Source organism: Ctenocephalides felis, unplaced genomic scaffold (assembly GCF_003426905.1).
Source record: "Ctenocephalides felis isolate EL2017-DRISC unplaced genomic scaffold, ASM342690v1 CF-g0.4_SCAFFOLD_01886, whole genome shotgun sequence".
NCBI lineage: Eukaryota > Metazoa > Arthropoda > Insecta > Siphonaptera > Pulicidae > Ctenocephalides > Ctenocephalides felis.
Window position 1 is genome coordinate 91,800,882 of NW_020538040.1, and position 72,089 is coordinate 91,872,970.

Below are 72,089 nucleotides of genomic sequence, written 5' to 3' on the forward strand. Positions count from 1 at the left end.
GAAAATTAAAAAAACATGCGTTAGGTGTAACTTAGCGACAAATGAATGAGTTTTATTCATTCATTTGTCGCTAAGTTATACCCAAAACATTTTTTTTAAACTTTCAAAAATTTTTCTATGCTCTTCCCATACAAACTTTGATCGAATTGCGCTCTATCTAAACGTTAATATTAAGAGCTAAAACTTTCAGAGAATTGTTTTTTATCTATTTGGAGCCGTTTGAGCCCCTGGGAGTAAGGAAATTCGAAAATGACCATTTTAAGAACCACCCTAATATATATATATATATATATATATATATATATATATATATATATATATATATATAAATCGGTCGTTCATAAAGTTAATCAGCATCGAAAGTGTTATCCTATGAGCCAGCCACCTTGGTGTCTCGCATCCCTTCATCTTCTTGCCGGCTTTACAAGCACGGGTTATTATAGATGGTAATCTCGACTTATGAAGGGAGCTATTCACACTGCCACGCCACTTACTAATAATACGACATAAGAGGCAAAACTGTATAAAGCACATAATCAGTATTTAAGCGCAATCGATGTATGATGCACAATACGTGTACATTTACCATAATAAATTTAGAAACTTTAACGTATCTATTAAAAAATATTCTAAATTAAATATTTTTTTATTTTAATGATTGTGATTGGTACAATTTATAGTAAACACCAATATTTGGTGTTTCTACTATTTAGAGAAATCTATTATTTTATATAACACAGTGTTCCTAAAAAACCACATTTGCATAATTTATAAAAAAAAAATCATTTTGCAGCATTAACGTTTTCGAAAGATGTTTTTTAAACAAACACAATACAACATTTATGCAGGGGCGCTAGGAGTTTGTTACAAAAGTTTTTTTTTTCAATTAATATATCTTGAGATTCACTATATCTTTAATAAATCAAGTAAATATAATTCCATAACTATTGTCTATTATTTCACAATAATCATTTCCAAAAAAAGTGCGGTGTTAAACTTACCTCGTGTTTGGGGTAGTTGTAAAATCTACCAAGACAAGTACTAGGGTAAAAATTAACAGTTTTCTAAAGTAGGTAATGTTTCTCATGAATCAACGCAAACTAAAATTAATACCAATAAAAATAGTCTCTTCTGTAACAGAAGACAAGTATTGGGTTGTATGTCATTATGATATATAATGTCCTTATTACGGCTGACAATTGTGAATAAACAAATTAGTTAAATGTCCTTGACTGGACAGTTGTAAATATAGTAGTAATTAAAAGAAATAAATTATTTAACGTGAAACAATTAATAAGAATAAAATTCACAGTGTCTTCTATAACACAATTTATATGTGCCCAAATTTTACAAACTATACATTCTACCCAATTTTCTACTAGCCCCAAGGTTTTGATTTAACTAACCCAAGGTGTAATCTTTATTGCTAAATTAATTTTAATTAATTTAGGAATCATGAAAATTGTAACACATTATCAATGATAATTTTTAAAACTAAATAAGATATATATAATTTAAAATTGGTCGATAATAATAACGAAAACCAAAATTTTATGATAGTTCATTTTTATATTATGGGTCAAAACTGACGCACCTTCATTCTTCTATTTACTGCGTCGGCCTATAGGATAATAGCAACAACAATATTATAAAGGTTGGTCTACTTGTCAAATTTGGTCAAAAAATATTTTATTCTGGTTGAAGATTTCATTGAAAAACGCCTGTTACTACTTACCTCTGTTACAATAAGGGCCCCCATAGCTCTCATACACATTTATACTATATGAATAAATATTTTAAAGTGGATATATTCACATTGTATGATATGCATAAAAACTGTATATATTTTACTTTTATCACAATATATTCATTTAAAGCATTTGGTCAAAGCTATGACACTACGTTGGTTTGTAATGATTAAATCAGCTATCGAACAAAAGGTAAATAGGATGAAGTGAACCTTTACCCTGGCAAAAGTGTAAAAGATCAAAAATAGCAAATATCAATGTAAATTAACTGAATAAAAGCAATTTTGCAAGATATGAATTACATAAATAATTATTCTGCTGATAAATATTTCTCACGAAATGCCAGATCAAGGTTATTTACAGTATTATCTCTGTAAAAAATGCACCTATGAAAGTTATTTTTTGCATTGATTGCATAATGTACTTATTATTTTGTAAATTTTTTTAAAAATTAAAATAAGACGTTGCACCTGTTTGTCCCCTGGTCGTTTCAATTTACCCCGTCTCTGAGGTAAAAAGGACCAAGTTACAATTCTTTGAAACACAGTATAAAAAACACATTTTTACAATGATGAATAAGCTTGGAGTTTTACTGACCATAGTCAGATAGATTATTATTTGATATGTGTTATTTGTTGTGTTGTAATTTGTTTGGTTTTCACGAGTTAATTGCTCAAAGTCAAATTGCACAAATTGGATCTATGTGCCCCGCCCTACCCTTATAAAAATATTTTGTCACAAATTAATGTGTTATATAAATTTGTCCGCCACATGCGTAATCTTGGCCTGGTATTAAACGCCACGCGTCACTTGTTGCGCTGCGAAACTATTATATTCATGGAATGAATCAGGACAAGTTGCGAGACGCATAAACACCGCTTGAAGGCGAAGAGAAACGGTAATGCCGCTGCTTGTAATTACGGGGCGTTTGTTTGCGAGTAAAAACCCCGCTAATTCACCTGTAGCCGGTGACTAACTAACTAACAGGGCTAATTCCTTTTGCGGAGGGCAACGGTCGTCTCCGTAGCACGTTCCGCTCTTGTGAAAATGCCTTGAATTGAGGAGATATATCTGGTAATGATGTAACAGTTGGTTGAATCAGAAGAATTGGTATACGTTTATTTTATATCAGAACAGTAAATTATGATTATGATAATTGACAGATTAAGTCCGGAGCTCATTACGATTTTTGAGAGATCTCATTGTTTGTGAAGAAATATTGCTGGCTTTTAAATAAATGAAGTTTTACTTACAAACTGTGTAAATAGTAGATAGACGTTAAAGTATAAATTGATCAATACGGCCACGTAACAGTTGATAAAATTTAGCAATCATAAATAAATTCTTCACAAATGTAAATTATACTAACACATAAATGGCGGTTTAATAAACCTACTACTTTTTACATGCAACTTTATGCAATATTCACAATAGAGGACCAAATTTCAGTGGTTGCTTCTAAATATAAAAATAGGATTGACGTACATCTCAATGAATTGGCCAGCAGAGTTTACCTGGTTGGACAGCCCACAAGATTGAAAAGAAAGTTGCCACAAGACCTCATCAAGTCCAGTTAGACCTAATTACTATTCTTTTTTTTATGTTTTATTTGATGGTTTGTATTTTCTTATGATTTTGTTTTTTTTTTGTCTTTTTCTTCTTTTTTTATTTAATTATTATTTTTTTTATCAACATGTGTTACATATACCTAGTAGACATGTCGCTGGGTGTTGCTACTATCTTCTTGTTTATATTATATGATGATTATTGTTAGATTAATGTTAATGAACATGTAAAACAGATTGCAAAATAAATTGAATAAAAAAACTGTTTGCAATCTAAAACTAAAGAGACATAATTAAAGATTACAGATAAATTGATTATTTATTTCAGTACGCTGATATAATAGATAGTCATAAATACCGAACTTCGTTTACAAATATAAATTACTCGATCTAATCTGTAATCAACTCATTATCGATCAGTAACAATCACTACGATTCATCTACGAGAAGACGTCCGCAGTGCAGCCAAGATTCCCGTTCTTGTCCTTAATGGGTTTCGGAATGGTAATCTTCTACCAGTGTATCACGTGTCAATGGTGATTATATCAGTGACTGCTCGAGAAGAAGGCGGAATGGGGCATTTTCGGGGCGGTCTCGGCATTATCTACATTTTATCTTTTAATTTCGGCTATCTTGCATTTCGCCCTTTGGCCTTTCTCGCATCACTGGCTGACTTCCGAATGCTCCTCGGGTCAGACTCACACCACCTAGACCTCACGGCCTCACTCCGGCTAACGGTGAAATGGTTTTAGGGTCGCGGTACCGCTCGACACCCGACACCCACGCACGGCCCATGTAATTACCAGGGGGAAATTAAGCACTGGCGCACTCGAAGGACTGCGTGCCCTCGGGCTGGGACCAGCAGAGCCGTCGCTGATGATCGGGTATCGATATGTAATAAGCTGCGGCCAAACATAATAGCCTGTAATAACAACGACGAAAGTTAACAATAGCATAGTAATAACAATAATATAGTGATTATTCAGACAACTTGATAATATTCAAATTGTTAATATAACATATATTTAAAAATATTGTAATATTTTCTTGACTATAGCCACTTTTATTGGGGCTCTTATCAAAGTACTTTGTTCTTGTAATCATTGTTTAAAGTACTTTGGCATACGAATTTTGATAAAAAATTTAGAGTTTGTTAGAAATCCTTTTTTTATTTCTTTACAAAACGTGATTAATCATATTTATATATAGCTGTAACTTCAGATTATGAATAAAATTTAAAATTAATTTCGTCATTTGCAAAAAATTCTGTAATTTTGTTTAAGAAAAAACTTTACTGACGAGCAGATTTAGACAAAAAATCAGGACTGAACTGATAAGCATGTACAAAAATTAATAACAGTAGTACAAAAATTTTAGCTCGTATTTCTTAACAAATCGAAAAATATTGATTGAGGCCGTAATAAGATATTCAAAAAAATTGTTTGACGATTTTAATAAAACTTTGTATGACGATAAATTTTGTAGTCCAAGATAACATTCTAAAAATCTTTTTGAATATATGCCTCTATTATCTGAATTATAAAAGATTACGAACAAATAAAAAACTATTGGTGCATGGCCGTGTCTTGAGGCTAATTGCTGGAACTTTACGTGCCAAAAATTATTTTTTTAAAAACCTACCAACTTTTTTTGGAATTTAAAATTTTTGAACCTTTTCCAAAGCGATCGTGCTGCGTGGCTGTTTTAAGGAAGAAACATAGAAATCATTGGTACGGAACTCATAGAAAAGTAAATAAAAATTATACTTATTGTTAAAATCTTGATGAAGCATCTGATAATTTGATATGCATCGGAATCTGTGTTCTCTCAAGAACTGAATTACAATTTTTGGCACTTTTTGTGCTGTATCTTGTATAAACGGGTAAACCTGCCTTGGTCGAAAGCTAATCAGCACGTCTCCTCATCAATAGGAATCGGATATTTTTTGGAATTATTCTAATTGGTTGAACCGTGTTCCCGAAATCGTTCACGAAAATTTGTATCCGAACACACACACACATATAAACTCATTTTATTCTAAGGTATGTTCGAAAATGATCAGAAACTTTTGAAACGTAAACATATATAAATATTTTCATTTTTGATTTTTTGCAATTACTATAACTTGTCCTGCGGAAATTTAATTAGTTTCAAGTAATTTTAAAACGATTTAAGAGCATATGTTGCTTTTTGTAGATTAGTTTTGGCAATCACTACTGATTATTTTGTTTAAATAATGAAGAGTCATTGGAACATCATATAATTTATTTTTATAGCATGGTTTTGCCTTGAATTGGTTTATGTTCCTAAAATGTGTTATTCATAGTGGTAGCTAGTTGTGCACTGCAGTCTCAGTCTCTAGTCCCAGTGGTTTTGCCAGCTGCTGGAACACCGCGGGCTGACCGGAGAGCCGTAGAGCTTTCTCCTCCGGTTGCTTGTAAAACATTCGACGCGTGCCGTATATTTATACTAGAAAGTTACGTTAAGCACAACGTTTGCGTTCATGCTCCGGTTGCTCTCACATCGCACCGCCCGCCGCCGACACTGACGCCGTGCATACGTGAACTAACTTAGACGATTACTGTTACACGCGTTTGTGATTTTAGAGAAATGTTTTGCTCCAAAAGTAGTTTGTGGTAAATATAAACAAATGCACATTCTAATTTATTATTGGGAAACAGTAACTTTTATGAAATGGTGAATGGTAATTTTCACATTTCTTACCACTATAAATCTAATATTATGCATTTTTTTTATTTATTTCTTATAACCAATCTGAACTTTGGGTTCAATGAGGTTATTTGCTGACGGGTACAGGGCTTTTAGAAAGTTCCCCAGTGGGGAATTTTCTGACATAAATATATTGATTGTTAATTTATTACATCTTGCGGCCACTTTCATTTTAATTTTTTTATAGGTACTTGTTTTAGCAGGTCTTTTATTAGAGTGTTTGGATGGTATGCGCTCTTTTGATGATATTTCGTACTTCTCTCCTTGATAACTTCCTGTATATATTTGATGTTTAGGTCTCGATGAATTGTTTCGTTGGAGACCTACCAGGACGCGTTCACTATAGCTCGTAGTATTTTATTAAGCATATTAGTGATATTTTGTGAAAAATTAATATAGTAAATGTGAAGAGGTAACATTGTTCTATTTTAAAACTGCGTCGACCGCACGATATATACATGTCGATTGAGCATTAAAGCTTCAAGTCCTATTGTGTATAGTTATTTTGACAATATTGGTAAATGAATAGTGGTGCAAGTCATCATGCATTAGGACAAATTGGTGGAACTTCCCGCACCGCAATGAAATGCTCGAGAGATTTTAATTGTTTTTTGCCAGATTTTTTTAACTTTATTCTGATTTTTTATGACCAATAATACTTACAATATAAGCTAGAAGATAGTAGCAACGCCTGACGGTGTGTCTACTAGATATATGCTTTTAGCCTAATTTAGATAATAAAAAATTCAAAATAAAAAAAATGAAACTTTTAAATATTTTTTTTGCCTTCCACAATAACTAATCATTTTGTCACACTGTCAACACAAGCAGAATGGGTTTTAAATTAGATGGTCCGTCCTTTTAATAACTGCTATTGTTTGCACTTCTTGCTCCATATCTCCGAAACGGCTGATAGAGCCCTTGCAGGAAACTAATCAGCACATCTCTACGTCAATATAAATCGAATGTTTTTTGAATATTTGTTTACCCTTTTTGCTCCATATCTCTGAAACGGCTGAACCAGTTTTTACAAAATCTAATCAGCACATTTTTCGGTCAAGCCGAATATTTTTTGAATCATTCTAATCGGATGCTCCGTTCTTTCAAAAACCGAGTTGCTATCTCTGCACTTTTTACTCTGTATTTCCGAAACGGTTGCACTTGTCTTTGACAAAAACTAATCTCCCTATTAATAGAAATCGAATGCTTTTGGAATCATTCGAAAGGGTTGATCTATGCGCCCGAAATTGTGGACAAAAAATTGTATTTATACATTCATACACATACACATACATTTTTTAAAGTATGTTCAGAAACCTTTGAAAAGTAAAGATATTAATTTTCATTTACAATTTTTGAACGATTATTATAACGGAAGTTAATATTTTTCACGGTCTTATATATTATTTTGTTAATAACCTTACAAGGATAATCTCAGGTTTACTCTTCTCGGATTTTGATGAACCTTTGTATGATGATAAGGCTGATAATTGAATCAAGCACCTTAAAATATTATGGGCCTATGGGAAGTAATTTAAATTTGAAAATTGAACTGAATTTTATCCAAACCACAGCAATTGTATTAAATTTTCTTGCAAAATTGATCATTGGCAACTTCAAAGTGTATGCGTGATTGACTAAGTACATTGAATAGAATGTATCATTATCGTGTGAAATATTGTGTGTAGAAATCTATTATTTTCTACAAATTATGTCATACTAGAAATGCTTATATTATAATTTAGTAACGTTCTATATGAAATACAAAACCAGGATCATGGTATTCTATATAAAATTCGGTTCTTCGAAGAGAATCTGTTAGTTTTCCAAATGTATTGTTCGGACTGCCGAGCAAGACGCAGCCAGCCGGCCTAGCGTGTCGTCACGCTTCCGAAGTTCTCAATGCAGTCGACGTCACTGCATCGGTTTCCGGCTCGGGCTGTCTGATTCATTCTGCTACAATGCTAGGATACCCCGCCAACCAGCACAATGCGATATTTATCATTACATATATGTGTATATACTATAGAATACACAATTAAAGAAATTAGAAACGTTTCCAGACACATCTATACTAAATACGAGTTGTTGATGTAAACTATAATATATATAGTGACTCTTCGTACAATTATATCAGTGGTGTATTAGATCAGTGGTGGATTTTTAGGTCTAAGCTCTAAGAGGTAATATATTTTCTACTTCCAGATGTAGAAGGATGTTTTTTGCAAGAAAATACGATTTGTAAATTTTATCGACATTTTAGGTTATTGTAAATCGTGTAAAAAAGTATGAGTTGAAAGCTTATTATATCCAAAGCCGGATCGGTTAGAATTTGAATCCGCTTCAGGGAGTTATATCCGTTCACGACTCCGGCAACTTTGAAACCGAAATACTCGGCACAAATGGGTTCTATAGTGCGTTGTTTATGTATTTAAGGATTTGTCAAATCCTGTTAATTATTTGAAATGAAAATTTATGAATATGACTATAAATATCAATAAAATAATTTTTCTAAAAAAATCACAAATAAATGACGGATTGTAAAATTTTTTGGTCGACCAGATGATAGACTCAATGACTTGTAATTTTAGCAGTGATGACCAAAGTAAAAACGAAAAAATTTAAGAATCAAATTCAATTTAATTATTTTCTTCTGATGAGAAAATAATTGCTTTTTTGGATTGATTTTATATAAAAATAATGTAGTAAACTTTGTAATAAAAGCAAAACATTTATCATATAATATTTTCACCAAATAATAACACTTCTGCTGTCTAAATTTTTCTTCTGCTATTTCCATTCGAGAATTAATATTATATCGAGTAGTTTGATTAGCATATTATTACTTTTACACAATAGTATAATTGTGTAAAAGTAATAATATAATGCAAAATATTTATTGCTACTTACATACTATTGATATCATTGATAAATTTTGCTATTAGTATTGCTATATCAGGCTATGTAAAAACCAGATTAAATGTATTTTGTTCCGTGTATTTTTCGGTATGTATATTCCTGATTGCCGTCATTTATAGCCAAAGATTGTCGTAGTTAGAAATATGACCCCTATGATTGTCGTAGTTAGAAATATTACTATTCAATAAATTATACATTTGAGCTATTTACACTTGAACACAATTTTATTGTTCTGTATCTTTGAAGTAATATTTTTATATTTTCTGGAAAATACACATTGACATTATTTTGACTACCTGAAAGGTCATAAAACTGCCCGTGAGAGGAGGAAGCGACCGCTTCCTTTCCAAAGTAGAAACACAGATTTAATACTAGTTTAGGAAAGTCGTATTTGACAAAATCTCAGACACAATTCCGCTCGGATTCTCTCCGAGGGAGGAGTTGTATCGGAGTGATAACTCCGAAGTGAGTTGCCCATGTCTAGTGTGTACATATTGATATGTGAGCCAAAATTTTTGTTTTAGTAGTCGTTCTCTCATAAACAGTGATTGGTTTTTAAATTTCAAATGCTATTAACCATCTAAAAAAATTTTCGTAAAAAATGTTGAAACATTCTGAAAATTTAAAAACCGTTCCAATTGGGAATCTTGCTGCGCAGCTTTTGCTGATATAGAGTCCATGGTTTTGAGAAACTTTTTGAAATATTAAATATTTAACTTCTGATTATGCAGTTTTCACGCACTTCTTTAATTGAAAACTACCCATTTTAAGAAATTTCGTATGATTGGAAACCTGATCGAATCAACTCGATTCAAACAAAAGATACAATATGTAGAATATCAATTAAGGATAAAGAAACCCCAACGATGCATTTATTTATTTAGTAAATGCGATTTAGTGATGTTAAGTTTGGCCGATGTACTCTACCAGCTAAAGATTTTAAACATTAATTACTACAAAAAAAACTATAGTTATTAGGGCCTAGCGGTGGCGTAAACGGTACGGATGTGGGCTTGCATGGATCAACCGACAAACTATTTCCTGGTTTGATGGTTCGAACCTCGGCAATGCCTGACATCAGATAATATTTTCCTAGTCATCATAAAGTTTTAGTATTTTAATTTAGATACATTCACTAAATACAATATTATCAATTTAACCACTGCTTTTGATATTTTTTTAGTGATCTTGTAGCATTAAAAAATGTTTTAATACTTCATACATTACATGTAATTTAAGCAGATTAGAATTGAGTATCATAATTTTTAAAAACGCAAATTTTCTGAAGCGAACATTATGGTATTTTGCGCAATTGGCCAATTTAATATCAGTACCATTTGGGATATCTATGGAGCACGTATGCGCGCCCCCACACGTTTCAATATGCATTTGACCTGAAATTTACATTCGGGGTGCGCGTGAGGCGTCTATAACTCAAATACAATTTACAAGAAGGAAACTTTCTTCCTCCACTTCTCGTTCGTTTTCCGTTTTCCCTTGTTCAATTCGATATGTAAATCAACTCGCTCGATAGATATGTTGACCAGAAAGTTACATCTTGAAATATTATTCAGCGTTCATACTGGCCTAAAGGACATACGAATAAAATTTGTGTAAAGCTCGTGATCGGAATAATATGCAAAGATTGATCATATACATAGTGGCGGAAGTTTTTTTATGGCCTCCTTATACGCATGCAGCGGAATCAGTGATATGAAAGGAATCAATATATTTGTCTACAATGTACGTCAATATATAATAGTTCAGTTTTGCACACTATTTTACAAATGTATTCAGGTATTCAGGTGCAACCGTTTTATAAGAACGAAAATACAATTTTGTTTTTGTATTGACTCCCGAATTCTATTTATTGTATTGTATGATAATGTTGGTTCATACAAGACATATTTTCAATATATCATCTTTACGTTTGAGATCATCTAATATGCGATATATCGTGGGTATACTCACTATGTTTCAATTTTGTAATTTTATATTATCTTGTCAATCAATTTTGTGTGGGAGTGATTGGGTACGGTAGTGACAGTTTTCATAAGTGCTAAACTATACTGATTTTACTAACATGATCTGTAGACCCTATTAACTCCAAATGTTCAACTTACAGCAAAATAACTAAAAAAGTAATCTATCTGTGTACAATTAACAGTTATGATTAAAAAAAATTGAACATGAAAACTTACTTTTGACTCTTTAAAAGTGTGGTCTGGAGATCATGTTGATGTAAAGCACTGACTTAAAGCGCAATAATGAAAAATTGTTCGAACAATCAATTTTCATCTGTGTCCATTTGGATCATATCTCATAATTAATATAATTTAGCTGTTATAACGACTGCCACTACTGTACCCTGGCACAAACGTACCCAGTCTCCCCTACATGTCCTGCATGCATTTAGAGAAGTTGATTTTAATTTATTCGGACAAATGAACTAACAAGCAGTCAGTTAACCTATTAAATAAAAACATTGTTAATAAAATATAAAAAAAATGAAATAAAATAATATTACTTAGTTGTTTTAAAGCTCAATTCCCTTTAATGCAAAAATCAGGCAGAATTTGAAAAAAGGTTTTTGTTTTGATACGAAACCACAACATTGCAGGATCTTGAAATTGTGCTTTTCCCATTAAACTTTTAACCAAACACATTTATGATTTTCGTACCCCGATTATACTAAAATGCACCTAAATGAATACGTTAATCCTTTTGTTTTCGTTTCGTCGGTATTTACATTCAGATTTTGTTATTGTCCGTACAAACCAAAACAGGATATTGCCGGCGGCCTCGGCTCACACGATGTGTTAGTTGCTTCCGAGCAGCTAGTTAGCGAATATAACACGACGGATGATGAACCTTACTCGGTTACGTTTATTATTATAATATTACACTAGACCAGTGATTTCCAAACATTCCGAATGGCTGCTAGCCAGCGGCAGTAGGTACACTGTTAACAAAATATACGAACTGGAATAAACGATTATTAAATCTTGAAGACAAATTAAAACGCGGCTTGTAGCAACTTGTTTTAATAACGGACAATGAAGGAATTACCAATTCATGCTTTGTCATTTTCGTACAAATTATGATTATGCTCAATGAATTTGTATTTTCTCATTTGAACTGCTATCAGAGCTATGGGTTCTTTGAGCTGCTGTGATGTACATTTCTTAATCTACTCTTTCTCTGTAAGGCAACCTAGTGGTTGACGAGTCTCTTTCTGATAAGCTTATATATTGTCTAAATTCTCGAGCAATGACAAATGGCAATTTTTGTTAAAAATTATATTTTCACTTGAAATCTAATATTTTAAGTAAAAATCTTATATCACTGTTGGTTGATATCAAACTGACCAAGTTGAGTACCGGAACCATCAGTGGTTGCTAAATAACATTCTTACCTCGCAACTGTGGCCAACTCTCAGTTCGACATTCTTTTAATAATTTTCTTTTTATTTCCTCGAGATAAAATCTTAACGAAACTTCAATCTACAAATTACAAATCACAATCTATAATGAACACTAGTTGTATCATGTAGGATTATAGATCAATGAATTTTCAGGATATATACATATACGAATGTATTGTTTGATGTGAAAATTTTGTTTAATCGGTGAATATTCAACGATGATGATCTTGAAAAATTATTCAAAAATACTTTTCTATTGCTTTCAATTTTAGAGTAGTAGAGTCAATTTGTATAGATATTGTACACTAGACTTCTGAAAAATGAATTTTATATTCAAACCATGGGCCGATTCCGCCGTAAAATAGACCAATGATCCAATTTTCATACAAAATGCTACTAATTGTAAAAATGCCATGTATTTGCTGTGCGATCAGGCGTTTTACATATAAAATGCAACTTCACTCATATGCTATCAAGCCATGTCTCAAAGAGACTGAAGAAGAAGCTGCCCGAAGATAATATGGAGGAACCTTAGAACTACCACAACCTTATATTATATGAACAGAATAGTAGAATCACTTATTGAAGTGATTCTCTAAATATGATTGTAATATTGATCCGATAAATTTATATGTATATTTGAATGCGTGTGTGTAAGTGTGTGAGTGAATGACATAAGCCAAATAGCTCATAGAATGGTCATGTATTCTGATTGCTATTGAAAATAAAAATAAAAAAAAAAAAAAAAAAAGAGCCAGCTATGATAACAGCGTTTTTTTGACATTTGTGTGTTTTCTAGGTTAGGTTGTCTATCTAAAACGCTTCCCTGTATAGTAACCACATAGGATCATGACAGTTTTTAGTAGCATTTCATATGAAAACTGCTACATAACATAGCCTAGAATAATGTGTGTATAAATATTTTGGGCATGCGTAATAAACCTCTTTTAGGTTGTTGAGGTTTTGCTCAAGTTTGAGCAACAAGTCAAGCTCAAGAACCTGTTAGTTAACAAAGTAACTACGTAATTTTGAACTTTTTCATTTTATAGCAAGTATAACATGAATGAAGTTAAATTATTTCAACTTAAAAATTTTAATAAAATAAACTTTCTTTTACATCTACATAATAATAATAAGTAAACTTCGTAATTGAAATTAACAGTGTATTATTATCAATCTCCAGTGGATCCTTAAGTAGCAAACCCCTTCGTCTATGCAAACGGTTACCTCTCTCTTAATTAACGACTTGAAAGATATACACGAGGCAAATTATCTCGTCTTTAGTCCACTAAGCATACACATGTATTATATACCCCTTGAAGCCCATATAAATACACCGGGTATTGTTGATGTACCGAATAAACTAAGGGCCGTTCGTCTTAGGATTTAATTCATTATTTGGTTTCAGTTATAAATTTCAAGAACTATGTCTAAAGTATATACACATACATAGAAATATACACACATGTATATATATACCAATAATAAAATGATTTAGATGAAAAATATGTTTATAAACGGGGTGTATCTGACCTTGACGTCAACTGTCCTGAAAAAAATTAGAAAAAAATATCTGATGATGTTTGAAAATTATGAGCTTTTTAATGCTACTTAGAGCTTTCGTGAAATATGACGAATTTCTGGTTATTGTGCTTAATTTTTACTAATCTTGTTTATTTAAATTTTGGAACCATCATCGGGAATAACATTTCTAGGACCACAATGAAAAACTATAACACAGTTGCTCCAAGTTTACAAAAAATAGAACATTTTGTTGAACTATTAATTCAAATTTTTTAAAATCGGTTCACTTTTGAGAGGCCCTTCTGTAATGAAAAATGTACAAAAGTGTTTACAGGATTGTAAAATAGTAAAATACTTGATGAATTCATGCTTGAATAATTTCGAGTAAACAAATAAAAACTTAAAAATGCCATGAGTTTTGCTAGCACAATTTACTCACAATTAGTGAGTATATATATATATATATATATATATATTTATATATATATTAGGGTGGTCCTTAATATGGCCATTTTTGAATTTTCTTGATCCCAAGGGGCCAAATGGTTCCAAATTGATAAAAAACAAGTTTTGTATGGAAATAGCATGGAAAAATTTTCACGAATTTTAACTTTTAATTCATTTGTCGCTAAGTCATACCTAATTTTTTTTTTTTAATTTTCAAAATTTTTTTCATGATATTTCTGTACAAAGTTTGATTAAATTGCACTCTATCTAAAAGTTAATATTAAGAGCTAAAACTTTCAGAGAATTGTTCTTTATCAATTTGGAACCATTCGAGTCCTTGGGAGCAAGGAAATTCGAAAATGACCATGAGGCATAGAATTATTTATTATTACTTGTTTCAATACTAGATGTGTGTCATCAATCAGCAAAAAATAATCTTAAAAATAACTTATAAAAAGCTGTATTTTTTGACAATGATTAAAAAAAACTTTAATTTTGATTTTTATATTGTACCTTTATTTTGTATTTTTATTCGACGCATTGGCTGACTAAATTTATGTATGTCATATATAATTATGTGCATATAAGATAAGCTATTCTATTGAAAATACAAACAAATGTATATTTTAAAATACTCTTTTTGCGGAGCCATCTATTTTTTTATATGCATGTATATAAAATATACACAACAAATACATTTAAATTATATACTACATAATATTAAATTTCAAAAGTTGTATATTTTCTGAATATTTTCAATTCTAAATTTTATATAATCGATTTGAATCATATATTGATACAAATATGCCGATGGTGTATTTAGTGATATGGAAGTTCCACTATTTTTAATTCATGCCTTACCTTTTCCCGAAGTTACAGCATGGTAGTTTACCCTTGCGATTTACTGTCGCAAAAAAGTGTGATCACGAGTTCACCTGAGAAAATGCGCAATTGATTCGGTAAACTTTTCCTGAAATAAATTCCAGTTACAAATTGAGCGGAATTTAAAGGACAATAAAACGACTTTCATAGCGAGCAATAAGGATAAAGTACCGAAGAGTTTTGTGACAATAAAACAGGATTGGGAATTGAGTCTTGATAACGGTTACATTGTTCAATTTCCCCAATAATTGAAATCGATATTTTATCGATGCGTATAAATGTATAAGACATTATCTTTGTATCCATAAAAGCAATTAAATAGCAACTTCAATGTATTACTTCCAACAGAAATACATAAAGCATTATCAGGTGGAGTTCTAGCTCAGGCTTTGTTCACCTCGATCCCTTTCGGCGTGCACTTGAATCTTATATCTCAAATAGAATCAAAATACATACATCAAATACTTCATCCTATGTTAATATTATACACACACATTTTGTATATATATATATATATATATATATATATATATATATATATATTGATTGTTTCTTTTCCGAACAGTAAATCCTGTTTTACTGTTCGGAAAAGAAACAATCAATATATTGAAAAAATCCAGGACTTATCTATTGAATATATATATATATATATATATATATATATATATATAGTTTGGATGATCTTGTAGACTGGTTTTGTACTTAGTTACATGTCTGCCTGGCGGACCAGCTAATCTGGGCATCAAAAGAAACACTTCCATAAAAAAATCCTAAATGTTCATAAAAATGTTTAACAAATTTGGCACATTGGTATCACTTCGAAATTAATGAAGTTAATATTGAGTATGTAATATTTTTTTGAAATCAATTATAACACATATAAAATATGAATAGATACTGAAAACTTTATATCGAAACTTTAAAATGATGCATTAGAGATCCATTTTTCACTCAAATTTAAATAGTCAGATTAAATATTTTGATATAACTACCTCATTGTAGCATATGAGTAGCTTTAAATTCAATTGTAACTTATACGGGTATTTGTTCTATGTGCAGTACTTGGTTAAATCAAATTGAAATTCGACATGTTTTAGTTAAACGTTTTGATAGAAAATATGTAGGTTTAATATATATTTTAATAAATTATGTACATTCATCTGTAATTAGTACAAGACTAAATGAAATATTATAATCGAAATATGTAAGTTCTTCGAAATTTAGGAGTTACTTGATTTTGAATTTTAGTTACAAATTATGATATGTATAATATAAATGTTACATTTTTCATATTAAAATTTTTAGGGTTAGAGCTATTGAATCTCAATCAAAGGTCCCAGGTTGATATTCGCCCTGGGCAGTCTCATGATATCGATTTATATTTGGAGGTATAGATGATCTGTTCCTAGTGAAAATAGCCTTTTAGTAGTATTGCTGCAACAATAAAAAATTCATCACTATTATAAAAGTTGTAATAATAACAATTTATCACAACTGTTTGGCTCGCTATCTATAAAAATTGGCATAATTAGTTAAGTTCCTTAAGTTCTGATAACTGTTCAAAATATACAATACAATAAAAAATAATATTAACATTTTTGCCGTAATTAGGTGGATTAGGGCAAAGCACAAAGGTTCAATTTGAATTTAAGCAATTAAATTGTCTAAACTAAATTAACTACATCACATTGCACAGCACATATCAAAGAAACAATTATCAAATTATGTTCAGTAAAATTACCAGTTAATTCATAATTATAGAAATTAGTTTTTTGCTATTTTTCTAAAGTTTGTCATTTATCTCTTTTTACCTCTTAGGCTGGGATAAAAAACACAGCCATCGGGCAAACAGATTTAATGTCATATTTTTAATTTTTAATGAATTTTATGAAATAGCTAAATTAATAAAAAAATGTGAAATAAAAATTTTTTAGGCATATTTTTTACGAAGATTATACAGTATTTAAACTTGATCTGGTTACTTGCTAGAATATTTTATAAGAAAAATATATTAAAATTATATATCAAACTAGTTTATATTTGCATGCTTCTTTCCCTGACTCGACATACTTCACCTTCGGGCGGCATATAAAAAGATCAAGGCGCGCATGTTTCAATAATTCAAAGGTTGTAAAATACTACACAAAGAAATCGAGTATTACGCGCAGTGAAAAGCAAACGGTCCGTATTGCGGAAATCGCATCAGAAGTCAGCGGGTGAAATGTATAGAAAAGCCCCATGAATCGTTCGAGAGGAAAATCGAATATGATGTTGGTCTCGATGCATTTGCCTTAGGAACAAGAAAGGGGTCCGTTGCGTCAATGATACCCCGTAGTAGTAACGTATATGTATGTTACTCTTGATCTGGCATATCGAAGGCCTTTCGGTGAATATAAAACTAGAGTTAGGTGAATATGCAGGAATAAGATACGTCTTTACTAGGCATTGGCTTGTAATTGGTTTAAATACAAAATTGTATGTAATATTCTAAGAACTAGGGGGAAGTCCCCAAGTGGCGACACCTAAGGTTATTTATAAATAAATCAATAAATATTTTACGAAACGTTTATTAAATTTTGATTTATGTTAGATAACATAGTTAGAAATCAAACTAAATTAACAAAACCGCAATATTTGCTAAAAAATAATTAATACTATCAATCAAACTTTGCTATCAAAAAATATGATTTTACGATATTTTAAAATAACCTGCATTGATCACATATGTAGCCATCTCTATGTGTCTTTGACGAATATTCTACGATATTGCAAAAAAGTCGCTATTTATCCACCTTTTTGGCTGGGCCACACCGATGCTCTCAGCTGGTGCATTCATAAGCTTTTCATTCTTTGACTAGGAAATACGAAAAGTGTGCGTATGTAGTGAGCGTTCTATGAGCTGTTGTGATTAAGATCTTACAAACTACGTTTGTTTTATTACAGATGGCAACCCAAACAGTTGTCACATCTCTGTATGATGATTTTTTATTACAATTTCTGTAATAGGGCAAGTATGGTGCAACAATGCCGGGTGAGGGCTATTTTCACTTGGAAACATATTGCTATCTATATTTCTAAGTGAAAATCGTTGTCAATGTTGCCTGACAACAGGTTGCTCGAAGCGGGTATCGAACCCGGGACCTCTGAAACAAGTCCCATCGCTCTTAACCGCTTACCTACGGGCGAGCCCATATAATACCGAGTAAGAGCAATTATCATACATAACATCATATTGCTATATTTTCAAGTTCAAAATTACAAATCATAACAAATCAGTCTGTTTTGCTGACATAATCAAATCGCCATAAACTAATACGAATGTCGGTGAAATTGTTTCTACTTATAGTATTGCCAAAAAAATTATGCACACGAATGCTATTTTATTACAAGTTAAGCTCACATATAAAATTGAAATAATTGCAATTATTTTTTTAGATACACTTCAATCGTATCGTTCATTCACTTTCTACTCCGCATGATGTTATTTGGTTATAATACGATCATTAATTATTATTGAAAATGCGTTAGGTACTAACTTTATGTGTATAATATTATTTATATTCTCAAAGAGCTTGTACTTTGTTTGTTTTTAACAACATTTTTGGTGAAACAAGCTACCTTCCAAATAAAATCAATTTTTTATATGTTTTCATAAAAAAAATTTCTAAATGCTTTGTCCTATTGAAAATGTAGACGTTTTAGTGAATTATTCGTCAAATTTGCAAAAACAATGCAATTTTAGATGCCTTTTCAATTCAAAGTACAAAAAGGGTCATTTGACCTGTCTTAAGTATGATTAGTCTTAATTTATAGTAGAATTCTGAAATTTGTCTGACATCTACATTATATTAGTAAATTTATTTATATTTATGCCTTATTTCATTCTATATTGAATTAAAAACAAAAAAGAATAAATTCCTAATTATTTTGATAACAGTAAAGTAATCACAAACTTGTAGTGGGAAAACTTTACCAATGCCTTTATACGTACATTAGCGGTATAGAAAAATAATAAATCCCGGATGTCTGTGGCATGATAAATACATCAGTTCGGCTCACGTCCACTATGGGTTTCGTGAAAAGGCACTTACATCACGTACTCATTCAGACCTTTTGACTGCGGTGCCGGCAGCGAAGCATCAGTTGGTGTCGATTCTTGCCTTTTTGGACAAGAGATCACGTTGTGCCCAAACCACGTCCACTGCCCTATTAGTCAGTCGCCCCTGTACGACAACACAAAGTCCGTGCTCTTGCAAAACCGTCATACGGAATCGGCTAGCACTCGAACGTCCACAGATTGTACTTGACGAACGAGAGTCATTAATAGATCATTTAGCTAAGAAATGAGAAATCTATAGTGACATCAAATATTGATATTTATGATTACAGTCTCTAAATTCTAAAGATGAGATTTTGTTGATTCTGCACTTGATTATATTTTTCAAGTAAAACTTTTTTAGGCGTGTCTAGGGTGAATTTCAGCAAAAATGCAACGGAAATACGTTACGCCAGAAAAGCTGATTGGTGATTGGCCATCAATGTGATCATTCGAAACAAGTTGATGTGATTGGTCCAGATCGTATTGTTACATGTATGTATCGTCTTGTATGGCAACCATGTGAATTACGAAACGTCAAATGTCAAGTTTACTATCATTTGAGGTTATGTCATTGAAATCTAGATTTAATGAAAACCAAAAGCGTAATACAGCGTCACTCGTAAATAATTATAATAAAATAAATAAAATAAAAATATTTATTAAAAAAAGCCGAAAAAAATGATTTTTTTGTAAAAAAAGAAATGTATCTGCTCGAACACTTACAATACTTAAATCTTAACATAATATCTTTGACGAGATAGTATATGATTGCAATAAAATTCATAATCAATGGCTTTCATATGTTGCATTACCGCTAGTTACAGTATCGATGGATTGTTTATTATTTTCAAAAACAAGAACAAAAAATTGAATGGACTTAAAGTTCAGAAAATTTTCAATCCGCAAGACTTTCAACAACAAAGAAGTTTTGATGATATTTTACTGTTTTTATTCAACTCTCAAAGCATACAATCTCATGTATCATATCATATTTGGAGTACGATAGTAATTGTTTCAAAATATTAGTAGCGGCATTAATAAATGTATGTATTACTAATGTTATCATATTACCAATAAACAATATTTTGAATTTTTCATGATGAATTTATTCTTAACTTAGTTGTCATCTCGTCTAGTCTATGCCATCTCGTACAATGGCAAAAAAGTTTTACTCAATTGTGTGAGTACCTTACGCGCACTATTTTTTATGTTATTAGTAATTCTACAAAATATATGATTTTTACATTTTCTCAAACACAATATGCTCTTACCATAAATATCAACTTGATATTTTGACATCACGGTATGTCATATTTTGTACTTTTTGAATGATCTTAAATCTTTCAAATTATTCATATACATTATTTTTATAAATGTTGCTAATATAAATAAATTCAGATTATAAATTTGTTTTATTCAATTTATTACAATTAGGTGACCTTTCATAAAGTCTGTCCATAAAGCCTATAAATAAAGCCTACGCTCTTTTACGAAATCGGTTAGATTTCAAAATTCTAATTGTATTAAATTTGAATCATATCTGTGAATTCGATAAATCATCAATAAATAATTATGGTTAAATGATGTCACTATCGCAAAATATTTAGCTGGGCATATTTTGAATGTCAAATTCTTAAATAGTGGTGCATTTCATTATGATACAACGCTTTTATTCACAAGATAAGTTGGACTAATAAAATACCTTCATTTTTTTGTTATTCAATTTATTTTAATTGTAAATTTTTAATATTAAATTTTTTTAAGTGTAAACTTCAAAATCTTGTTTTTTACATAAAAATTTTAATCATTAAAAAGTTTTGAAAATTAAGGGAAAAAATTGATCTTGTTCGTATCAACGAATCCATATCCTCGGAGAATTTGTTTTCACAAAAACTATTGTTAATTCTTCCCACCGTCAATATCAATCGAATAATATTTGAAACGTTCAAACCTGATAATTGAAAATATTAAACGTATTTCTAATTTTACACTTTGAAAATGTTTGTTACACATTAAGAAATCTTATTTAGATATTTTCACTTTACATTTTTTATTATAAATTTGATGTCAATATGAGGTGAATGCTTGAGGGAATCGATCCAATAGGAATGCTTAAGGGAATAAAAATTGAACTATAAAAATTATGAAAACAGTTTTCATTTATGCTGCTCGTTGTACGATATATGTACTTTGTTATACCTTCTTTACTGTCACATATAGCAAAGAGCATTCATTCATTGCCCCACATGTTTGTGACATACGTATTCGTAGATCCGCAGCGAATGCACTATTAATTTTATTTAGTCCTGAGTAAAACGCATTTATGTAGCCGTTGTTGTGAATCATACGAAAGAGCAGTCGTCCGGCACACAAGCGCTCAGGACAGAAGTCATGCTGAAAGCAACGTTCTATGCTAAAGCTCGGTTTCTGGGTTGAGAGCGACTCCGAGAGACCCGGGGTCCGGAAGAGCTACACAGCCTGGCGTCATATTGTCCATTGTAAAAAGACATCTCCACAGCCGCCAGCATGATATGAGGCGGCTGACACCCTTTTCGCATGGCCCACACCACACTGTCCTGACAACGGCTAGCAGTCATAGCAATGTCGACATTCAACCCTTATTTTCGTGTACCTTCCACAACGTTTTGCTTCTATCACTTATCGCAAATTGTTTCTCAAATTGTGAATGGGAGACAAAAGTTTTCATTTTTTACAAATTATCGCACGTACAGTTTTGCAGCACGTACACACGATGATACTTATGTATAATATTTATAGGGTAGAACTAGACAAAAGGGCCCAATTTGACTTTTAGTCAAATTTGATAATAAATAAAAGTAAAAGTTAATTATATTGTGAAAACCAAACCAATTATATCTCAATAAATAACACAAATCAAACAAACGACTGTCTGACTATGTTCAGTAAAACTCCCAACTAATTCACAATCGTAGTAATGTGTCATATTTTTGTTACTCCATAGATGGGGTAAAATGAGATATCCAAGGGACAAACAGGTCTAATGTTTTATTTTTAATTTCAGAGGGATTTAACGAAATAGTAGCTACATTATTCAACCAATGCAAAATATAAAAAAATCTATTTGTACATTTTTTACAGAAATAACACTGTATATAACCTTGATCTGATATTTCGTCAAAAATATTCATGAGCAGTGTTGGTAAACTGTTTATTTAATTTAAAATAGTTTTTTAAATTAAATATCTTTCTTATTCACTACTTTGCATTGTTTATACCTTTGCCAGGGTGAAGTTTAAGTTGGTCTTTTTCACACTTCTCAAGTGTAAGATTTTATAGAGGTTATATAGAAAAAACTGTTCAATCTATCTTGAAATTAATAATACATCTGATACAACATTTTTTTTAAGTTCTTGTAAACTAAACAACAGTGTTTACAACCAAAAAAAATATAATGAAAAAAAAATACATACTTTTGTTATGGATTTTCATACATTGCCACTTATTTCTCGATAGCAGTGTTGTAAGAATCAAGGTTATGGCTAGTTATACATATCTTTCCCTCTGCTTTCAAATATTGTTATAAAAAATTCTTAACTTGTTATTGTGATCGCAACTATGATATTGTTATCGCATCGAATATTTTGAGGCCTTAACGCTCTGTTTTACCCTATAAACTAATATTTTTTAAATTCTTTGTCAGCGTTTATCTATGTTTTCGCTATTTCAGACACAAAATTAATTATTAATGTTTCAGTTGTTCATGTAGTATGTACGACATTCATATGTATTATTGTTTGTCTATTGAAACATATTCTGACGACCCGATAACACATTGCTCTTGTTCAACTAATTATAAATAGCTGAATTTTATAAAGTGAATTTTTATTTTTTTCTTATAAAAAAGCCCAATCATAAAGTTAAACTTTAAGGTTTCTTCTATCTTTTACTATCTCTGATATATTCTAATACATCCGGCGGTGGACACTGTCTTTACATGTCATCATTGTGACGTTGTATTCACCCCTCATGACGGTCATATGAGGGAAAGTCTGAGTTTTCCATAAGTCCAGCATACAAGCCGTTATTCAACAAAACACAACAAACGAATATATCCACCGACTGAATCAATGGAATGTACCATATAAGCTAACTTTCGGAAATAGCTCTCCGAAAACCAATAAACATTTCAGCAGATTGTCTAAAATTAATAAAGGCTATTCCGTTATTTTATATTGTGCTGTTCATCCGAAATGTACAACACGACATTTAGAGTTCATTTTATGGTGCCACTACAGATACTTATCAGATAGTATAATTTTTATTACTTCGCATAAATTGTTTGCATTTAATGGTCACGGTAATATAATCCAATTCTCGTATTTACAGATGGTTATAAGATTGATTTAATCTATTATTCGTTCTAAATTGAATTATATCAAAAGTTTGAAATGTTTCAAATTTTTTTCGTTCAGACATAAACTATTGTTATTTTTGAATTCAATTTGCTGGTGATTTTTTATACATATATCAGTTTCAAAAACTACTACACAAACGCCAGAGACTATGTTACGTTAATAAGTCACTGTTAATAAGTTTTTGAGAGAAGAAATTTTGAAGTTTTGCATAATTATATAAATATCAATTTTGTTAATAAATATTTGAGAAAAATTTACTGTTTGCAATTTATTTCACAAATTATTAAAAGTGATATTTATATAACTATGCAAAACATTAAGTTCTTTTCTTAAAATTGATTATGTCCACCATGAATAATTTCATGAATGTATTTTATGAGTAAAAATAAAAATTTAATTCGTAATTTTTTTCTTGTTGATTATTAGCATTACTCAAAATTGCGAACACTGATGATTCTATCCTGTGATAGATTAATGCATGTCACATGGAATATGCACATTCTAAATATTTTATATTTGTCGTATGTTTTGTTTATAATAATTTATGCGGTATTCAGAAAAAAATTGCATTTCAAACACGTATTTGTTCTTACTGTATAATAATATTTTGAAACTGTTCTTTTGTTAGTGAAACATACATAGACAGATCGATAGAATAATATATTTTTTGTTGTATTTTATATTTCAATGTCAAAATGAATGATCGGATCATTTTGTGTTTTTAATGTCTTTTTTAATAAAAGTTTTACTTGTTTTCTTTTTAAATGTAAAAATTACTGTAATATAAATAAAAATATTCTTTATTATATCTAATATAAAGATCATTAATATTTATCACCTAGATGAAATGATATTTAATTTTGCCACCTAGTTCCTTTACCCCATAAGCGGAATAAAATGGGACGGACAAGTGCACCATGTCCAATGTCTTATTTTTATTTTGAACGGATTTTACGAAATAATAGCTAGATTATACAATCAATTAAAAATATATATTTCATGAATGCATTTTTTGCAGAGGTAACGCTGTATATAACCATGATCTGGTAGTTTGTCAGAAATATTCATTATCAGAGTTGGAATAGTTTTTTATTTAACTTGTTTCTTGTAAAATTGCTTTTTGAACTTAGTTTACTTTTTTGTTCCTTTTTTATTTTTTACATCTTTGCCAAGGTAAAAATTGTTTTAGCTCTCACCCCACCCAGGTGTAAGTTTTTATAGAGGTTTCATATAAAACTGTTAAATCTAACTTAAAATTAACACTACATCTTATATAAAAATTAAATAATGTATACGTAAAAATCATATTAAGATCTCGTAAACTAAACAACGGTGTTCACAACCAAAAAAACTAACAACGAAAGAAAAGAGTGCGCGTAAGGATCACACGCGATTGAAGTAAAACTTATTTGCTACTGTAAAAAGTAGCAAATTTAAGTTAAGCAAAAATAAATACATCTTATATCAATTTTGAATAATGTTTATTAGTAATATGGTAACACTTGTGATGCACACATTTATTAGTGTCAACCATTATACACATTTATATAATGATAAATTATAAATTATATATTTATAATAGCATTAAAATATGTATAATATTTAAAAACAATAACGTAATTAAAGTCATACTCCAACTGCGACATGATCGGTTTTGTCGTTGTAATTAGCATTTAGGACTTGAACCTTCATTAGATAAATGAAGTAATTTCTGATTAATAAATTTTATATTATTTGTTCACACAGTGAATTATGTTAAACAACGCCTTAACAAATATGGTTTTTGCAACTTCACTCATTATGTAATTGTGTTTGAAGGACTTCATGTAATTAAAATTAACATACATTTATTGACTGCTTGTATTTTTCACCTTTTTGCTGGCGATATAATGTCATTCTTTGAACAACTGTAATATCTGTCTTGCCTAAAAATATTTTCCATTTTAATAACTTCAAAAATTTATGGAAACTACGAATAATATAGAAATAACTTCTAATCAATAAACTTACGTGTAGTACACGGCACAAATGTTCAGTTTGTTTTATTTTTTCAAGTTTTCAAGGAACAAGGTAAAATATTCTTCTGATTCAGACATTTTTTATTAAATCAAGATTTGTACTACGATGTAACCTTAAAATGTTTATTCATCTATGCCGATTTCCTTGTCGATATCGGCACGCATACAACGTTGATGCCGGTACGCATACAACGACAGATCTCTATTCACATACGCGACGACTACTCACAATCGACCCGTATAGAAATCATATCATCGAGAGCGAATGACGAATCAATGGCACTCGACTCTTATCTTATCGATTCTTATCTGCTGTAACGCACTTCCGTTGCATTTGTACGGATTTACACCCTAGTCGCGCCTAAAGAAGTTTTACTTGAAAAATACTTTTGTTGGATTTTCAAACAATGCTGTTTATCTCCTGATAGCGACGTCGAGGTGATGGATGGTTACACATCTTTTTCCCTCGACTTTCAAATAACGTTGTTAAAAAAATATAGGCCCCGCTGCACTCTATATGTATATATATATATATATATATATATATATATATATATATATATATATATATATATAATACGATATCTCATTGTTCTGGAATTTATATTCAGTAAGTCAGTCATATGTAGAACAGTGTACTAGCAGGATGTAAAGATACCGTGACCGGCATAAGCTAAATCGTATGAAGGGCTCTTCCCTACCGGTCTATGAGTGCAGTTTCCCATCGAGCGGACGCCGGTCGTCCTAGGAAGGATTCCGCTTGCGATTTGCATACGATTCCGTACACACGCCAGTTGCCGAGAAAACGAGACAGGATTTCCACGTTCGTAATGACCGAATGATGTGTTCTGATTTTATTTGCGGGTCCGGCTGCGTTTGACCTTTGTCATGCATATATATTCGTTACAGTTATGCTAATCGGTTCAAAGTTGGTTCAGTTTTGCTAGCTCTCATGCAAATTATTCGACTGGAGAGAAAATCTTTATTCAGTTAAATTACTTGCTCGTTAATGGTTTATATAATTTTTATTTCTAAATGCTATATTTGTTTGAAATTTGGTAATTTTAAACTGTTGATATCTTTCATTTAAATTTGCACTAAATATAATTCAAAATAGGCATTATTTAATATAGCAATTTGGAACTGCACCAATGACTATTGGTATGGTTGATAATGGTATTTTTATAAATTCTGCATATTACATATATTTTTTTAGTAAAGCATAAAAGCTAAAACAAATATAGTGCCTGCTAAATAATGATTTTAGGTAAGGTAACCATACACTCTAGAATTTTACTTTGGGTTCGCTTTCTTTTTTGGAGCAGCAATATTTATCCCGGATTTAGGTTTTTATCCCAATTTGTTTCGTGTTATTAAAGATATTTTTACAAAGGAAATCAAACCATCTACATCAAACAAACAAGTATCTAACTATGTCCAGTAAAATTCCAAACAAATTTGTAATTGTAACACTGTTTTTTTGCTCTTTCTCAAAAATCTGTCACCTGGTCCTTTTTGCTCCATACCTTTTTATTTGCAAATTAATAGGGTATTTATAAAATTATAATTACATTATTTAACAAATACCATAAATGCGACTTAATCAAATTTTAGGATAAACATAAAGTTTAAAATCATAATCTACATATATATTATTAAACATATCGGCAAAAAATATCAACTCTTACTACTATAAATCATGCTTTGTTAGGTATTACTATTTAATTTATCATGATCAGACTCATTTTGTAATGAAATACAAAGAAATTTTCTGTTTATAAAGATTGCATTGCATAAAACCTTCATATCGAACTTCATCAGAAAAAAATCTGACTTCTGAAAATAACTATAAATTTGATTCATATTTTGTGAAATTGTTTTTTTAACTTATTTTTATTTACTATCTTTTGATTGCTTACACCTGGCCAGTATAGAGAGTTTGGTGGTACTTCTTACCCTAACCACATGTAAGCTGTTCTAGAGGTTATACAAATAAAACTGTTAAATCTAATTTAAAAATAATAATACATCTACTATATATTTAAATAAAGTATACTTAAAATAATATTTAGTTATCATACACTAAACAACCGTGCTCAAATAGAAAATGACTAACAACAAAAAACACGTTCGATACAAAATTGACAATGTGGCCGTTTACTTCGTGATAGCTTCGTTGCCCGATTTAAGGCGAAGGCTGGTTACACATCTTTTGCCTTCTACTTTCAAATATTGTTGTTACTTGATTTTGTAATACTGGTGGTGGAACTTTTTACCCGCAGACCTTTGAGCCTTGCTCTATCCTATCTTACAACTAAAATTATATTTTCAAAATTTAAACTAATGAAATTTTGCGTATCAAATACACTATGTAAGACTCGTTAAAAGCGATATTATATATAATGCTAACTATTAAGTAAATTGTATAGTATTTTATACAATGATTAAAACCGAAAAAAAGATCTATGGCTGGTTACACATCTTTTGCCCTCTACTTTCAAATATTGTTGTTAAAAAATTCCTGGCTTTACTTGTTTTTGTGATACTGGTGGTGGAACTTTTTATCCGCAGACCTTTGAGCCCTGCTCTATCCTATCTTACAACTTGAATTATATTTTCAAAATTTAAACTAATGAAATTTTGCGTAACAAATGCACTATGTAAAATAGACTCATTAAAAGCGATATTATTTACTAATGCTAACTATGAAGAAAACTGTATAGAATTTTATACAATGATTAAAACCGAAAATTAGCTCTATGGTCCAAAAAATATAAAGAATTGTGCGCTAACAATGAGTATCTAATTTAAAAAATGTGATTCATTTAAAATAAATTAATTTGGTTATATCTTTATATGCATATTTGCCATGAATGTTATTGCATGACATCCAATTAACATTGGTCTTTCGTCCATATACAATCTTGTTTACTTACTTTGTATGTTTCTCTGCACAAACTTGCTTTCATGGCAATAATAAAGAAGAAATTTTATGTCAGTCGGTGACAAAAAAGTTTTCAGCTTTCTTTGAACGTAATCGCTCTTGGAAAATGACCCTTGTGCGACTTTAATGCGAGTTTTCTTCCATCCTACTGATCAATATGATGCTAGAATGTTCTATTTTATTACAAAAATAACTAGTAAATGTATGTAGAGATTTAGTGTAAAATACATATTTATTAGAATTTTTATGTTTGTATTTTCAACAATGATGTTTGTAATTGATTGCTATATTTTTTTAATAGATTTTCGTAACACAAGAGACCCAAATAATTTTTTTGGTACTCAATTAGGTTGAGTATTAGTTCTGAATTGACTAATATAATAAATTCATTCAACTAATTTTTTTTACGATACAATATTCCTGATGTAAGTGTAAAATGCATACTATATATAAAAATATATACTCGTATAACGGGTACGGTTGTTCCACTTTAATTCATCAGAAATATTTAACCAAACACAACATAATCATCTAAACAATGCTTATGTATATAATATAATAATACATATTTTTTAGCAAAGCTAACAAGTAATCTTTGCAAAATCTATTCTTTTTCTTGTATTGAATTCTCCTATTCCTTTCTCTTTCGTATTTTGTCTTATGTATGTCGATATATAGTATAAAGTGAGTACCTAGGTCAAATAATTTTTCACTACTCTCAATTTACTTATTAATTAACTAAATTTCTCAATTTAGTTCGCCTGAGAGTGTTTTATAAAAAGTACAAATCTAACATGAAATAAATATTTGTTCGAGTATATTAATACGAAAAATCACAGATAAATAATCTTAGGCTTTTTAAATGGCTTAATATTCACTAAATATCTGAATATGCGAAGTAGTAACGTAAATAAATCAATCGTAGATGCAAAAACATTGGTATTAGTGTAGTGTAGAAGAAAAAGCAAAGTTTTGAACTTTAATTTTAGTTGATTTTAGATTTTTGAGGCTTTGTATATGATTTTTTCTGTTTCATTATCTTTCTTTCTTTATTGTTTTTTGTATAATTTTATTCTAAGAAAATTGAATGATTCTTTATTAGAAATTAGGACAAAAAATTTACTTGTGCTTAAAGTAAAGCGATGATGAAACATACTTATATTTAGACATGTTTAATTATAATTATATTTGTATATATAAATCGTGCCGATTTTCAGTTATCAAATAAATAATAATTTTGATTGCTTTGGAATATCATGAATAATAAATATTGTCTAATCAGCATCTATTCAATGATAGAATCAACTCATTAATTCTATCAACTCGTCAATCAATCAAATCAAATCAAATCAATTGACTATAATATATATTAGCAGCATTCGGAGTAAATGAATTAAAAATATAAATTGTTGAAGCAACGAAACGATAATAAAAAAAATAATAGAAACTATATACAAACAATGAGAAAACTTTATATTTTTTCAAAAAAAAAACAACTACTTTTTAAGCATATTTTAATTAGATCTGATGGCATTTTTTTAAACGTTTTTTTTTATGCTTTATCAAGCAAGTGACCCAATATTGATATTACAAGTATTAAAACTAGTAATTGAGATCACTTCATTCATTCTATTTCAGGTATCTTTTATCAATCCGTTTGTCCGTTCTGAGCAATTTTTCACAATTTTTCGTGTCCAGCGCTGCTTCAGATATACGATCAATCATAAGATCTTTTCATAAATCATGATGCCTTCGAAATATAAGGGTTACCGTGCTGTATGCTTTGATAATACTCAAATATATAACGCAGACAGATGACCATCTGCGGTTCGGTTAAGGCAGCAATATGTCCTGAACATGTCCTTGTGATGGAGTAGATAAGGCTAAAGGTCGTACTTTATTATATGCGCACGATATTAGTTCACATGTGTACATTAGATCGACGTCAATAGGAATTATTATCTGCATTAAAATCTAAAAATATTATAATAGTAAAAAAAAACATGAAAGGGTGATTGAACTTTTATAGATTGATCTTGCTTTTTGCTAGCCGTTTCATTGTTTTTTGTATAAAATTGTAAAACGCTTCGTCCACGTTTTAGCTCAAAATCCTATGTCGATTATAAAAAATCAAAAACTGTTCGAAAGATATTGGTTGGTATTGATACTAATTAGTTTTAGGTAAAAATCGGCCGAGCCGTTTGCTTATAATTAAGTATTACAATTTTTTGCCGATTTTTATGAAACTTTTTTCTGACGATAGATATCATGATTCTAAAGAACATAAAAAAATATTATAGCCCTACGATAATTCGTCAAAGTTTGAAAAAATGTTATGGTCAAAATTTGCATCAAAGTCGCTTTTGTGATGTGATAAGTCAATCAAGTCAATTAGAAATGGCTTTGGAATTAGCAAAACAATAAATGAACAATCTACAAAACTACTCTAGTTTTGTAAAAAATGTTATGCCATTCATTTAAATCATTAAATTATAGCTAGAACTATGTACTTAATATATGTAATTTTGTCAGTATTTTCTTATAGCAGATGCTTAATCTTTCACAAAATAATTTATTAAGTTTCTTAGATGCTTTTCGTGAAATTTAACATTACCATAAAGTTCATAAACTAAACTATTATACAATAGTTGGTTGAATTAGATAAATTAATTAAAATTTAGAATAATAGGCCACAAGTTTAGAATATACAAAACGTGTCTGTGAACTATATTCAATCACAGATATTATAAATATGTTTGAGAATTATCAATTGGAAATTTCAATGTTTTGACTTAATTGAAAGCGTAGATGAACATTTTATCGAAATATCGGATGGACCTGTCTTTGCCAAAAACTAATTATCACTTCTTCCCATCATTGCGAATTTAATGTTGTTCAAATCATCGCAAAAATCGAGTTTCCATTTTCTGCGCTATTTGCTTCGTATTTCGGAAACGGACCGACCTTTCCGAAAAACTTATCAGGACTAATCCCCAATAGTTAGAATCGATTGCTTTTTCAATCATTCAAATCGGTTGAGCGTTACGAATATTCAGAAACCTCTGAAACGTGAAGAATGCAAACATTTTGATTTTCGATTTTTGGCCCATTACTATAACTTTCCCTACAAGAAATTAGTAAGATATATACAATTTAAAATTAGTCGATTATAATAACGCAAATCGAAATTTCATGAACATATTTCCATATTTGTCTATTTGATATATGTTATATGTTGTGATGTTTCTGATTTGGTTTCTGTTGCATAATTGAAATTTAAGTGTAGAAATTGAGAATCATCTTTTTATATCCAGTTCTTCATAACACTTTTAACCCTTTCGACTCGGATGCCGTCGCTCCGGCGGCATGGTCATTTTACCGTTGCGCTCGGATGCCGCCACTGCGGCGGCATGATACGTTTTACCGTTCCACTCGGATGCCGCCACTCCGGCGGCAAATCGTGTCGTCGCGAACTAAACTTACAACATGTGATTTTTTTCATATTTCTGAAATTAATTCACTATTAAGTTTATTTCAAAATCCGATACAAAAAAAAAATTCCGAGTTGAGCGATATGTATAGCACTATAATATACCGAGCGCAGCGCACCGTCGAGCAGTCAGGCTCCCGAGTGGAAAGTGTTAATACAGTTAGTTCTGCATTAATTATTAATAATATCACTAACATTAGTGTGCAAACATTTCGGTATAACATGTAGTGTAAAAAACATTGATTATATCTAACTAAATGGCAAATATTAGTATAAGTTATTAAAAAACAATTGAACTTCTGAGTTGTGGACATGGATACAAAACAACGTTTGTCGGGTCAGCTAGTATATATATATATATATATATATATATATATATATATATATATATATATATATATATATCTGTATAATGTATATCTGAAATGCATAAGTAACATCTACGTTTTAATGACGTTGCCTCGAAAATTTGCATAGTACAGGATCGAGGCATTTTGGCGTTACCTTTATCCTTGCTGCTGCTGACTACTAACAAAGAAGTCGAAGAAGACGTATAATACGGACTAATTACGTAATGACTCCGTCATCAATATGCAGATTACATTTTGGCTCCTCGATATCCGACGTAGCGCACGATGTAATACCAGAGATAGGGATAAACGTGGCAGTGAGGTGCCACTACGAGATGCATGTTTCTTTCTTGTGCAATTTATAATTTATCTATATATTTTATATTGGTCTTTGCTATTTTTTAAAATAATTTCATCTTTATTTTATTTTCTATTCCTATATTTTCGCTTCTAATTCTATTCAATGATTGTTTAATATACTAATTTTTATATATTTTTATGAACATTTTATAATACTTTACTCTTGTACTATAGGTACAATTTTTAAGTACCTGTATCACATTTTTTGTACACAGTACCCATATTACTTATTTAATCTATGTATTTCAGATGTATTGCTAATCAAGACTGTCTGAATTTTTTTCAATATTATTCAGCCAGCTGCTTCAATTTGAAAATTTATTTTTATTCATTAATCATGTTACATTATTTTAGTAATGTAATTGTAATAATACGAATATCTAATTTTGTTTATAGTGCATTTAACATAATCTTATATAATAAAGTGTATAGGGTAGGGCGGGGCACAAAGGTCCAATTTGACTTTGAGCAATTATACTATGAAAACCAAACCAATTATATTACCAATTATATTAGCAATTATATCACAAGAATTAACATATATTGAATTAAAATATAACTATCTTACAACATTGTAGAAATGCTTTTTTTTGCTATTTTCTACGAAAATCAAATCAAATCAATCAAAAATTTGTCGCCCGTCTCTTTTTACCCTTTAGACGTGATACAAGGGATTTACGAAATAATAGCTACATTATTCAACCAATCCAAAATATAAATTTCAATGGTACTTTTTTGGAGAGATAACACTAAATATAAGCTTGATCCGGTATTTCGTCAGAAATAATTAAAGGTTCAGTTGGTTCTTTTTATAGAGGTTGTATATATATATATATAATATATATATATATATATATATATATATAAACTGTTGAATCTAACTTAAAATTAATATTACATCTTATAAAACAATTAAGTGGCAGATACTGCCGTAAAATAAACCAATGTTATAGCAAATCAATATTACGCAGCGCTGCGCTTGTACATTCATACAAAATGGTACTAAAAACGGTCAAAAGGCTGTATTTCTATGAAATGCAACATCACTCGTGTGTTATTAAACCACACAGGTAAGATTCTGTTATGATAACATCGTTTAGTTTGTGCATTTTCTAGGTTAGGTTTTTTATCTAAAATACCTAATTGCACAGCAACATAGCATTTGATCATTTTTAGTATCATTATATGTGAAAAATGCCTTGCCAAAACATTGGTCTATTTACGGCAGAATCGGCTCATAAATAACGTGTAACCAAATTATATGAAAGTCCCGTAAACTAAAGAACAGTGTTCACGATCAAAGCAACGAAAGAAAATACTTTTGTTATCGATTTTCAAACATTACCGTTTATCTCCTGATAGCAACGTTGTAAGAATCAAGTTGATGCCTGGTTTTACATTTTTATCCCTCTACTTTCAAATGTTGTTTTTAATAAATTCTCAACTTTACTTGTTTTGGAAATATCAGTGGTGAACCTTATGTCTTTGAAATTATCGTACTGTATATAGGTCATCAACTATATAAATATTCATATATTTTCTGCAGGTAATAATAATATTGTCTTTATGTAATGCAATCAATTAAATTTTTCACTACTGTTCAAATGGATTCATGTAAAATTTATTTGTAATTATAGCGTAATTGATTTTAAACTAGTGGTGCTTGGCATTGTGCCTTAAGGCAAATTGCTTCAACTTCCCGTACCAAAAATTAAAATTTTCAAAAAAGATTCAATTTTCTTTAGAACTTGAAAATAATTTACTTTTTTGAAAAATTTGATTTTTTTATACTTTGAAATATTTTGGAAATTGGAAGTTTTTTTCAAAGCAATTGCTATACGTTAGCTGCGTAGAAACGAAATATCGAAGCGCGTGGGCGACGCGTCGCAGTATAACGGATAAACATTGGTATGCAACCCATAGATAGGTGAATAAAATTTATTATTACTAAAATATCTATAAATATGTGATAATTTGATGTGCATTTGTCTAATGATCATTTTTGTCCAACAAATGGTATTTTTTCACTTTTTTATTGGATCTCCTAAATTGCTAGACCTGCCATTCCAAAAATTTCGTCAGTTCTTTATTTAGTCAATACAAATATAATGTTTTTTGAATCATATAAATCGGACGATCTGTTCTCTCAAAAAATCAATTACCATTTTTAAGCCCCTTCTTCGAAACGGCTCGATCTGCTTTTACCAAAAACTAATCAGCACGTCACCTTATCAATACAGATCGATTTTTTTTTTATTTATTCAAATTGGTTGACTCGCGTTCCGATATCGTCGACAAAAATTTGTATCCGCACACACGTACACACACATACATACATACGCACCCACACACATACATCAATTATTTCAAAATGTTTCAGTTCAACATGTTCAAAAGCCTCTGAAACGTAAAGATATATAAACATTTTCGTTTTAGATTTTTTTGCGATTACTATAACTTACCCTACGAAAGTTAATAATCGCTCTAATAAAAGCATTGTTCATAAAATACGATTTTCTAATTATAGAACATTCGCAATATAATCATCTGTCTCAATCTAAATTTGGTTCGTCGGTAAGTCAGTTGATCTGAAATAAGCGGGCATAATTTACATGCTCCTCCTGAATGAGCTTCCCATAATTCAATTTCCAACTGGGTCCGCCGCGTCTACACGGACACTTCTGAGATACTTAATGTAAAGGATTAGATGCTCTCAAACATAAGACCAGCGTTTGTACATTCAGTAAGAAGTACCTAACTACCTTGCCTTGCGTTATATCTCAATTTCCTTTATCACTAGTTTTGACAAGGACTTAATATTCAACAATTGAGATTTATTACGGGGAGAATTGCAATTAGACAGGAAACCGATATTGTTAAATGATTTTGTGAAGTCATGATCGGCGAATTAAACTCACTTGTTGAAGATTCACTATAAATAATTATTTTGAACGCTTGATAAAAACGTCATTTATGATAAAAAGTGTAGTATTATAAAGTGTCAGTCTACCTTAATTTATTAATGGTATATATATATATATATATATATATATATATATATATATATATTTCTGCCTTAATTATTTATAAAATTCTTCAGTTTCAAATCCATTCAAGTTATGATACTCAACTGAAAAAAAAATTGGAAAACAGTACTCTTGTTTTGTTCTTGATTTTTCATCATATCTTTATACAAAGTCTTTTATTTAATAAAAAATTATAAGTTTTCACTTATTAGGGCGGTGCACAAAGTTTCAATTTGACTTTGTGCAAATTTATATTACAACAAATAACACATCAGTTAAACTCTCAGTTTTTTTCTGGTAGAAATATGTTTTTTTACTGAAATTCGCGACCTGGTCCTTTTTACCACATAGGCTGGGTGAAAAGGGACAACCTTCGGGCAAATAGATACAATGTGTTATTTTTAATTTTAAAGGAATTTTACGAAATAACAGCTACATTATTCAAGACATGCTAAATATAAATTTTGTGGGTGCATTCTTGTAGAGATAATATTGTATACTACCTTGATCGAGTATTTTATCAGAAATAATCATCAGCATGATTAGAAAAAGTATTTATTCAACTTATGTCTTGTAAAATTGTTTTTGTTGTCATAACTTACTGTTTCATTAACTACTTTTTATTGTTTTACACATTTACCAGGGTAAAGGTTCAGTTGGTCGTTTTTATCCCTCCCACGTGTAAGCTTTTATAAATGTTATATAAGAAACACTTCTGAATCTAAGTTAAAATTAACAATACATCTTGAAGATCAATTAAATAATATATACTTAAAAATTGTATTAAGGTCTCGTAAATTAAACAACAGTACTCATAGCCAAAACAACTAAGATCAAAACAAAATACTTTTATTATGGATTACCGTTTATCTTTTGATGGCGACATCGTAAGAATCAAGATGATGGTTGGTTATACAAATTTTTCCATATACTTTCAAATATTATGTTAAAAAATTCTGAACTTTACTTGTTTTTGAGATGTCGGTAGTGGACCTGTTTACCCGAGGACCTTTAAGCACCGGTCTACCCTATTTAAATATTTAAATATTTTATTTATATTTTCTATTTAAATCAATACTACCATCATTTAAATTTATAGAATTCGATGAAAAGCGATACTTAATAAAAAATGCATAGAAATGACCCACAAAATTTGTCTTATATAATTGCGCTTATTTGAATAAGTGAAAAATGCCATTAGTTAATTTTACGGAAAGCGAAAAACGGTCAGAACTTTTTATCTACTTTATTATTCAGGATTTGTCACTCTGTCGGAATTTTCTGGCTTTGTGTATGAGGCATGAAGTCTGACTTCATGACAAATTAAAATATTGAAAGAGCTGCATATTAATATTATATAGCATATAATAATAAAAATTGCAGGCAATTCATTTACATTTCGAAAGATTAAAATTATATAATTGGATATAAAAATAAATTTTTTCATATGGAGCTGACCATAATCGCGGTTAGGATGTCAGCAACCTATGGGTTTGACACCCTCCTATTTGCCAGTGTGATATCAAACGCTGGCGATATCTGTTTTTTGCTTGAGATATAGCAATTAAATATAATAGAAATGCAAAATAGGCTTTCGGGTCATTACGCAGTATTTATTCGCCTCACTATTAAAATTATATTATATTATAATTTTATCAGAAAGAGAATCGCCAACCTCTGGATTGCCTTCTAGAGATATTGTAAGGCGGGCCTCAAAAGTCTGATTTTATATTGAGCAATTACATTGTGAAAACCAAACCAATTATATCACAATAAATAACACATATCAAATAAACTATCTGACTATATTCAGTAAAAGTCTCAGTTAATCAATGTAGAAATGTGCTTTTTGCTCTTTTTTAAATTTCTCACCTGGTCCTTTTACCCCATGTGCGAGGCAAAATAGGACGGCCAGGGGGCAAATAGGTCCAATGTTTTATTTTTATTTTTAAAGCGATTTTATAAAATATTTGCTACATTGTTCAACCGATGCAAAATATAAATTTTATGGGTACATTTTTTAGAAATAACAATGCATATAACTTTGATCTGGTATTTTGTCAGAAATATTTATCAGCAGAGTTGAATTAACTATTTAACTTATCCCATATAAAATTGATTTTTTTAACTTAATTCACTTTTTTATTTACTATTATTTATTGTTAACACCTTTGCCACTGTAAACGTTCAGTTGAGGATTTGTGGACATTGTCGTTTTTCTCCCGATAGCAACGTTGTGAAGAATGAAGGTGGTGCTGGTTATACATCTTTTTTCCTCTACTTTCAAATATTGTTTTTAAAAAAAATCTTAACTTTACTTGATATGTCGGTGGTGGACCTTTTTACCAGTGAAACTGTAAGCCCTGCTCTTACTAGGTTAAAGTATGTATAACAAAAACAGCTCATAGCATACATAGTTCTGATTGCTGTTCAAATATATAAAAAATCATGATGATATTTTTTATATTTCAAAGCAACTACTTACTCTCACTTTTCAGATTTTGTTTGTATCGGAATCCATATAGGGGTGTGTTTCACATTCTACTCAAACCACTCAGCTTGTCTGGCTTTTACTGTCTTTTTCTCACAACGTCCTTGTCGTATATCTATCAGATGACCACAATTCATAAGTCGCCGGACCCCTTTCAATTTTGTTTTCAATAAATCTCAGTTTTATTTTTGCGCAACCCCATGGAGATCGTTGGGGTATAAAGCACTCGAATTTTTATGCTATTGATTTTTACGAATATATATCATAGTGCATTTGTGATTGAAATGTAGTAGTATTTGTCAAGAATCGAGAATGAAATCGTAAATTTTGTCTAGAATTGAGAAAATATTGAAATAAGTGTGCTTTCAACGATGAAAGTAGTAGTGTGTCATATTGCGCTTTAATTTGTTGAATAAAATTAATTTTAATGTTGGAAATTTAAATCCATTATCATTTGTATCTGCTTTTACTTATATATATATAAATATAATATAATATAAAAATATAAATATAAATATAAAAATAAAAAGTAAAATTTTCTAAAATTTTGAAAATTCAAAAAGTCCAAAGTTTGAAAAAAATACAGTACATATAGTTTTTGAAAATAAACATTGCAGTCTTATTCATAAAATGATCTTTTTTTACATTTTTATACATTGATTTTGATTTAATATTTTGATATTTAGTTGAAAATGTGTTCTGAGCAAAATTAAGAACGCAAATTAATGAACTGCAGGCTATATTGTATATTATAATTGTATGGTATTTTTTATTTTTTAGTTAAACTAGATTACCGAAATTGGATTGTAGGCTAAATTACCTTGTAGATTAGAGCAGGGCATAAAGCTTCACGGGTAAGTAGGTCCAATATTAATATCTCATAAACAAATAAATTTAATTATTATTAACAATGTTGTTTAAAAAATAATAAAAGTAAATCAAGTGAAAATAAATTATTCTACAAGTGAGAAATTAAATAAACTGTCATTCCAACTCTGCTGAAGAACATTTCTGACGAAATACCAGGTCAAGGTCATATACAGTGCTATCTATATAAAAATGTACCCATGAAATTTATATTTTTTGTTCGTGGAATAATGTAGCTATTTCGTAAAATCCATTTAACATTAAAAATAAACATTGGACCTGTTTGCCCCTGGTCGTACCATATCATCCCGCCTAAGGGGTAGTGACAAATTTTTGAAAAACAACAAAAAAAAAAACAAACATAACACTTGAGAGTTTTACTGAATATAGTCAGATAATTGTTTGCTTGATATATGTTATTTGTTGTGATGTAAATGGTTTGGTTTTCACAATGTAATTGCTCAAAGTCAAACTGGACTTTAGTGTCTCCTACCCTATTCAATAATATAATTATATGGTTTTCTAACCAGCTTAGCTATTTTAATACAACCTAAACCGATTAATAGTTGTAAAGGATCTATTTCGGAATTCATTTTTTTTTTAAATATCACATGGAAAAGAACAATTTTGATAACTTTTACGTTCAAAAAAATATCTTAATAGAATTTGCGTCCATGCATTATTTTTGTTTGATAGAACTTTTATCATAATTGTTTATATAATCTAGTTAAAGATATTAATTAGATATTATGTATTTGAAATATATAAAGACGAAAATACGAAAATAACAAAAAGTATCTAAAATACTATTGGAACAATAAAATGCCAACAAATAATTAGAGAAATAATAGTAATAATTATAATCACAAAAGGAATAATACTATTCAACTATTCGGACAATTAACCTTGTGAACAAATTAATTATATATTGATTTTATATGTAAATCGTTTAAACTGCTGAAGTTTATGCTAACATATCTGTGAATTTCAATAAAATTGTTTTATTAAATATAAATTACAGCCATAATAAAACTATTACTTCATTATCGGCCGCTTATTTTTTTTAATTTCCTACGAGCATCTCAAAGACTAGTATTTATCTCTAATATGCGCATAAAACAATCTTTCTTCGCTTTTTTAATTTAGCAATGTTCTAGGAATTCAAAACTTTGCTAATGATTAATTAAAATTATTTTCACATAATGAACGCCCTGCTGGCGTCTTTGACCTCGGGATATTTGCTGTTATTTTATTTAGTTCTCTTTGCCAGTGTTCGTCTAACGATTTCCGATAGTTTTGAAAGTTTGGTATGGTTTTTGTGAGGGCGGTCGCGCAGGGACGAGAGAACGAGAAACTCGACAAACTACAGATTGTGACAAAAGCACAGAAAACGCATTCACATGAATCTGATCCTATAATAAATATGTGATAGTATGATAATTACTTTGGGGATAGGAGAATCGTTCTATCAATGTAATTGTGTATATAAATTATGTACTTCAATTATCAATATAAGTAGAAGTATGTTTCAAAATTATATATGAATTAGAACAGATAGATGAAAATAAGTATATATTTATGTAGTGCAAGATGGGACATAAAGGTCCATTTTTACTTTCAGTAATTATACTGTCTAAGAGAAATGAATTATATTACAACAAATAACACATATCAAATAAGCAACTATCTGACTAGGTACAGTAAAACTCCCAGCTAATTTATTATTTCAGAAATGTGTTATTTTGCTATTTTACAAAAATTTGACACTTGGTTCTTTTTACCCCATATGCGGGCTACAAATAAACAGCCAGGCGGCAACAGCTCCAATGTGATATTTTTAAGTTTGAAAGGATTTTTTGAAATAATAGCTACTCAATATTCAACTAACGCAAAATATAATTTTTGTTGGTATATTTTTTAACGAATATGAATGTATATTACTTATATACCTTAATCTGATATTTTGGTAGTATTAATCATCAGCAGAGCTAGAATAACTATTTATTTAATTTATCTGTTCTGCTTTGCATTGTTTTTTTAACTCAATTGACTTTTTTATTTACTTTTTTTATAATTTACATCTTTTCTGGTGTATAGGTTTAGTAGTTATAGGTGTATTAGTTTCTTTTTACCTTTATTCTAGAGGTTATATTAAAAAATAAACTGTTGAATTAGATTTAAAAGGAACAATACGTTTGATAAAACGTCATAAATAAAGTTTACTTCAAAATAATATTCATGTATCATAAATTAAATACAACAGCTGAAAACCAAAATAAACTACTAACAAAAGGAAATACTTATTTTAATATGAATATGGCCATTTATCTCCCGATAGTAAAAGAATGAAGATGATGGCTGGTTACAAACTTCGCTTTCTAAATAATATATTATTGTTAAAAAATTCTAAATTTTACATGCTTATGAGTTAGTGGTTGTGAACCTTTTTATTCGCGGACCTTTAAGCTTTGCTTTACCCTAATGCAAAAATGTACAAGAGGCTTTTTGAGCTGTTTTTAATACGTAGTTTAGTATTTGACTATTTCTGCTGCAATCTATCTAATCTATAATCTATCATTTAACGATGTGTTCGGACACTGTTACTTCTTTTTGAGCTATTTTTAATAAGTAGTTTAGTATTTAACTAATTTTACTACCAATGAGTCAATGTTGTGGATATCTCACATAATCTGTCATTTAACAATGGTTCTTCATACTAACGAATGGTATTCAAAATAGTATTTTTAACATACGGGATTGAAAACTGAGTTTAGTTGCTTGGCTTAATTATAAGAACTGTCTATATAGGGTTATAACGGCTACTATACAGCGCTTTTGCTAATTTAAGAGACAAAATTTAATGAAATAGTAAAAATAGTAATATCTCTGACAACATTTAACAGTTATGATTTAGATAATTCAAACATGAAAATTTACTTTTGACTTCTTAAAAGCAATGCGGTCCACAAATCATGTTAATGTAGGGAACTGACTGAAAGCAATAATGATAGCTTGATCGAACAATTATACGTCATCTTTCTCACTTCGTATCCTATATCAAAATCAGGATAGTTTAGCTGTTATGACGACTGTCACAACCGCACCCAGTCTCCAATAAATATAGTTTGTTTATGCTGTATAGTGTTGGGCGCCGATTAGCTTTTCTTTTCATCCACCAATTTCGTTAGATGTTATGGTAAATACCGAATAAAGTTTAAATTAAACAGAATACTCTTCATGAAGTCGTTTATTTTCTCGCACATTTATAACTTTGAGATGTTGTCATCTACACGAAAATTACACAACTGACTGCTTAAAGTTAGATTTGGGCTTTTTATAACCTTTTCATTTAGTTTAAGGAACTTCCCTTGATTTTGAATTTGATCAATAGTTTTTTTATAAGTGTGAGTGCAAGTCAAGTTCTTACCTGTTGGGATTCCTTGGAAATTACAGCGTTGTATGCAATTCATCGATAAAAGCTTATAACAATGTAGCGACTATTCTTATGGTGAATGCATTACAATTGAGAACATGATTCATTGCGTAGTATGTTCCTAATATAATAGTTCTTAATATTAACTAATTAAGCGTTGGGTCACAACAATAGTTTGAAAATATTCTGAAATGATCATAAGCTGACAGAACATGGTGTTTAATATGACTGCGGTCTTTAATATGACGTAAATAGTTTCCTTATTCATCTCAGTCCGAGTAGTGTGGACATGACCGCGCAAATTCGCCAGATGATGTTCGATTGTCATTTTCTCCTTAGCTGTCGACAAGGAGGCATTGCACAACGGAGTAGAAAAAAGTAGCAAGCTGTCGCCCGTACGTGTCGGTGTCATTATCGTTCTGGATATCTCTTTTTAATCGCCGCAGCGGTATGAGACACAGGGACACAGGGACACACGAGGACTGTTTCTCCGGCGATGCGTGCCGTGTCACGGCGGTGATGTATGGACGCACGCACGTTCTTATTGATTCAGATGGCGTTCCAAATTTATTACCACTCGCCGCATTTGGGCCCACTGTACAGACAGCACATGGGTTTAATGAAAATGTTTCACAAAATCACTTAGGGGCATAATCAATGGTTTTAATAGACATTAAGGCGGTAAGAAAGCTCATCGAAAAAAGAAATTAGCTGTAAGTGGAATTCTGTCTTAAGGCTATTGAGGCATCGTGCCTTAAGGCAAATGGCTGGAACTTCCCGTACCAAAAATTATTATTTTTTGAAAAGCGATTAACATTTTTGAAAAAAATTTACTTCGAAAAAATTAGATTTTTGAGAAACAAAAAAAAATTATTTGAAAAAAAAAGTTTTCTTTATTTTGGCATAGTTTGGAAGTTCTGAACTTTTTTTTCAAAGCAATCGTACTGCTTTAACTGCATAGAGACGAAATGTCAAAGCGCGTAAGCGCCGCGTCGTCTAACGGATAAACATTGGTACGGAACTGATAGGGATGTAAACAAAATGCATAGGGTAGGGCGGGGCTAGTTGAGCAAATTTTTACTTAAACGGATGTAGCTCCTCAATGAAAAGTCTCAATAAATTGCTATACGGCTTAATGGATTTGTTGTTTATCGCATAACAAAAGTGTTAATACTAGTTTTTGGAAATAAGTAAAATTTAAAAGCTACAGCTGTTTGAATGCAAAAAGTCAAGTATGCTCAATGTACCCCATATGTGGGGCAAGTTGAGCACTAAGAAAGTATAATGAAATTATAGGTTCAATGTCGATTTGTGACGAAATAAAATAAGTTTTTTAACCAATTCTATATTTATAGTCTTTATTGACAGAGAAAACAACACTTATAGTAATTTGCTTTGAATAATTAACGATTAATTAACTTAGGAATTATTTTACCATTATATTCAGTATTTTTGTTTAAAATCATTATTTTTTATATCATTACTCATAACCTTAGCTTAAATCTTAAAAATAATAATTAATTTCTGGAAGTTAATGGTAATTGTCTTAGTGACAGAATAAGTTTAGCAAGTATGCTCAACTAGCCCCAACTCGGAATTTCAAAATAAAAGTGAGTTTATAAAAAAACCGTGAGAATTATACCCAGAATCTCTGTGCATATTAAAAGTACTATAATTATATGGAAGAATAAAATTTACCTGGTTAAAAATAAATAACATTTGACTAAACTAGACGAAAACTCGTGATGAATGACTTTTTTACTTTTTGGTCTCAAAATAAACAAAACGCCCGTGAGCCTCACTCATTTGTCCAGCGGCTATTATTTAGATCTCCGAAACCGCTAGACCTGCCTTCATAAAAATTTGATAAATTCTTCATCTTCTCAATACAAGTAAAATGTTTTTTTAAAATCGGACGCTTCGTTCTCTTAAAAACCGTATTTAAATTAAGCCCAAACAAGACAAATATATAAACCCCTATGGTAATAAAATGTCCTTTAAATGAACAGCCTAATTTATAGTACAGTTGTCATGAATACAGCAAGTGGCCATATAAAAAAGCAGTCACGCGTCCTTTCGAATGACTTTTTTATGGCTGTAATTATAATTTCTCACAAAAATCACATTCTTTGAGCAAAAAACGAGCGTTTGCTGTAAGGGTCTACACTTAACACATAATAAGGTACGTAATCATAGTATCGCCGCGCGACCTGACATTACATATCGCTGTAAAGAGTAATCAAATGGATCGCTTGCATTTTTAGGTTGGGGGCTGATGAAAATATAATCATAGGTGATTTAGTTATATACATATATATATATATATATATATATATATATATATAAATATATATAATTATTTAAGCGCGTTGCTACTGGTTACAGGAAATTGCTGTACAAATGAGTGCGGGGTTTAAAGGTCTGCGGGTGAAAGGACCACCACCGGTATCTCAAAAATAAATAATGTTAAGAATTTTTTAACAACAATATTTGATAGTAGGGGGAAAATGATGTATAACCAGCTATCACCTTGATTTTTACGACGTTGCTATCGGCAATCATTTGCCAAATTTCTGCATGCATCAAAAAGGCATTGTCAATTTCTTGATTTTAACGACCAACAACCATCTTAGTACTAGCATTTTAGGATGTTGTTTTATATCTTGACTTAAGTGTCATTAAATTTGAAATTAACATATATTTACAAAGAAATAATCTAACAAACTAACGAAAAACTAATCAGCACATTTTCCAAATGATGTCGAACGGTTTTGAAATTTTCGAAATCGGATCAGTTTTTTTTTTTGCGAAATCGTGGACAAAAGTTATTTTAAAGTAAAACTTTACCCATGCCGACAAATTTTTTAAATTAAACCACTTGTCATCGGTTCATAATATTTCAGAATATTTTTCAAGACCATACTCACGATCGTTGTAAAAAGTATCGTCTAAATCGTCAAAAAAAATTAGCAATTACTTATGAAGAAACAGCCGCAAAAAACAAACTTGTTCCTAATATAAATATTTTAAATACGCTTAGTTCGTATTTAGTGAAAGAGACTAGGTACGATTGTGCCAGGGTACGGTAGTGACAGTCGTCATCACAACTAAACTGCTGATTTTGAGATAGGTTGAGCTTTTATGTTTGAATTCTTTTAATCATAACTCTTACTTGTATACAAATAGATCACTTTGTTTGTTATTTTGCTGTAAGTTGAACATTAGTAGTTAATTTAATTAGTAGTTAATTACCAGCAATTAGTTTTTGATTAGATAATTTAGCTCAGTCATAGTGATGATTTGTTTTCAAAAGTGTGCGTTGGGTACGCTTGTGACAAATTTTGAGGTACGGTTGCAACATGTATTTCTTGTTTTTTTCGAGTGAAGATTAAACAGATAAAAAATATAACTGAACTAAGACAAAATGCGAAAGAGAAAGAGAAAGAAATATTTAATATAAGGAAAAAAAGATTTCGTAAAGAATTCTCGGTAACTTTGTTTAAACAATTATGCTTTGTTATATATCGTTATATTTTATTCATTAGTTTTGTTTAAATGTTGATGTTATATTGTGTTACATATCATTACGACAATAAAAGATGTTATAAATCATTTTGGTGTTAATACCTATTGTTTTCAACCTATTTTTATGCTGACTTCATTGCTGCTACAACCGTCCCTCAGATGTGGACGCTTGTTTCACTGGCTCTTTTTGTGATTTGATTTTATTACTGATAAATCTTATTTAAGGACATTTTTACGTAGACAAATATTCAAATTATCCTTTAATTTAACCACTGTACCCAATTTCCGCTATTATAAAATATGCTAAACCCCTCTTAAATGTACAAGTGTAGAACAGATAATTTTCATATTTTTTTTGTGAATCTATATAAATAAAAATACGTTCACATCTCTAGCTTCTTAGTGCAAAACTACTAAATACGTTTCAAAACCTTCTACCACCGCTTGGTCTATCTGGTGTCGGTAGCAAAACCGGAACCAAGCAAGTAATGTCAACATTTTTACATTCTTTGGACTTCCGGATTTTGATTCGTACTTAGCGTGACGTCAGCCGGCGCGGCCGTGACTTCTGTAATTACCGATCGCGACCGACGACAAAGCCAATGATTTTTTATCGAGTGAAATCTGTCTTGTATTGGTTTCCGGTCGCACAATCCGGAACATTGTACTGGAAGCAGTACAACACTAATCGAGAAATAATAAGTTCGACATAGAGCCAAATGATATCGATCGTGATATTAACAGTTTCATATGGTGTAGATGTGTATTTAAAACACATTTTCACACGTGCGATGTATTTTATTATGACCTTGCATTTTTAGTATTAATGGGTCATGTGTAATGTACTGTGGTGAGCTGTTTTTTTAAATATACCTAATCGATAGTTTAAGTTATCGTAATAATAATAGCTTTTTTATTGTACGAAGATTATTAAATAATTAAATAATTTTATTTGTTGGGTGGTAATTAAGTTTTAATTTACATTTGGTATATTACTGTTTGTGTAATATGCTTTGATAGTCTTTGCGGCAATGCTATGTTACAATGCTTTTTTATATAAAATGGTAATAAAAACTGTCAAAATGTATATATTTGCTGTACTCTCCGGCGTTTTACATATAAAATCTAATTTCACTTATATCTGATTATGACACAGATGAACTTATGATGATATTTTTTTTACGTTTGTACGTTTGGTCGTTTTTACGGCAGAATTGGCCGGTTTATGTGATCAAAGCTTTTAAATTAAAACGCTTACTAGGCGTAAGTGGCAAGTTACAATTTTTTTCGATATGTGCAAATAATCGACATAATCAATACGGATACTTAATCAATATTGGGATTTACCGAATTCGTATTGATTTTAAATCTCAACTCTTAAAATTATGACAATAAGAATATAAAATATTAACACGGCCTATTATTCCAAACCACATTCATTTCTAATGAATATTTATAATTAAACCACTTTTTAATAGCCTCATCATATTTTAGGATGTTTTTTAAAGTTAAGACTACATGTTCTATCATCGCAATAAGTTTCTTCAAAATCGTTTTTTTTTTAATTAATTGCGAAGAAACTGCTTGGCCTCTCATTGCCCGAAATGATAGCTCTCGACCAGTTTTTAAAATTGGTTCTAGATTTCTCGTGAGAACATGGATAACAAATTTTGCAGTTTTTTGTTAATAAATACTGATCAATGCGTCCTCATCGAGGATGGCTTTCAAATTTTTGAAATTGGTGTAGCCGTTATTGACAACGTCGATGAAAGATCAAATTTTATTTCGCATACACGCACATTCATGTCACACAATTCAGGATCACTTGAAATGTCGTGAAATCATAAAATTAGCAAGTCGGATATCCTTCGAAATCTTAACCTTCTTCGGAAAGTTAAGAAGTAACGTAGTTCAATAATTTTGTAATATTATTGCTTTAATATTACAGTGACTGCGAAATATATAAAAAATAAACGATTTTTGCAATGCACTTATAGAAGGTATTATATACATAGTCAAAATATTTTATAAACATGTTTTGCTGCTACAAGCACGTAATTTGCAAAATCAAGAGTCGCTAAATTTTACTAATTATTTTTGTTAATTTAAACTATTTGTATATTAGTATTGAAAATAGGTTTTGAAAAATAGTTTTTCAATATAATTTCAATTATTTCGAAAACTTTGATTACTGAATAATTTACGCATTCTGCGTTTTATTTATAACTGTCTACCGTCTATGACTTTCAACGTTTAGGTATAATAACTATTAATGTACAAAATAATACAAAATAACGTTTTATATAGCACCGCAGAGTTTTCTGAAAAAATCTCTCTCGTCACTGCCCAAAAGTCACGAGTGTGACAAGTTGTTGGAATGAGAGAACCGAAAAATCTCTTGGGATATTCCGCACGCAATACTGCAGGATCTAGTAAAAGTATTTAGAATCTTTTATTTTCATAACCGATTGTTTATAATTTGAACTAGTGGTGCATGGCATTGTGCCTTAAGTGTTTAATTGGTAATAACAATTGTTTTAAATATTTTCAAATTTGTAGATTATTATAGTTACAGTAAATTTTGTAAACTTTTTATTCCTAATATAAGTGTTTATATTTAAGCGACGATCAGTACATATGTTCGTGAAACAAGAAATGATAAACAAATAAACAAACCAATTTATAATTCATCCTACTCAAAGTGCCTCCGAAGATGTTATCTCGTTTTTGTTAACATTAAATAAACATTTTGAAACAGAATTGCAAAGTACGATATTTTTCAAAAAAAACATATATACTTTGAAATTTTGAAATTTTATGAAAAACTGAATTATTTAGAAAATCATCAAAACTAAGAAGATATTTTTTTTAATTTATTTTTCCGAATATTGAAACAGGTAAACCTGTATTACTCAATAAATAATCATTTCTTCACACCGTCAACACGGGCAATATTTTTTCTTAACCATTCTAATCGCTTTGATGTCTCAAAAACTGTTATTTTTTGCACTTATTGCTTCGTATCCGATTAGAATGATTCAAAAAGCATATTGCTTATGTCAACAATGCTTGTTTATTATGCTTTCGTTGTTGTAAATAAATATAGACAAAGGGGGTCGCTCAAATATAGGCACTTATATTGAGCAACGTGCTGACCAGATTATAATTTTTTTTTAAATAATCAAAACAATTCTTGTTACTCATTGATGAATTGTTATTGATGATTGATTCTTTTATTTTGCGAATGCTTAATTACTGTACATGGCATTTTGCCTCAAGGCTCATTGCCATGCACCACTAGTTTATGTATATATTTAATTTGGGTAGCATAATGTTTATATATATATATATATATATATAATTATATCGCAATTCAAAAAAAAAATTTTTTTTTGTGGTTTGGTAAAAAATGCCCAGCATCAGTAAATACCGAAACAATAAAGATATAAATTGGAGAAGATTGTCCGGCAGACAGACACCTGGGGAGCAAACTATCTCTGAAATAAAGATGGGATAAGTAGAAGGTCTTAGGGTGGGTAGTGATGGGTCGTAGGTGTTCGGTCAATTCGGCGACAAGGTGGACACAGTCGTTCGCAGTTAATGATTCGATCGTGAGATGAAGCAACGGCTCACTGACAGACATGTCACGGGCAACGACAGATATACCCCATGTCACTCAACGACGTTTTGCGGCGACGTGGGGAAAATTAAGGCGTGTGTCTGTTAAAACCATATAATGGGAATCTGATATATTATATATTAATCATAGATTCTTGCGAATAGAAACAATATTATTTTAAAAAACTCTGTTTTTTATTCACTTTATTCTGCAATCTGTTTATGTTACTACATCAAGCAGAGACTGCTGACAAATATATACAAATTAGTAGATACAGCCAGTGTATCTATTAGAGTTATTTAACACTATTCCTACCGGGACCGGTCAAATGACCGTTTTTGATTTTTCAATTTGTATTTTCCATATCAAACGTAATTGAATCGTCATCAAACTTTATGACTTTTCCTAATATGTGAGTATGATAGGTTTTTCAATGTTAATTTGTGTTTTCAATTTTTATTTTTGGAAAAAAAATTGTATACTGTCTTACCTACCGCGACCGGTCATTTGACCGGTAGTACGAAAGACGATGTTCGGGCGGGATTTTTTGTAGTAATTGTTAAGAATACTATCGAACTTACAAGAAAATGTAAATTCAGAAGAATTTAGACTGGTAAAAACTGCCTTCCTCAAATTTATATGCATTATTTTCGATTCTATATGCACGCTGCGCAAAAGAGGCAAGGAGTATAAATATTGCATTTCTACGGTATAAAAAGTGGGTTTTCTCATTTTTGCTCAAAGTCTATGTGTAGACAGATTTTTACGAAGAAATCCAAACAACAAGTTGGTAAGTTTTGTTTTGAATCCAAAGGTTGGTTCAACTACATTGACAGCAATCAAAATTGTTGTAAAAGACCACGTATTACTATCGACAAACATATATTTTCAATAAAAGTAAAGTGTAAATTTATTCAACACATGTTCAATAGTATTCAGGAAAACATAAAATTATTAGTAAGCGTTCAATATACGATGTAAATATAATTATGCCCAGCAAATCGCACAAATGGGTTGTAAAATTTTGGTAACTATTCTATCTAGTATACGTAGCAAACTAAGAATTTCTTTGAAGATTTATAACTGATAAAACCGTATCATCAAAATCGCTAGTATGACGTAAAAAACATATAACGTTTTTACCATTCTACATATAGCTAAACTTTTAGTAAAAAAAAAACTGATGGTAGGTACAATTGAAGCAATATAACTGCTGTAAATACTGTCAGAACTAAAAATCAAGGATTTCAACACTCAAATAATATTTATAATTTTGGAAGATAAAAAAGATTCTAATTTTCACTTACATACACAAATGTTGAAAAAAATACACTAATACGGGCGTTAATTCAATTGGTATTAGCGTCGGGACTGGTGTAGATGTCATTCATAAAATAGTCAGAAATCATTCGGTAAAATATGAATTTTAGAGAGAATTCATCAGGGATTTACATTATTTTGAATTCATTCGGGATAAATCCATCGTCGTCACATAAAGAAATTGCGGGAAGACAATGTACAAGGCAGGAACTTTCTATTCCAATTAACTTGCCGTATAGTTGCAACAAGAATTCAGAAAAAAATCAAATAAGTACAAGTACAAAACAGGTTCCCTAAAAGAAAATATTCCAGATAATGCTTTAGAAAGATGATAGGGCAAACAAAATCAGCCAAAAACGTAAAAAATGCGCGTGCAGAAAATACACTCTAAGAAAAAAAATCGTGAAAAATTTGATAAAACAGTATAAAATGTAGATTTCGCATTCTAAAATAAAAGAAATATATTGTATTTGTATTTATAAACTTTTAAATTAGCATTAACTTTTCATTCAATACTGAAAAATACCGATTTTGCATGACTGGTCATTTGACCGGTCGCGGTAGGAATAGCAAACATGAAATGTCGGTAGGAATAGTGTTAAAATGTGATAACAAAAATAATACATTAAAAAAACAATAAAATATAGCCAAATAAAAGTAATAAAGTTAATTATACTAAAATAGATCTTCAGATAATTTTTGTTTTAATCTGGTCGGCTGGCTCTCCAGGTACACTTGACTGGCTAATTCATTAGAATCGAAGTGTAGGTATTCTGTTTTTATATTTGAAGGCAATAATAGCTATTTGTTCTTGAATTGTAGAATGTTTCTTTGTGAATGATCCATATTGGCGTGTTTAGTATTTGCCTCAGGATTTTAGTTTGAGCGCATTGACAGACGAGTAGCTTTTTTTGCAGTACCACAAAGTTGAATTCCATAGGTCCATACGGGTTTGATTACCGACTTATATATTAGTATTTTATTGTAAATTTATAATAAGGAATTTCTGTTTAGGAGCCAATAATAATTTTTGGCAATTTGATCTATTTGTTGTCTTTTGTTTATCTTTATTTTCCAGTTCAATTTCTTATCCAAGTGAATGCCGTTATATAAGTACAACTGCTAGGCAAGTTGGAATGCAAAGCATGAAAGTCACATGAACTGAAAAATAGGTGATTATATTTATATGAGGACATGGTACGAATATATCCTGCCTATTCTTGCATATTTTAACTTACGTATTATTGATATTAATTTTTTGTTTTAATTAACAACTTTGCAATAATTTTACTTTACATCGCATCACATTTTCATTGCGAAATAAAAAAAACAATAGATATCTTGATAAAATAATTTTATAGTCAGTGCTCAATCATATAAATTAAAAATTAATTAACTGCTGATTATTGATATCATGTGTTATTTTTACTTTTGACATTGATTTTGTAACCCAATTTATTGCTTATAAAGGAATAGTATTAAGAATTATTTTGGAATATTTTATTGTTATTCTTGTTAAAAATTTGTTTTAAATATTCTATGTTTATTATATTATTTACTTTTAAGTAGACATTCTGCGCATTTGCATATAACAAATTTTTGCAATAGTCTAACGGCAAATCTTTTCAATCTGAAAGGATTTGAGCTGTACATTTTTGAACGCTATATAATTTGAATAACTGCTAGAAATATTAAATGAGATTTATAAAATGTATTTTATTCCTTTATTATTTAATAGATTCTTTATACTTTGAATTGGTTTTATACAATCATTTACGGGAATATCCAAAGATTATATTTTATAAAATTTCCGTTCCAGATCATTTATCGCAAAATTCCGGCAGTCTAGTTTTATGATATCATTATGATTCAATAACTGAATTACAAATTCTATACTTTTACTACATGGTAAATTTTAATGCTTATTAGTAACTGCATGAAAGTTGTAACTAGCGTTATCATGATGTACCAATTAGAAACTATTATACGGCTATTAAACTATTATTTATCGTTTCATATACCGCGTATAATGTTACGGACTTTCTCTGGAACAGAACACGAGGGGTTAATGATATTTATTATTTCCGTAGCTTTTGCTCAACTGACAGCGGAAATGATTTATTCAAAATAAATAATTACTTAAATTAAAATAAAAAAATATTAGTTAACCTTTGTAAAACTAAAAATAAAATGTTAGATGTTTTTGGCGCTTGATTCCCCCTTTTTCGCCTATCGGATAAAAAGGACCAGGTGACATTTTTGTTTTAGGTGAGACTTTTGCTAAACATAGTCAGATGGTTGTTTGTTTGTTATGTGTTGTTTGTGGTAATATAATAGGTTTCGATTTCACATTGTCACTACTCAAAGTTAAATTGAACTTTTGTTTGAGATTAAAGGTTTGCTTAAAGGTCCATGTGTAAAAAGATCCACCAACGATACCTCAAACAGTTAAAGTTATGAATTTTTTAACAACAATATTTGAAAGTAAAGGGAAAAAATGTATAACCAGCCATCAAAGTGATCTTTACGATGTTGCTATCAGGATATTAACGGCAATGTTTGGAAATCCATAACAAAAACTTTTTCTTTTGTTGTTAGAAATTATATTGAGGTCTCGTAAACTAAACAACAGTGCACAATGAAAAAATCTAAGTATACGTTATTTATTTATTTATTTACTTATTTCATAAGATGAACTGTTAATTTGAAGTTGGATTTACCCGTTTTTTATATAAAACTCTATAAAAGCTTACATATGGTTGGGGTGAAAAGAACCAACTAAACCTTTTCTGGCAAAGGTGTTAACACTAAAAATAGTAAATAAGAAGTAAATTAAGTCAAAAAAGGGAATTTTACAAGAGAAAAATTAAGTAAATAGTTTTTTCAACTCTCTAAAATCTCTAAAATTGATAATTTAAGTTTGCCCTCTGGCCGTTTCATTTTACCCTGCCTATGAGGTAAAAAAAACGGGTTTATTTTTATTTTAAATATTTAAAGAAAACATAGTTTTACTACGATGAATTAGCTGGGATTTTTACTTAACATAGTTAGAAAGTTGTTTGATGTGTTTTATTTGTTGTTATGTAGCTGCTTTGGTTTTCACAGTATAATTACTTGAAGTCTAATAGGATCTGTATGCTTTGCACTTCCCTATATCTTGTAAAATTAGAATTGATCATTTTTATCAAGTATCTGCTAATTTTCTTAGGATGCCATAAAATGAAAAAGTCAAAAAGTAATCACAGCCGCATAATGTTTTATTCTGTAAGTAATGCTAATGTATATAAAAGGACATGAAGATAAACAAAAGGCGAGCGAGTAACGGAATGAAAGCAAAGCCGAATCAAGCAAAGAGAAAGAAAAATAACTGAGCATTCGAGCGTGACCCGTTCTTAGTATTTATACAGAGACATCATACGAAGGGAACGGCCCGGTCATGATAGGGGCACGGTACACACAGGATTCATTTGGGGATGATAGAATATGTCGAAAGAGCTGCTATGAGTTGAGTATGCGGGGCCTAAAGCAAATGATTAGCTCACGAAAAAGACCATGTTTGTTTGGGCTAGATCACTGACGCCAAACAAAGGGCCTGAAACCTTATTGCATGGTCCGGGAGCAGCTTCAAGATGCTAATTGAAAGTGAATTAATTTTATGCAGGACTTTAATCACTGAAGTGTGTTGAGTTAGATATATTTCTTATGCCACGTCTTGTTTAGGTCCTGTCATTTGCATATTAGTGAATAACTGGTCATTTACATAGCATGCATAGTATATTTTATTTGAATTTAAAGGTCGGGCGTTGCATCAATCAAAATAGTATGAGAGTTTTTAGAAATTCATTTAAAACCGTTTGATTATGACCCTGTCCTTATGCAATTGCAATTTTTTTATTATTATTGTTGTTTTATGAAATTTCTTATATATTATTTATTTAGTTTTAATTTTTATAGTTAAATTGAACTAACTAATTACAAATGTGATATATGAGTGAAAGGGCTGCTAACAAAAATATATGGATTGTTTTGGCACTAGAAAATACCCCACGTATAAATGTTTCTGGGTCATATTAATAGTCCTTGCAATCTGAAACTGATTCTCTTTTTATTGAGTTAGCTTTTTATTGAAATGTTTTGATAAAAAAAATAATATTTTGAATTAAAATGAGTTGTTTGCGTTTTTCACTTCCACATTAAAAATATAAAATAAAGAATATTGACACAAAAATTTAAAAAAAAACTATTAGGGTTAGGCAGCCCTCAATAAAACTAAATTGTTTTTTAAAATAACATTTGAGCATTATAAAGTTAAAAAAATCTTAACTAAAGTTGTGTCAAAAATATTCAATGACTGAACGCGGTAAAAAAATGATTTAATTATTAAAATAGCTATAAAAATAGGGGTTGGAGATGAAAAAGTAAAAATCTGGGTTGTATATATTTTTAATGCCACACTGTGAAAAAATAAAAATAGAAAAATTTATAGAGAAAGTAAAAAACATATTTAACGGTGAACAACCCTAATCACTTAGTAATATGAAAAAAAACGGACACTAGCCGAATGTTAGACCAATTGAATACGAATATAAAATTTGGTAAAAATTGGTAAAGGCGACTCGGAGAAGTACGGGAACAAACATTTTGGCATGGAAATTATATATATATATATATATATATATATTTATATATATATATATATATTATATATCATAATCTTACATTAATTAATTTTTGCTAGTTATACTTTTCATTGCATGCATTTCCATCTTTGACGGCCACTTGGTAACCGCGTAAAGCAAATCGCTTACAAAGTACAGCATACTCCAAGTAAAGTGAGTATTTTATGTGCTCACTGTGGCGAAGGCTACATCATTACTGGCATTAGCGTTGATTCTGCTGGACGTACTTAAAAAAACTGAGAAAGATTACGTCTACTTATACTTATAAATACGGTCGAGTAAGAAAAGTTTCATTAGGTCGAATCCAGTGAAACAAGTAGGTGGTGTATTGATGAAAGCGGTGAACGACGACTGTCGCTACTGATGGAGTCGCCATAGGGTTTAGCGCTCCGACCACAACAAAGAGCTTGTACCGTGCACCGCAGCAAGAACATAATGAACGGCGTAGACTTTCATGTGGCTGACGATTAAATATCGAGCATGAAATATTCGGGCAAAAATGTAGATACACACATATCCCGCCTCGAGCGGTGCCCGTCGGCTGACCCCGAATGCCGAGGCGGATCGCTGACTGACTGCCCGTTCCGTCGTCGCTGCTGCGCGTACTCTATTTGAATTTCTGAGATTGGTTTCGACAAAGGGTGATGTCGGACAATGCGTAATTAGAATTCCTCGCTCGGACTGAGCGAGTTAAGCGGAGGAGTTCCCTGTTGAAAATACGTGGGCGGCGTATGAAAGAGTTATTGCATCGACCCCACACGCCGAAAACAATTCTGATCGGCGTCCGAGCGGCGCGGATTCTCTTTCATTATCGTTTTTACGAAAGTGATGAGAGGCTTTGCCGTTGCCGATATAATGAATATTTTAATATCATCGATTATGAACTGCTGTCTGCTTACGCGAGCAAATTTGTTTTTTGCTACTAAATTAAACAGGAACCATCTTTGGATTACTCGCTCTTCTAATGTTTCTCAGATCCCTTTTCATAAATCGCGTATTTCTGAACTATATGAGAATTTTTACCACTTAACTGCAGAACATAACGAGAGTATACTATACATATGCACACATACATTCATATTTATATATTACAGGATGTCCCAGACCTTGACGTCAAGAAAACGGGGTTATAGCATGGACCTTATCTCTCTTGAAACAAATTTTGAAAAAAATATCTCATGTTGTTTGGAAATTATGAGATTTTTATGAGCTTTGGTTTGAAGTTATGACCATTTTTTGGTCATTATGTTTAACTTTTATTAATTTTGTTTATTTAAATTTTTGAACCATAACTGTAAATAACATTTCTAGGACAACAGTAGAAAAATTATTCAATTGGCAAGGATTTAAAAATTTTTAAATTGGTCGACTTCGAGAGGCGCTATTCTAAAAAAAGTACTAAAGTGTGTTGGAAAGTTCCATCAAAAGTTGGCGCATTTATTCTGGATTGTAAAATGGTAAAATACATGATAAATTTATTATTGAGGTTGCGCGTACGGCAAGCATTTGAACTAATTGTAACTAAAATGTACTAGCAAAAAGCATGCCATTTTCGTATTTTTATTTTCTTACTCGAAATTTTTGAATCATAATATTATAATAATAATGAGTATTTTATCATTTTACAGACCTGATTAAATGCGCCAACTTTTGATGGATTTTGCCAATATACTTTAGTACTTTTTTAGAGAAGGGCCTCTTAAGGTCGACCGATTTTAACAGTTTTAAATTCATAGTTTAACAAAAAGTATTAATTCTTAAAAACTTGGGGCAGGATTGTAGTCCTAGAAATGTTGTTTGACACTGTTTCTCCAAGTTTTTTTAGAACTAGAGCTATTTGTTAAAATATGATTTGAAATTTTCGAAATTGATTGAATTTCTTTTTTTTTTATTAAAAGCCCTTCCTTTAGAAACATGCTATGTTGGAACTTGAAAAGTTCCATTTAGTTGACGCATCTGATCAGAATCATGGAATAGTATAATATTTGTTAGTAAGTTTTATATCAAATACAAACTAATATTAAAATAAAAACTTAAAAATAACACGCATCAAATATGACATGTATAATTAATATAACGATTGTAATGTGATTTTTGTTATTATGTAAGAAGTTCATTTTCTGAAATATATTGACTTAATAAGTGTTTTTTCATGTAACTTAATGACTTAATTTCATATGTAATTAATCACATTGCAAGCATGTAATGAGATTAATTACAAGATTGTAATTTAATCACACTACAAGCATGATCTACTAAAGATTTACTTAATACAATAACAGAATATTTTTTAGACTCCATTATACTTTCATCTTCTAAGTCTCAAAGCAGGATTGATTCTTCGCATGGTTCAAATAGTAACTTCTAACATCGTGCGGGTTAAAACTATCCTCGTATCATTCCCTTGTGTCTAGTAATACGGTTTCGCTTCAAAGCTCCTGATTCGAACAAAAGCTCACTGGAAGCTCATCTAGCAGTAGCCTTTTGACTTCAGCCTTTTGTATCGTAATTGTATTGTGACGCGGGCGCCAGATCTAGCGTGTATAGTTTTATTAATGATGGGATCATTGATAGTATTAGTTGTGTTAACACATTTTCTTAATATTTTTCATTTTATCCAAAATTATAACAATTTAAAATTATAATTATATTATATAAATACGCATATAAAATTTCTCCTTTACAAAATACTGTAATATAATAAAATTCTGCATAACGCTTCAAACAAACTGTTGGTCACAAGAACAGTTTATGCGATTGCCATCTTCGAAAATACATCATTTTTATTAAACAATGTATTCAGTATATTTCAATATATTCATATATTCAGTGAAAACAAACCAACTACATCATAACAAATAACAAATATCAGACAACTATCGAGCTATGTTCAGAAAAATTTTCGTCAACGATTTTAGGAACACCGATTAACCGATTTGAATTATTCAAATAACATTCGATTTGTATTGATGAGGAGACGTGCTGTTTTTGGCGAAGGCAGGTTTAGCTGTTCCGAAGATACGGGGCAAAAGTGCCAAAAACGGTAACTCAGTTTTTAAGAGAACGGAGCGTCCGATTTTATTAATTCAAAACACATTTTACTTGTATTGAAAAGACTAAGAACTGATTAAATGCAGGTTCAGCGGTTATGGACTCTCAATAAAAATAAGTTAAAAAAAATGTCATTTGGCGGTCAAAAATGTTTATTTGACATATGTACATCAAATTATCAGATATTTTATAGAGATTTTAATAATAAATTTAAGAGTAAATTTAAGAGATTTTAATAATAATTTTAATAGTAAATTTTGTGTAAATTTTTTTGGGTACCAAGATTTTCATTTACGGTATAGGAAGTTCTAGCAATTTGCCTTCGCACGATGCCATGCACCCCACTAGTTTTAATTTTGAATGGGTTTTATGAATATTTAAACAATTCGAAGCAGTTTAGTCATTGAGTGAACAACAAAATTAACTAGTTATAAATAGCAACTTGCCTTATAAGGAAAGTTACATAAAATTTCCGATACTCAACTTAATGAATAAGAATTAAGATTCAGCTAATTACATAAAAAAGGTCAACTGTTTATTTCAGAAATAAATATTTTGCTTTCATTAAAAACGATTTTTAATTGATATTTTTACATACATAACAAACATACTTATTATATCTGTTATAAATTAAATTTGTATAACAGATTTCATTTTATCCTTTATGTTAGATTCTGATTAGAATCGCTTGAGTGCACGACAAAATTCTAAATTTTGATGATTTTTTATAAATCAACCGCTTATCGTATGCATATAGTATTTTAATTTGTAATTATAGACTACGATATCTAGCGTCATGTTTCATCGAAACCGACAAAAGGATTTTTTTCAAGATTTAATTACGATGTAGCGGCCGTGTCTTTACGAAAAACTAATCAACGCGATTCTCAACCAATATCTTTCAAATAGTTTTCGAATTTTTAAATCTGTTCAAAATTGTGGGCTAAAACGTTAACGAAACATGTCACATTTTTTGCTGATTACAAAGAACTGCTGAAGAACAGTGCTCGCTACCAAAATAACTAACAACGAAGAAAAAAATTTTGTTATGAATTTTCAAACATTGCCGTTTATCTCCTGATAGCGACGTCGTTAGAATAAAGGTGGTGTCTGATTATACATCTTTTTCCCTCTACTTTTAAATTTTATTGTAATAAAATTCTTATAGATTTTGAACAAGAGTGTTTTTTAATATATTTTAGTAATTGTTTAATTATTAAATACTAATTAGGATAACAATAATAAATGTCGATTTCAATAAAACTAATTTTACATTTAGCAAATAATTTTAGTTAACTGAAAACTTCCATGTCTATGTATAAAAATAAATATCTATTTATATTATACTTGTTCAACACTAGTGAATTCAATAATTCTGAATTCTACAATTGCATTGCTAATCTTTGACGATAAAGTGTATGTTCACTTATCTAGTTGAACATAATTTGCAGAACGCACACCATCTCAGATAAGACTTTCAAAGAAGCATATATTGTAATAAAGTACGTATATCCCGAAAGCAGAGAACGTTGCACCAAGTCTCAAAGAGATTATATAGAAGGCTATTTTAATTACTATAATGTGAACCACCGAATGTTAATTACGATTCGAAGCCTACATAGGACACTGTCATAGACTTAAAGCTGATCCCATCCTAATAACAGTATTATACTAAAACGGCTATTCGTTAAAAGCACTTGGATATATTCGTAAAGCCATTATTTTGTCTTAATTACAAAACGAAATTTGTAAATTATTATTGAGCTATTGAAGCGTAAAAAAATTATAAGGGCTATTGTAATACGTATTACGAAAATTTGCACGACAAAAAAATTTAATTGCACTTATTAATTATACCTTATTATAGGGTAGAGCGGAGCTTAAAAATCTGCGGGTAAAAAGGTCCACCACCGATATCTCAAAAACAAGTAAAGTTACGAATTTTTTAAAAACAATATTTGAAATTAGAGGGAAAAGATGTATAGTCAGTCACCACCTCGATTCTTATAATGTCACTATTAAGAGATAAACGGCAATGTTTAAAATTCATTACAATTTTTTTTAGTTGTTAGTTTTTTCCGTTGCAAGCACTGTTGTTTAGTTTACGAGACTTTAATATAAACTTTAAGTATGCATTATTTATTTGTTTCACAAGATGTATTGTTAATATTAGGACAGATTCAACAGTTTTTTCTATATAACCTATATACTAGTTTGCACGTGGGTGGGATAAAAAGGACCAACTGAACTTTTACCCTGGCAAAGGAGTAAATTATAAAAATTAGTAGGTTAATATAAAGGTAAATAAGTTAAAAAAAAGCAATTTTACAACAAAATAAATAAATAGTTATTCCAACTCTGCTGAAGAATATTTCTGACAAAATACCAGATCAAGGTTATATACAGTGTTGTCTTTGTAAAAAAATGTGGTCATGAACTTTATATTTTGCATTAGTTGAATAATGTAGGTATTATTTAATGAAATCCCTTCAAAAATAAAATCAAACATTGGACCTGTTTGCCACTTGCTTGTCTCATTTTAACTCGCCTTTGGAGTAAAAAGAAGCAGGCAATAAATTTTTGAGAAACAGCAAAATTAACACATTTCTACAGTGATGATTTAGCTGGGAGTTTTACTGAACATAGTTTCTTCGTTAATTGGCCTCAGTAGTAAAATTATACATGTATACCGTATATACATGAACACACATGTATCTGAGATATACAAACAAGATGAAAATATTGAAAAGCTGCAATATCAGAAAATACTTACCATATATTTTGCAAATTTATGGTAAGTATAATATACCTTGCTGGAAATTGATAAAATCAATGAATTAGAAAACGTCATCAAATCTGTATCATGGGCTAGTCGAGTACAAATTACTCTTCGGTGAAATTTATGTTTAATTTTGTGCCCATAATCGATTTAATTCATTGTAATAATCGTTAGGTCGTTATCTACTCTTAGATGCTCCCACAGTATTGCACATAATACTCCCTTATATTTGTGCAATCAGTAATTCCGCGCCAGATGCTTCGGCGACAACGAAGTCTCTCACAATACAACAGAATTCCACCATCTACGGTTTGTCTCATGTCGTTGTAATCGCCGAATAACCGGCATCGTTTCGGTTCTGTCTCTGCAACAAAAGAGGCCCGCGGCGACACCGTTAACTGCCTCATCTTAAACGAGTTCTAATCTGTGCCCTTATCTCTCTCGAAACCCTTTCGTTTCTCGGCGGGGGTAGATCCTCCACTGTCGTAGAATTCGCGCTATCAACTGCGACGTAGTCGGCCGCGATGCCTCCGGGCTCCTTTTGCAATGTTTTATTTATTCTCGCGATTCTACCTCGCCTTTTTATCATCGATGTATAGCTGTTGGCTGCAGGCCGTAGTAATTAAAAAAATAATTTAACTTGTTCATTTTGGAAAAATTATATTATTGATATAACTCATTTAAATAAAGGGACCACCTGACTTGTGTACAAGAATTTCGTATTGGAATTTGTCTTGACTTAAATGTTACTATTTTTGTTCTGTATCTTTTTTGTTTAAAAAAGTGCACCAGAATATTTATGACTGTGGGTTACTGTACACACTGATAGAAATAAATATTATGAAAAAAATCTAATCTGTATCTAATCTTCTAATCCAATAAAACTAAGTAATTTTTCACTTAATGATTTTCACAACAAGTTTTATGCAAAACTTTTGATTATCAAACATATATCATATTATAAAAACTTATCAGTAAATTTTGAAGTTTATTTTTATTAGCCACTTATAAATACACTATTGATAGACATTATACAATTGTAGCAATCCTCCATATACCCTCTATCGAAATGGTAACCAATGGTATCATAATCAATAAAAAATCTCCACAGTGCAGCGGCAGCAGTGACAACGATTTTCACTTTGAAATATAGATAGCAATATGTTTCCAAGTGAAAATAGCCCTCACACGGCATTGCTGCACTATTAAAAATACTCGCTCTATTACAGAAATTGTAATAATAATATATATCATAAAGAGTGACAACTGATTGGGTTGCCCTAAACAGACTAGTACCAAGTCAAAATCAAATTTTACATTTTAAAGTTTTTTACAGCTTATAGGACAATTAGGTTCCTAAGTCAAAATTGCTGTTCAAAAATTATGAAAAAAAAAAACATTGTCATCCACCCATGTGGTGTAAATATGTAAATAATTATCTATTATAATATCAGTCTGTGTTTACCAACACGATCATTGTGTACATGATCTATGAAATTCATTTTTTCAAATATTACAACCCAGGGCGGATAAGAGCGACGGGTAAGCGGATAAGAGCGACGGGACTTGTTTCGGAGGTCCCGGGTTCTATACCCACTTCGAGCAGCCTGTTGTCAGGCAACATTGACAACGATTTTCACTTGGAAATATAAATAGCAATATGTTTCCAAGTGAAAATAGCCCTCACCCGGCATTGCTGCACGAATAAAAAGTCATAGGGCTGAGATTAATTCTTATAACAAAATCATCAAATATGGATGGATTAACCATTAGGTTACCATCTAAAAATACTAAGTAAGGAGAAGTTTCAGCCCAACAGCTCATAGGATGTAAGGTTCTGATTGCTGTTAAAAAATATTAAAAAAAATATTACAACCCAGAGGCCTGAAAACAGTTATAATTTTTACAATCGCTTTTAAGGTTATTCGCCTAAGGTTATTTTTTGAATAAATATATCGTAATTGATTAATTACAATTGCTGTTAAAATTTTAATGAGATATCTAAAATTGTTGGTTTACTCTTTTTCAGATATTTCATCAATTGTTAGATAACAACACAAAAACTCAATTAAACGTTTTTTATTGTAATAACAGATTTCTCAGGAGATTTACTATTTTTGCCAAAATTTTAGGCAAAAATTACTCAATATTATAATTGTAATTAGCAATAATAATTAAAGACTAACTAAATTTAAAATATTGACGTTTTTCTGAAAATCTCATGATAATTTACTTCTGATCAAACATAGCCATCGCTTATGAGGTTTTCCTTCTTTGATGTGTTTGACTTGGTAACCATATAACATGTAATTTTTTTGAATTAATACATAAAAATACGCATTCTGAAGGTGCTTTTTTTAAAAGCGTATGGAACTTAATGTATACATTGCTAATATAAAATTATATATTTTATTGATGAAGATTACCTCTTTTAGATATTCATGCAATAGATTGATATATAAATAATCCATTGTCCAATAAGTTAGCATAATTATTTAATAGTAAATCGATTTCATTTAAAATCAAGTTACTTATTCACAAAATATTGTTTAAGATTTTTAAAAGCATTGCTAATAATTGTGTAGCTATTTAAAATATTGAGGGTTTTTTTATCAATCCCCAAATAGCAACAGGGACAAAATAGTTAAATTTGCGGCCAGCGGCGTCATGATATTGCAGCCAGGTCCGGATGAACGACCGTTATTCAGAGATTGGATTTATAATTAAAATTAGGTCTCGAGGTTTTAACGAGATAATTCGCGTCGACTTGCGCCGCTCGCAAATAAATTAACAGTAGAACGAGTGAGGATTCCAACATTCGCTAGCTGGAAGGTTTTCGCATTTGTGGTGTGATCATTCAAGACATTGTACTCATTCAGGAAATCAGAATAACGCGTAATGAGAAGGGGATTCTATCGTATGTTCATGACGGCAGATAAAGGACGTTGCACACATTTTTGGGGTGCTTTATACGAAGGCTCTTTGTCCCAACCCATGAATTTTGATAAAACTTGATTTTTTTGGTTTACTGATCCACCAAAATGATCAGTTTTTTGCTAATATTAATATTTTCACACACATTTTATCCCAACTATGGGGTAAAAAAAAAAACAAGTAACAATTTTTGAAAAAACAGCAATAACAACGCAGTTCTATAATGAAGAATTAGCTCGAAGTTTGACTGAACATAGTCAGATAGTTGTTTGTTTGATATGTGTTATTTCTTGTGATATAATTGGTTTGGTTTTCACACATATATAATAAAGTTTCTCAAAGTTAAATTGGACCTTTGTGCCTCGCCTTACCCTAATGAATTTTTATTGATACAGCAACGCCGTGTAAGGGCTGTTTTCATTTGGGAGCATATTTCATAGAACTATATTTCAAAGTATCATACAGAAAACTATGGCAGACTTATGTACCAATGCACCATTATGTTGTATATAATTAAATATATCTTTTTTGAATTGAATTAAATTTAAAAAATCGTATTATTTTAAATTTAAAGGAAATTTACGAAATAATAGCTACATTATTCAACCAATGCAAAATATAAATTTTATGAGTGCATTTTTTACAGAAAACACTATAAACAACCTTGATCTGGTATTTTATCAGCAGAGTTGGTAAAACTATTAATTTTCATAAACTATTAACATAAATTAATAATTTAATTAATTTATCTCTTGTAAAATAGCTTTTTCAACTTTTTTATTCGCTATCTTTTATTTTTTACACCTTCGATAGGGTAAAAATTCAGTTAATTCCTTAACCCCACCCAGGTGTAATAAGCTTATATTGAGGTTATATGAACAAAAAACTGGTGAATCTAACTGAATTTTAACAATACATTTTATAAAACAAATAATTAACGTATACTTAAAAATTATTTTAAAATATTTTTCTGATTCAGTCATTTTGCATTAAATCAAGATTTGTACTATGATGTAACTTTAAAATGTTTATTTATGCCGGTTTCCTTGTTGATATCGGTACGCATACAACGTTTAAGCCGGCACGCATACAACGACAGATCTCTCTCTATTCACATACACGACTACTAATCACAATCGACCCGTATAGATTTCATCGAAAGCGAATGACGTAGAGTCCGGGCGTAACGCTATTTCCGTTGCATTTGTATGGATTTACATCCTAGTCGCGCCTAAAGAAGTTTTACTTCAATTATTTATTTTAGTTTTTTTAAATTAACGTCGTTGAATGTTTTTACTTGCGGACCTTTAAGCCCCGCTCTACCATACTATTAAAATAACTGTGATAATAATATCTGGATTGCCATCTATAAAAACCGATGTACTTTGTTAAGTCAAATTATCACCACAGCTGATATTATCCTTAAGTTGTGCTCATGGTTCAAATAATAAAAAAGGATTTTACATTTTGAAATAACTTTTTCTAAAATTGTTCTTTAATAACATACGTTCCTAGTTATATCATATCATATTTTTCAATTACTAACATCAATATTTCTAATTATATTTTCTACGCAGCTCATAAAATTTGTATATTTGCTATACGCCCTTATCTTCAAGATGACATGACTTTTACGACTTGGTGATATGTTGTTCTGGAGATGGTTTACTTTGCTCGTAAACCTAGCCTGGACCGTTTTGTATGTCGGCAATGAAGATATAGCGTTTAATCCCACCTAGGATCAGTTCATCATTGACCGACCGTCGTCCATTGCGTACTCATCGCTCATTATCAGCGATTTATCTTTCTAACTTTGTCATTTAATATATTACAAGTGACGATGTGAATATATGATATTGAGTGGCAGTTTTCAACGTCTTAGAATTAGAAAACTCTCCTATTTTTTACACATTAACCAATTATAATTATAACAATTATAACAATTATTTATATAGAATGAATCCGAATAAGGTCCGCGGTAAAAAGGTCCACCACCATTATAACAAAAATACAAGTAAAATATAGCATTTTTAACGATACTATGTTAAAGTAGAGGACAAAAAATGTAAAACCAGCCATCGCCTTAAATCGGGCGACGATTCACAAGATAAATAACCCCGTTGTGAATTTTTCAACAAAAGTTTTTTTCGTTATTGTTTTTTGGTTTTAAGCACTATAGCTTGGTTTACTAAAGATACCAGAATATAATGTTTAAGCATTCGTTATTTAATTTGTATTTTATAAAGTCTTTGAAATTTAACTTATAATCAAGTTTTCTTCAATCTCTACAACAGCTTACATGTGGTTGGGGTAAGCTGGACAAATTAAACCCAAGATGTAAATAATAAAATATAAATTAAAAAAAACAATTTGACAAGTGATAAATTGAACTAATGGTAATTCCAACTCTGATGATAAATTTTTCTGCCAAAGTTCCTTACGAAGCGTGTATGCAGTTGTGAATTTATTGTTAAAAATGCTCATGAAATATGTCCAGCAAATAGAAGTTATATTTACCTTATTTGTAGTAATTGTATTTCATAAAACTAATAGTCTGATTATGTTAAATTAAGCAGAAATACCTACAAGAGCAAGATTCATGATAGTGACAGTTGGTAAAAATTTACTCCGCCGATGGGGTAAAAAACACCGAGCGAATTTTTTTTGAAAAATAACAAAAAAACTTTTTTACAACTTTATCTGAATTTGTCTGAAACTTTATTGAACATAGGTCATCTTAATGTGGTGCATGGCAACATGCTTTAAAGCAAATTGCTAGAACTTCCCGCACCAAAAATAAAGTTTCTAAAAAAACATTATTTTATTTTGAAACTTTGAAAAAATTATATTTGTTTAAAGTATTTGAAATTTTTGAGAAAAAGACTTTTTTGAATTAGATTTTTTCTATAGTTTGAAAATTTTGAACATGTTTCAAAGCAATCGTGCTGTTTCAGACAAAAAATATCGTAGCCCGTAAGCGCCGCGTCGTAGTCAAACGAATAAACATTTGTACGGTACCCATAGAAATGTTAATAAAATTTATATTCATTATTAAAATCTCTATAAAATATCTCATAATTTGATGTGCACATGTCCTATGATCTTTTTTTGACTGCCGAATGGCATTTTTAACTTCCTTATCATTACGTTTCAAAACCTTCTGAACATTTTGGCATACCATAAAAAAATGGATGTATGTGTGTATGTGTGCGCGTGTGTGTATGTGTATGTATGTGCGGATACAATTTTTTGTCGACGATTTTAAGAATACGAATCAAACTACTTGAATGATTTGATTTCTATTGATAAGGAGACATGCTGTTTAGTTTTTGGCAGACGGAGGTCTAGTCATCTCGAAGATTCTTGGCAAATAGTGACATAAATGGTAATTCAGTTTTTGAGGGATCGGAGTGTCCAATTTCAATAATTAAAAAAAAAAACATTCTTGGGAAGTCACGTTCAGCGGTTTCGGAGATCCAATAGAAAAGTGAAACTAGTGGGGCGCATGGCAATGTGCCTTAAGGCAAATTGCTGGAACTTCCCGTACCAATTTTTTTTTTTTTTTTTAATGATTAACATTTTTGAAACAAATTTACTCTGAGAAAAATAGATTTTTGACAAAAATTTACTTTTTTTTGAAAAAAAAGACTTTTTGAAGAAAAATTTATTTTGAAATATTTTGGAAATTCTGAACTTTTTTCAAAGCAATCGTACTGCTTTAACTGCATAGAGACAAAATATCGAAGCGCGTAAGCGCCGCGTTGCCGTCTAACGGATAAACATTGGTACGGAACCCATAGGAATGTAAACAAAATTTATACTTATTGTTAAAATCTCTATAAAATATTTGATAATTTGATGTGCATATATCTAATGTTCATTTTTGATATTTCTAAGGTATGCCAAAATGTTCAGAAACCTTTGAAATGTAAATGCATATAAAAAAACATTTTTCTATTTTTACCGATTTTTTAGCGATTACTATAACTTACCCTACGGGAAGTTAATAATTAACCTCCATTAATTAAAGAAAATTTTGAATTCTGTTACAATTTTAAAGAACTGTTATTTGTAATCTGTACAAAGATGATGTAGATGAATAATACAAATCTATCAAGAGACTCGACAGCATTCGTTGTATACTAATAACGTCGACCGTTTGATGGTAAGTGCACGTTGATCCGTGATCTCTTTATTGCGTTAACTTGAGGCGCGGATCGAAGCAAGAGCCTGGTATTCGGACGTGCGTGACGGCGGTAACGGTCGCCGTCAAAAATCTGGTCGCATTTGTAAATCCGATCACGCACCGTGTTAAGCCCATCGCGGCCTTACTTAGTACAATAAACCGTCTATACTCGCATCCATCCTAAAACACATCTAATCAAACGTGCATGAGACGCCAGCCGAAAGAATACTACACGAACAACTTTATATTACTGATGTGTGTGGGCGAGTGCCCCTGCGTATGCCGGTGGCTACACAAGGCAGGTTATATACTGCTGTATCATCTGTCCGATTCTACGGAAATCCTTCAAAAGCTGACGGATTCTGAACAAAGAGACGAAATTAAAGCAATAATACGGTCGCAGAACACCGTTTGAATTATAAGTGCGCATAGGTATACGATGTAGAAAAATTTATATGATTCATCATTCTGAGGTATCTAATTATGAGTACTCAATAGCCTTTTAGTTCTAGTTATACTATAGGATGGGGAAGGCACAAAGGTCCAGTTTGAATTTGAGAATTTATATTGTGAAATCCAAACCAACTACATTAGAACAAATAACACCTGTTAAAGAAACAACTATCTGGTTATGTTCAGTTAAACTCTCAGCCAGTTGATTATTGTAGAAATGTGTTTTTATTGCCATTTTCAAAAATTTGTAACCTGGTAATTTTTACCCCATAGCTCCTCGGTAAATTGGGACATGCAGAGGACAAATAAAATCAATGTCTTATATTAATTCTAAAGGGATTTTACAAAATAATAGCTACACTATTCAACCAATGCAAAATATAAATTTCAGAACACTGTGAATAACATTGATCTTGTATTTCATCAGATATATTCATCAACAGAGTTGGAATAGCTATATATTAAATTTATCTCTTGTAAAATTGTCTTTTTTATTTAATTTATTTTTTTATTTTCTATTTTCTATTTTTTATTTTTAACATCTCTGCCAGGGTAAAAGTTCAATTGACTCTCTTTACCCCACCCAGGTGTAAGCTTTTATAGAAGTTATATAAAAAACCGTGTATCTAACTTAAAATCAACAATGCATCTTATAAAACAAATTGACTTAAAAATTACATTGAAGTGCCAAAAACTAAGCAACACAAACAAAAAAAACTTTTGTTATGAATTTACGGATAGCAACATCGTAAGAATCAAGGTGATGGCTTGTTATACGTTTTTTCATCTACTTTCAAGTATTATTCTTAAAAAATTCTTAACTTTACTGGTTAACTTTGTAACTGGTAACTTTGGGATATAGGTGGTGAACCTTTTTACCCGTAGACCTTTAAGTCCCGCTCTACCCTACAACTAATTATTTATAACTTTCATCTCAATGTCGAAATTTTAACTTTAAATTGATCATTTTCCCCTATAATAATGATTAACAATGATTAAATTAGGCGCGGGGTCTGTTCTTATAGTATTTTTTATAAGTAAATTAAAAATGTCCTCATACTTGGTACTTGGAACATAAAAATATAACGAAAACACTTTTTTGCGTTTAACAATAATTTATCCTACACCCTATTAATTAATATGCAATATAATAAATTAAAACAAATATTTGTGAAATTATTAGTATTTTACAATATTGTTTTTCGTTTCAGCTTTACTTCAAGCCACGCGGCGCCCAGGAGGTGGTGGTGGCGTCACCAATTTGTGACGGGGTATATCAACAGCATTCAGAAGTTCAAGGTAAGTTTTTATACTCACAAACATTGTCAGTCGTAAAAACAAAAATATTTTTTATATTACGTACGTCAATCATATAATTCAGTTACAGAGTTATCAAATATTCGTATGATTCAAACTATTTGCACAAACTGACGCTCACCACATATAGAAGACCTAACGTGGGAACATTCTATATTTACAAAATATCAATAATATATTTAACACAAAATAAATAGGGTAGGGCGGGGCCTCTGACCTTTGAATTTAGATCTCTAAGCCCCGCTCTATCCTGTAATCGGTGTGGTAGACATTTGTGAGAAAAATTGTATAACAGTTTTTTTTTGCTCATAGTGGCTCTTTCGTTGATAGTAATTATATATAATTATAATTTTAACTTTATAATTAATCCTCTTGTAATCTAGCTAGGCATAATTTCATTTTTGAGACCTAAAACTGAGCAAAATAACCTTTTAGTAAGGAGTAATAGTAAAGGGCCTTTACTATTGTTATGAGTATATATATATATATATATATATATATATATATATATATATATATATATAATTTTTGTAAAAAAATCACAAATAAATGACGGGTTGTACAATTTTTTAGTCGACCAGATGATCAACTCAATGACTCGTAATTTTAGCAGTGTTGACCAAAGTAAAAACGCAAAACTAGGCAATCAAATTCAATTTAATTATTTTCATTTGGTGAGAAAATAATGAATTTTTTGGATTAATTTTATATAAAAATAATGTAGTAAACTTAGTAATAAAAGTAAAACATTTATCATAAAATATTAAACCAAATGATAATACTTCTGCAGAATTAATATTATATCGGGTAGTTCGATTAGCATATTATTACTTTTACTCAATTATATAATTGTGTCAAAGTAATAATATAATACTAAATATTTTTTGCTGCTTAAATACTATTGAAATCACTGATAAATTTTGCGCTCTAAAGTATTGTCATTCCAGGCTATGTAAAAATCAGATTAAATGTATGTCGTTTCATGTATAAAGTCATAACTCCGGAGTGAGTAACCCATCTCTTATATATATATATATATATATATATATATATATATATATATATATATTATTTAAATTTCCTATAATCTATTCAACACATAATGTTTAACATTTCAAAAAGGTTTATGGTTTAATTACATCTCATTGTTATCAATATCAATTATACATCTTAATACAAAAATCTAATTATAATAAAAAATTAATTATTATATTTCATTTATATAGTAGATATTCATGATTTAAAATACTTCTTTTCGGGTGTTTATTATCAGTAAATTAAAAAAAACACACACGGTGGTACGAAATCAAACATGAGTGAAAAGGATATTTGTATTTTGTTGAATTTCTTAAATTAAATATATATGCAAAATAGAGATCATGTTAATATAAGATTTTAAGTATTTTTTTAATATAATTTTTTTGGCTGTTTTCATTAACAACTACATAATCAAGATTTTTATTATAAAACCGAATATCGGATTATATTATGATTCGAATTTTGCGATTTAAT